The sequence below is a fragment of the Nicotiana sylvestris genome, chromosome 3, assembly GCF_000393655.2.
Source record: "Nicotiana sylvestris chromosome 3, ASM39365v2, whole genome shotgun sequence".
Taxonomy (NCBI): Eukaryota; Viridiplantae; Streptophyta; class Magnoliopsida; order Solanales; family Solanaceae; genus Nicotiana; species Nicotiana sylvestris.
In genome coordinates this window covers 201,890,940-201,963,028 of record NC_091059.1, presented here as the reverse complement: position 1 = coordinate 201,963,028, position 72,089 = coordinate 201,890,940, and the positions used below count along the sequence as shown (strand labels likewise).

Below are 72,089 nucleotides of genomic sequence, written 5' to 3'. Positions count from 1 at the left end.
TGACATGAAATGCATAATACATATATATACATGAACTTTTTAAAAACATTCGCCTCTGTGGGCATCATCATCATCATATCATACCCGACCTCAAAGAGGACTCGGTAAAAACATACCTGGCCATCATAAGGCTCGTTAGAATCGTACCCGGCCACGTGGAACTCAGTAAACCCAACTGATCAGTGGTTGCACAACAGGTGCCATACCCGGCCGACTATAGCGTGGCTCAGTAGAGTAAAATAGATACATATATATAATGCATGCTCGACTCATGGAATCACGTTCTAACCTTTTCGGAGTGATGTAAGGTCATTGCACCTTCGATTAACATTATGGACATCCCTACCATCAATATGAACCTTAGTGGTATTTAAGGATCATACACACTTGTTTAGAATAACTTTATAAGGAAAGAACAACATGGATAACCTTAGTTTCTAGGAGTAGATTCGTTATGAATTAGCGTACCGTTTATGTTCATGTCACTTTAGATCATGCCAAAAGAAAGAAGTAAGTGCCTTAACATACCTTGTATATTCTTCCCAACCTCAAGCTATGCAATTTCATGGCTCCTTAGTCTACAATAAGAGAAAGGACATTTTCGTTATCATTTAAGCGTCGTAACTATTATGTATCGACCACAACCTATTTTACAATGAAACGGACAGAACCTCCCCTATATATATATAACTTAACAATAGTCAAAACAATCACAAACAGCCCAACATACCCCTATCACTTCATACACAACACGACAACCATAATAGTGTCAACCAACCCGAAAATGTTATGACGAACGACCAACAAACAACCTTTCCATTATGTGGTGTTTCTCCACAACCTTCCTCCTCTCAACTCCATAAAAATAGTAGTAAAAGAGACAACCCAATACCAACATGAAACAGCCCAAAAATAATCCCACAAGTTCATCAACTCATAAATAATTTTTCAGTTTACTTAAACACGTTTCGACTTGTCTTTTCTTTCAAATTGGGAAATACAACAAAAGGTACATCATTATACCTCTTATCCAATAAACCGGCCATGAATTCAACTTAAAAATAAGTTTACAACCAGCCAACATTTACACAAGAACAAACAACATACCATTCTTTCGAAACTAGCTAGGTCTATTCTTTACGATCGAGTTACAACTCGCAAACGCATAGATTATGGAAGGAGACGCATAAACTTACCTTGTACTGAGTATAAACCACGAAACCTGGTCCGTTTTCATCAAAAAATAAGTTCCTCAACACAGCTACAAGAAGGAGAAAGAGAAACTAGCAAGCTGTCCGGACTTTTCAGCACTAGAATCGCGTCGTAACACCCGGAATATCCGAGGGTTTGTGTGGGATTTTTGGGGAGGAGTTTTAAGAGTTCAATTAGGTTTTCTTGGTCTGAAATATAGGTGAAATAACTGAGTTTATAATCCCTTAAAAGTTCCCTCTTGACCGACTTAGTTGAGGCCTCTCTTTTTGGCAAGTAGGTGATGCACCTACTTGTCACCTACTAGCTGCGCGGTCTCGCGAAAATGCGAATATCGCTATACTCCGAGATCGTATTGATAAACGGTTTAATGAGTTGAAAACTAGACTCATAGATCTTAAATTTTATATGTAGATCATCCCTTTATTCAAAGTATGTTGGGAGAAAAGCTCAGCTACATTTAACCTAAGTTTCAACTCATTTTTGAATGTAACTTGTGATGACCTTTTCCAACTTTTGTTCCACAACTTGCTTGACTTAAAAACATAACACACGACTATCATACGACTAAACTAACTCATAACATAACCTCATCATCATGTTAATCACCCTTGTCTCACCCCAAAAGTATAGGTTATAACATTCCAAACTTGTCGACATTCGACGAAACTTATTTTCTTTAATTCATTTAGCGCCTAAGCTTTCCAACCCTTTTGGTACTCGTTATTCATGATCATAAAGATTTGTAACCTCCATTATAAAAGGATTAACTTACTTTACGTACTTTCAAAGTTGATCTCATTTCTGATCTTACATCAATTGACTTACGGATACTCTAACATACGAAAACATAGGGTGTAACACAATGAAAGCCATTGATTAATATATTAGCTAAAGACATGAGTTTTCTTGGAGAATAGGATTTCAGATTTCTCTGAACATCCCTGAAATTTACCTCTTTGTTGTCATCATCTTCATCATCATCTAATTGAGCCATTAAAGCACAAGTTGAGTCATATTCAATCTCCTCGCCTTCAATTGCCATCATGGAACTATCACCAATACCAGGTTCATCATCTTTCTCACTGGAGGGATCCTCCCATGCTGCAAGAGCCTGTCTCATCATATTGTCAGCTGATCTTTTTCTCTTGAAGTTCTTGGCGAATTCTTGCTTCAAGAGAGGACAATTTTTCATGAAGTGTCCAGCCTTTCCACACTTGTAACAAAGATCATTGTTCTTTGACCTGTTAGAGCTGTCCCTTTTTAGCACTTCTCCATTTCTTCTGACCATCTTCTGAAACCTTTTGGTTAAGTAAGCCATGTCACTGTCTTCCTCACTTGAATCATTATTAACAGCTTTAAGTACTAGGTACTTTTCCTTCTTTGGTTCTCTCCTTTCAAAAGTTGGTGGAGCAGCCATGATGATCCTTCCTAGGTGTTAGCCTTTTAGAAAGAACCTGCTCTGATACCAGACTGTATAGAAACTGTGCGTCCTTTTAGAACTTGTTAGAAACTGTGCGTCCACCAGACTGTATAGAGAACTGGGTTCTCTATGTGTCCCCTCTAAAAATGCTGATGAACCAAACTATATAGCGATCTGTTCGTATATCAGTTTGGTACAGTGCTAAGTTTGTGTGAGTCTACTAAATAGTACAGTACCTGGTCCATTATGGGGTTCTACTGTGAATGCTAGAAAGCTGTATGTAAATAAGGCAGATGATTTTTACGTGGAAAACTCCCACATAAAGGGATCAAAAAACAAAGACCTACACCTGTAGGCTTTTAACTTCACTAACTTGCAATCTCCCTATTACAAGCCACTTTGCAATACCCTATTGCAAAGACTTTAACTAACTTGTGATGCTCTCATCACAAGCCACTCTATAACTATCCTAATTACAAAGACTTTGACTAACTTGTGATGTTTCCACCACAAGCCACTTTGTCACACTACAGTTACAAAGGCTTTTGCTTATGACTAATCCTAGCCACAACATAAACTCAGGGAGTTTACGGATTTACAAAGATTTCCTAATCAACGCTTCTAAGAAAGCCGGATAGGAGTTGTAATGAAGAACACATAACAAAGACTCAACGACTCTAAGGACTTAAGATATAATCAATCTTGGATCAGGTCCTTGAGGTTGCAGCAACTTTATTCTTGAGAGAATTTTCGTTTTCTGTATTTTCAAGTGTTGAACCTGAATCTTGAGCCTTGTATGAGGCTTATACTACAGAAGCCATTACCTTAGTGATGTCAATTCACAATGGTGATGTCCAATCTCAATTGAAGGTGACTGTTGCACTGTCTGCTGCACTGTTGCAGGTAGTCACTTTCTGTAGTTGCTTTCCAGCTATAGTTAACTTGTACTTCTGTCAGAGAACCCTAAGGGACCAGGTCCCTGTTGTGTTCCTCTTTGTACAATTGCGGAAAGTCACTTTCTACAGTTGCGTTCTAGCTGTATAGTTTACTTGTACTTCTGTCAGGGAAGGACCAAGGGATCAGGTTCCTAATCTGGTTCATGTGCACACTACCCATATTGTCTTTGAGTTGAGTAACTTGAATGATGTTTTGTATAGACTCATTGTAGGTACACCTTGATCACAATACTTGAAGTGATGTGAGCACTTTAGTTGGTCAGAGAATGAGTGGACGCTGGAAATAGTGCAATGCGGCAGAATCTTCGTTCCCAGCTGTGTCCAATTGACTTTGTACTACCGTGAGGAACCTACAAAAGTATCAGGTCCTTGTTTGGGTTCCTACCACCTGAAGCTGTAGCAAATTCACATTTGGCTGGAATCTGTTAGATGCAGTGTAATCCAAGTGAGCCAGGTTCCCTATCTGGTTCTTGAAGAATTCAACTTTGCTCGAATTATAACGGGTTAACATTTCAACCTTGCTTGAAATAACACCCCTATGGCCAATGGCCATCGCCAAAAGAAAAAATCGACTTCACTCGAATTACAACAGGTTACTATTTCGACCTTTCTCGAAATAACACCCCTACGGCCAACGGCCATCGCCAAAAGAAGAAATTGATTTCGCTCGAATTACAATGGGTTACTATTTCGATCTTGCTTGAAATAACACCCCTACGCTAACGGCCATCGCCAAAAGATGAATTCAACTTCGCTCGAGTTACAACGGGTTACTATTTCGACCTTGCTCGAAATAACACCCCTACGGCCAACGACCATCGCCAAAAGATGAATTCGACTTCGCTCGAATTACAATAGGTTACAATTCGACCTTACTTGAATTAACACCTTTACGGCCACTGGCCATTGTCAAAACAAGTAGGTTACAATTCGACCTTGCTCGGAACAACACCTTTATAGCTGCCAGCCACCGTTGAATAAAGGGAAAAGTTCAAAATTGTCCAAATATAAGTCAGAAATTGACTCTCCCCAAAACGGTGACTCCGTATTCGAGCTCGTTCAAATAAAGTCATAAATGGACCGCGCTCCACACGGCGATTCCAAGTTTGACCCCGCTCAAGTACATATGAAAAAGTTGACTTAGCATAAGTCTGCAAGTCTAAACTCAATCCTACTCGAAAATTCAAGTCGAAACTGACTTCGTCCAAAAGGGCGAATCCGAATTCGACCTCGTTTTAATCAAGGATGATACCGCCTAAAGCAACAAATCGAAAGTCAACCTCACTCGGACGTGCATATTCGAAATAACTTCGTTCAGACTCACACGATGAGACCCTACTCAACCCTATCAGGGTTGGATTCAAAAATCAAAAAATCAGGGATGCAAAAAAAAAGAATCCGAAGGTTTACGCCAAAACAAAAAAGATATGTAAGAAGCAAGGGGAAGGGAAAGAAAATCAAAAAATACACAAAGGCAAAGCAACTTTTTTATCTATATATATATATATATATATATATATATATATATATATATATATATATATATATATGCACAACAGCCGCACCTTACAGAAGGCCGAAATAGGCCCTAAAAAATGAGACGAAAATGAACAAAAAGAAAAAGATTATAAAAGCTGCAGCAACTTCTCACTCGGTGTCATCACCGCCATCCTCCCCATCATTGTCTTCAGGCAACCCGTTCTCAACATCAGCATCCTCGCCAACCTCCGGTGTCGCAGGGTTGTAGCCTCAGTTGACACGAGCCTCGAGCGCCTTCGTCCGAGCTTCTTCAAAGACAACCTCAGAAATATTGCCCGCCTCCCACAAACTCGTGTATATGTCTCATTGGTCCTCGACCTGGACCTACAACTCATGCAGGTGATGAGGAACGGGCGGCAGAGGCAGATTCAACTTGAGCCAACAATTGCGCTCTCTCAGCCTCGAGCGCCACGACCCGATCCCTTAGGCTCGAAGCCTCCCGATCAATCTCGCCAATGCGCTCCTCGAGTCGCGCCTCCCTCAGCGTAGCCATTTCCCTCTCATATTAATGCTCAGATTGGATGACGCGGATAGTGTCCTCTAGCGCCATCGCCTTTACCAAAGTCGACGCCCGAGCGTTCTCGGCATTTTCCATCTCGGCCCCTTTCCTCTCTAGCTCGGGCAACTTTCCCATCCATTATGCACTCAAAGATTTAACTCTAGAGGCATTCTGCTCAAGTTTGGCTTGTAATGACTACACATTCTCCTGAATATGCTCACATTCCACAACGACCCCCTTTCCAACCTCAAGATCTTCATCTTTGGCATGGAGCAACTCCTTGAGCTTACTGCATCTGTGTATGGACTGCATCAATTTCTGGTCTCTTTTTCCAACTCCTCACCGAGGGATTGGATGTCGGTACTCGCCCTGAGCTGCTCATGTATCTCACGTCATTTATTGTGATACCGCCGATACTTTTCAAGTATCTTCAGAAAAATCTTGGCCTGAGTCTCGACCCTGCGAGCACTCTCGATATACAGCAAGTAAGACTAAAAATAAAGAGAAGAAAAGGGTCAACAAAGGCCAAAGTCAGAAAAGAAAAAGACAAAGAAAAAGAACTTACCCTAATGCCCATCGCGTCCACGCCACATGATAATTCGGCGTCACTGACATCCTGAAGAGCTTCGCTTTCTGCGGCTGAGCATAAAAGTTCAAACTGTGGCAAAAAATCCACCGTGTCTTGTAGAAGGTTGAGGTCCAACGAAAGTTCTAGTATTCGGGAAGGACCCCCCGCTCTTACTGTAGTCCGGGTAAAGCCCTCCTCGAATATCTTAACATCATCAGGATCGAGGTCGGATTCAGACTCGTAATCGTCAACCATGACACATGTTCCCCTTTCTTCGGCCGAAGAAGAAGCGCAGTTTGGCCGGGATGTCGAAAGGCCGCACAAGACAGCAACGACGGCTTCGGGACTCCGTCTCTCTACCACATCAACATGTTGACTGCTCACAACAGGCGTAGTATCTACGGGCAGGTTGGCATCACCGTCAATAGAGGGCACCGCCGAGGAAGGGTCGCCCCTCGAAGATGTTTCAGCTTGACAAGCCACTTCTAACGCCACACGTCGTCTCTTTGACGGGGCCTCCCCACTACCAGCATAGGAAAATTTGCCCGTCTAGTGAACTTTAGGAACCGGAGTCTCTGGTTGAGGAGTAGCCTCCACGAACGCAGCTCCGGCCGTAGGCGTAGATTGGATATTAGCTCTCGTTGCAGGCCAGATAGTGGTCCTCGACACAGGCCGGGCAGGGGGAGCCGGTTGACGGAATGCGAATAGAGAAGCCCTCGTCCTTCGCACTCTCCCTGCCAACAAAGAAAGACTATCATATGATGACAAGGTTAAACCATGAGGCAAAGAATAAAGAGAAACTACAGCGGGATGACTCACCGATTAGAGTATTGTTCCTATACTTCTCATGGAAAAACGCCCATTCACGAATCCCCATTGTATGGGGAGAATTGCGCCCACCCACTCTCGGATATCATCAACTAGTGGGGGAGGTAATCTATTGGCTGCAAAAGCAAAAATAAGTCCTTAATATCACCTGATGGAGAATGATCGACGACCGCCTCAGGACACTACTAGAAATACAGACTTTTCCCATGGAATAATCGGTGGGAAATCTGTATGAAATTTCAATATTCCCACGACTTTCCTAGGGGAGACCCTCGGTGGGAAGATAGCTGGTGGGAAAATAGTTTCCCAAGACATTCGTGGGTAATTCCTAGCGAGTTTCCCACTGAGGGTTTGGTGGGGTCACCAAGTGTAATTTCCCACAAACGTCGTGGGAAAAGTAAGAAAATAAAATAATTTAATTTTCTTATGTTTCTCATCGAATCCGTGGGAAGTATTAAAAATAATTTAGATATTTTTTTATTTTACCCATGGAAGTAGTGGGAAAGATTCATAACACATATGAACATTTCAACGAAAATCAGTGGGAAATGTTGAAATTCTAGAAAACAAATGCATAAAATTCCCACAGAGTCAGTGGGAAATCTAGAAAATATCTTCATGGCCAAATATAAGTACAACCAGCAATACAAAACTAAATACGATTAAGCATTCAAATACCAAATTCAACATGCAATCCAACTCATTTCATAAACAACAACTAATTAATCCATTTCATAATTAATCCAACTAATCCAAAGGTAGAACAAAATCTCAAAAATCCAACATTCAATATTCAACATCCAAGTGCCATCCAAGACAAGCTAATAAAAGAAACTACTCCTTAGTTATCATCAGATGCTGGAGAACGGGGCACAGAAAATGCACCAGATGCTAAGAGGGATTTTATATGAGACTTGAGACTTTTAACATCACTAGTTACAAGTCTTAATGCATCGTACTTTCACCTCATTTATTCCTCTCCTATCCTATCTTCTTCCTCCCTTCGCTTTGCCTTTTCTTCCCTTACAGCCCTTTCTAGAAGATACAGCTTCGTAATCTTCGCTACCTTCCTATTCAATTGCTCAAACTCATCCAGATCAACCAAGCAATATGATGAAGAATAAGAACCAGACAATCCATAAGTACGACGGCTGAGACTAAACTCTGATTCAAGGCAGTAAACTCTCCCCTTATGCACGCCACTGCCGCGCCCCCTTTTTATTGCGAAATCGGGTTTATGACATTTGGAGGGACAACTCATTCCTTTTGGGAACTGGGTTTTGTATTTGAAGAGTCACCACCTAATGATTAAGGTGCATTAGGACACCAATAGAAATTCAATTCTAAGTCATTTGAATAACTAGAGATTGGATAAGGGCTTGAAATTATCCTAAGGGGAAGGTGTTAGGCACCTCTCAGGATCCACTAGTGTGGTTCCTAGCCAGACAATTATTGTGAATTTAGGGTGCAATTAACATATAGGCAAATAAGTCTCAAATAAGAGGGATTTCAACACATAAAAGGAAGAACATTTTAAAGAAGTGTTTTTTTTTAAAAAAAGAAAGAGTTTGCAAATAAAAGAAAGGGGTCCTAGGTTTATATTTAATATGGATCACCCCACACAATGTTCGGTATTACTCCTCAATGAGGGGCTACACGTGACATTATCGTGTGGTCATCATATCCATATCTACCCTTTCCCACCCCGTTTAAGGTACTAAAGCGCAGATTGGTCTCGAACACTATTGCGTGCTATTATCTGTCCCATTCCTATCAGTCCCGGAGGCACTTGGAACTACTAATCCTGAAGGGGAGGGATATTAGGCTTATTTGGAAGTTTCAAATGTAAAAATTCTAAGGCGACATACAAAACAGATAATATGACATATAAGGGGAAACCTATAAACATACAAAGGCTCAAATACACCTCCTTGCACAGAAGCACATAACTAGCATGACTTACACATATTTTTTAGGTCTGATTAAATACTAAAGACGAGGGGAGCCCGATTATTGAAGCAGTTTAGTTTATTACATAACTCAGGTAATAAGTCTGAATCAGGCCTTTCTGCTGGTTATAGCGATTAGCAAAAGCGGATCCAGCTTACAGTTATTACTCTAAGGCTTGCCTAAGTGTATATTGATAATACCCTATAAGCATGATATCTACTAAGTTCAGAAGGTGATGAGACAGTAAAAACTCGAAACGAATTGTTTGAAATCCTATAGGCATGCTTGCTAAACCTTGTTAAGTGAGGGAAACTATTAAAAGGAGATTCAGAATGGACAAAATTAAATAGACTGGTTATAGTTTCTGTAAGTGATGGTATCCACTATATATTGATTTTAATACCTATGAACATGATATCAAACATTGAATGTAAATGAAGCGGATCGAACTTATTTAAAAATCCCTATAGACATGATTTCTACATGTCACTGATTTTAACACGTTACTGGGTTATACCCACTTGGGCCCTAAAATAGGATATCTAATGGTGACAAACATGCAGAACTTTAGAATGAAATTCTATAGGCAGGTTATCTAGATGTGAAGTTGAGCAAGAAGTCCTATAGACATGGTTTTTAAATGCAGTTTGCAGAATTAAAATACCCTATGAGCATGATTTCTAAATGCAGTTTGCAGAACTAAAATACCCTATAGGCATATTTTCCGAATGCAGTTGAATATGCAGAATTTAAAGTAGTTCTATAGGAATATTTTCTACCCTTGCATGCATAGTTACCCAACCCTTTTCACTATCCATCCCCAAATATTTGTTACAACTTATTACAAACTAGGAATACTAAATACATTAGAAAATGCAAAGAAAAGAATTACAACCAGAGGAAGCCTGATTCTTGACTTCCTCACTGAGTTATGAGATGAACCAACTCAAAATACCATTGATCCAAAGCCTTTATCAGCCTTGAGTGTGTCAGAGTTCCCTAAGGGCTTCAAGAGGACCCCGGGCAGTGCTCACACCCAAGTTTCATAACTAGAATAGGGACAAGTGCAATGTGGAAATTCCAGCCCTCATGTGTCCAAGTTCAGAGGGAACTCATGGGTCCCAAGGCAAGGCTCACATGAGGGGGGCATAACTTAAGTCTAAGAGGAGAGAGCAAGTGCAGAAACAGAGCTTTAAGAACTAAGGAAGTAAAGAAGGGGGAAAGAGGTGTTGGGAAATAGCCCTTAACACTTCAAACAAGTCGATAATTTCACACCAAGGGGGCAGGGGTTTGGGAATACGTTGCAAGGAGCCTATATACTTAGGCATGGGTCAACTCTAGGCATGCACAACAATAGAGAGTGTTTTCATGCTTGCAAAGTCAACAGAACATATAACATAAAAGGAAAACATAGAGGTTATGATCTCAGGAGGATCAAGTTTGGGTCATGCTTAGTAATGTTCAATGTTGTCATTCCCCAAATAAACCATAAGTATTAAACATACTGGGGAAGGGATTTAGGATTTATAATACATTAATTCAGAATAGGAGAATGAAGTTACATCATGCAAAATAAGGGTACTGAATTAAATATAAGCAGTAGGCAGACAAGAATGCAAGAATTATTAAGTAACCATGTTGTGGTTGATGCTGAAAACTAAATTAGAACATACCAGTCAAAGAAGCAAATTGCAGTAATGAAAATTAGTAGGACTTCAAAATATAGCTTTGGCTTTCAGCCACCTAAACAGGCCACAGTACTAGTAATGAAGCCAAAGAGAGTATTTTGAGTTTAAGTGTGAGTTCAAAACTAAAAGTGTTCGTGTCTTTGTGTTAATGAGGGAGTATGTATATATAGTAGTTCGAAACCATGTAAAATAAGGCACGAATTATAATTGTATAGTAATTATGGAACCAAGTACTAATCAGAATCAAATCAATGTAGGAGCTCCTTTAATTAAGGGGCAATCAACCAACAGTAATGTGCAGAAAATGTTTAAGGAAAGAAATCAAGTAGAGCATCATGTATACAGTAGACAATGAGGGGTAAGTACATAAGGGTTCAATTAAGGAAACAACCAATGAAGAATCAGTAAAATACTCGGTTAACTAAATAAGGTAAGAAAACAAAATAAAGTTGCTAAATATGGAGATAATCAAAATTAGCACATAGTAAATCATGGAATCAAGGATTCGAAATTACTGATTTAAGAAGAGTAACATGGCTTCCCATGAATAAGCAATAAACCAAGTTAAAATGGGAGAATCGGAAGTATAAAGGGAAATTTTCAAATCAAGCCAAGAAACAGGAAGCTCAGAGTCAATCAGAGAGAGAGTCATGAATCATGTTTAGCATATAAATAGAGTGAGATATGAGTAACCAAACATAGCAAGCAAAGAGGCAAGTCTTGACCAGTCAAGACGAACACAAGCACATAGAGCTGATGTAAGTTAGGCATAAGAAACTTAGTAGAAACACATTCGAAGCGAGATAGTCATAGAGACTCAAACAAGAATAGGCCAGTCACAAAATCAAACGAAGAAACCTAGAAAAATTAAGGTTTTCAACATAGGCGAGTTAAAGAGAAGATAGAAACACAAAGACATTTTGAAAAGTAACTTCTACACTTACACGAACAGTCTCAGACCCAAAGCCATAAGATTTTCAACAATAGAAGGGTTTCATTTTTTTTTTTAAAAAACAAGATAAACAGACAGATTGGACAAAAACTCAGGCAAACAAATATTCATTAAATAAATAGTTAAAAGAAATTAGGGGTTTTAACATGCAAACTCAGGAAAAAGGATAATACGAGCAAACACAACAAAACATATCAAAAATCAAAGAAGGGTTTCGAAATAACTTAACAGAACCTTAATCAAAAAGATAAGGGGTTTTGATGGTAGAGTTTTAAAGAACTTTGAGAGAACGTTTAGAAGTTTAAAGCAAACACAGATCTGAAACAGATCTAGAAGAAATCGGAAGAACCTTAGAGGCTAGGGTTTCAGAAAAACCCTAAGTGGTGAGAAAGACTTTGAAAATCATCGATCTGAGCAAGAGAGTTAAAAGCCAGACTCGAATAGTCATGGCTGGCCGGAGAAAGGTCAAAGACGACCGGAGAACGGCCATAAACTGACATTGACCAAGGTCTGGACCAAGCTTTCTCAAGATCAAGCCTCGAAACCATGATAATCAAGCATGCAGGAGCCATGGAGGTAGATATAGGCCTCCGATGACCTTGGAAGCCATGGATTTGGAAGATTTTAGGGTTTGTAGTTGATGTCGGCGGTTAGGGTTGGAGAGGGTTTGAGAGAGGATTGAGAGAGAAGGGGATTCAGAGGCGGCTGGGTGTGTGAAATGGTTAGGGTTAGGGGGTCTTTGGGTTTAATTAGGAAAGGGGGTCTAGTGGCCGTTGATCATTTTGATCAACGGCCTGGATCGAACCGGTAGGTAGGGGATCCGGGTGGGTTATTTAAATTGGGTCGGGGTCGGGTATGATTATGATTTGGGCTGGGTAATTGGTTTTAAATTGGGGGTAGGCTACAATTGAAACACAATTGGGCTAGATTTTAAATAGCCACTTTTTCCTTATTTATTTTATAAAAAAAGCAAATTAATTTTTGAAACAAATTAAAAGTATTGAAATGATTTAAAATCTATAATTATCACTTTAAAAATGCTGGTCTTACTTTTATAAATATAAACGTAGTTTAATCTTAAAAGAGGCTAATATTGCAATTATATGCAATTTAGCTTAAAAATACTGAATAAATTTTTAAAAGTATGAAAAAATTATATTAGCTATATTTTAGCATAAATATGAAAGTACAATAAATGAATCACCAAAATGATAATTTTGGAAATAATTATTGGGTTTTTTTAAATAAAATAGGGCAATAAATTGATTTAAAAATCTTTAAAAAATTATGGAAAAATAATAAAATATTTGGAAATGCTTATATATGTATAAATATTCTATTTTGAAAGTATTTTGCATATTAAAAAATATACAGGGAAAATTGGGTATCAACAGCTGCCCCTCTTTACCCGAGAAGGATGGAAGAGTTGTCGGGTAAACATATGATGGCCAATTTGACCGAACGAAATGGTTCGGGGAGGATTAGGCCATGCCCTGGCTTCTGAGCTGCCTACATATCCTTGGTTTTATAGGAATCAGGCCATATGTAGTTCAGGATCCGTTGGCGGAGTATGCCAATGGAGATTTTCTAGAACGGACGCAATCTCTAGGGTCGGGTGTGTGAACTATTTAGGTTTGATATGGTTGCGGGAACTGGAGTGGGATCGCTCCTACCGAGATGGCCGTTGCTCACTGGTTTACCTGCAAAGAAACAATACAAGCATATATTGTGCATAAATTTAAACATGATACAATTTTCCGTCGGACTATGAGGATTGTCTTCAGACGGTTAGAATGACGTCCTCAGACCATGATGTCCTGGGCCATGAAGCGTATAATAAAAGATTTTCAGGCCATAAAATGATGCTCTCGGGCTATGGGGATGTTGCCTCCGAACCATGATGTCTTTGAATAATGATATGCAAAAGATTGAAAGGGGAACCTCAGGCCATGGCATGGTGTTCTCGGGCTATGCAAATGGTGCCTCCAAACAATGACGCTTTCAGATAATTTGGCAATCTTTCAGCCCATGAAATGCAATAGGTGGCGATCTTTCAGCCATGCAAGTGTAGAGGTGGCGATCTTTCAGCCATGCAAGTGTAGAGGTGGCGATCTTTCAGCCATGCAAGTGTAGAGGTGGCGATCTTTCAGCCATGCAAATGTAGAGGTGGCGATCTTTCAGCCATGCAAGTGTATAGGTGGCGATCTTTTAGCCATTCAAGTGTAGAGGTGGCGATCTTTCAGCCATGCAAGTGTAGAGGTGGCGATCTTTCAGCCATGCAAATGTAGATGTGGCGATCTTTCAGCCATGCAACTGTAGAGGTGGCGATCTTTCAGCCATGCAAGTATAGAGGTGGCGATCTTTCAGCCATGCAAGTATAGAGGTTGCGATCTTTCAGCCATGCAAATGTAGATATGGCGATCTTTCAGTCATGCAAATGTAGAGCTGGCGATCTTTCAGCCATGCAAATGTAGAGCTGGCGATCTTTCAGCCATGCAAATGTAGAGGTGGTGATCTTTCAGCCATGCAATTGTAGAGGTGGCGAACTTTTAGCCATGCAAATGTAGAGGCGGCGATCTTTCAGCCATGCAAATGCAGATGGAGGTAGAGCTTAACCTCGAAAGGCAGAATGGTAGCCTTAAGCAATGCGAAAATGCAGATGGAGACAAAGTTTAGTCTTTGAGGGCAGAATAGTAGCTTTATGCAATGCAGAAATACAGATGGAGACAACGTTTAGTCTCGGAAGGCAGAATGGTAGCCTTAAGCAAGAAATAAAATGGCAGATGGTAAAAGAGCTTTCTTAGCTGATAGCAGATTGCGATATTATGACTGCTGGGGACATTGTGACACACGGAATGTCACTGGTGTGTATGGGTAGCAAATGTTGATAAATGCAACAGTTCTGAGAGTTGTATTCCTAAACAATGTGTGTCCCGTGAGTGTATAGTATGTTTGGTGATTTCTCTATCCAAGTACCTGCATCCAAAGAAAAATAGTGAGTTTTGCAAAGGGGGGAGGTTAGTTCGTATCCCCGTTGGCTTTGCTTGACCTACTCGGCTTTGATCTGGTGTTACTGCATGTGTCATTGGGGTAGCGTTTACTAAATAAGGCAATTTCGGTAATAAACGTGCATGATTTTGTAAAAATACGATATAAGTATATAATTAAGAAACAGTTTTAGATGAACCGATAAATGTGACGTGGTTCAGGACATTGCAACCTCTCTTGCTATGGAATTTTGAGGGTCCTCCTTAAAATTCTTCCCTAGTTTAATGGGTTGATGTTTCTGACTGTTGCTTGCGATGATTGGCAAAAATCAACTTCAGAATTTTGAGGGTCCTCCTCGAAATTCTGCCCTAGTTTCCAATTGCGGGAGAAATAATTTTTTTATTGAATTGTGACCAAACCCATAGGGATGCCTATGTATCTCCTCTTAAACGAGAATCAGGTCAGGCGTAGTTCAATTTACATCATATAGGAAAGCATAAAGATCACACATAGTAACGCTTGATTGCATCTGAGTTGATGGGCTTTGGCCAGACTTCTACGTCTATTTCTGCAAGTATGAGGACTCCTCCTGTCAGAACACGGTGAACCATGTATGGACCTTGCCAGCTGGGAGAGAATTTCCCTTTGGGTTCATCTTGATACGGAAAAATTTTCTTTAACACCAGCTGCCCCGGTGTGAATTGTCTTGGCTTGACTCTTTTGTTGAAGACTCTGGACATACTGTTCTGATAGAGTTGACCATGGCAAACTGCATTTATTCTCTTCCTATCTATAAGGGCTAGTTGCTCATAACGACTTTTCACCCACTCTGCATCATCGAGCTCAGCTTCTTGTATGATTTTTAGGGAAGGAATTTCTACCTTAGCGAGAATGACTGCCTCTGTACCGTAAACCAGCATATAGGGGGTTGCTCCGGTTGTGCGAACTGTGGTGCGATATCCTAATAAAGCAAATGATAACTTCTCGTGCCACTTCTTATGCTTCTCTATCATTTTCCTCGGTATCTTCTTGATAATATTATTGGCGGCTTCTACGGCTCCATTCATCTAAGGCCTGTAGGCTGTAGAATTCTTGTGTTAGATCTTGAAGGTTTCACACATAGCTTTCATCAAGTCACTATTGAGGTTGGAGACATTATCAGTAATGATTGATTCTGGAATCCCAAATCGACAAGTGATGTGGTCGTAGATAAAGTCTGCCACGACTTTCTTAGTCACTGCTTTGTAAGATGCTACTTCGACCCATTTGGTGAAATAGTCAATGGCTACTAGGATAAACATGTGCCTGTTGGAAGCGGTAGGCTCGATTGGTCCAATAACATCCATCCCCAGGCGACAAACGGTCATGGTGATCTTGTTGCATTAAGCTCATTTGGAGGCACTTTTATCATGTCTACATGTATCTGGCAACGGTGGCATTTCCGGAGATATTGGATGCAGTCCTTCTCCATAGTCATCCAAAAGTAACCGGCCCGGAGTATCTTCTTTGCTAAGACAAAACCGTTCATATATGGACCGCAGGTCCCAGCATGAATTTCCTCTAGTAGCTTGGATGCTTCCTTTGCGTCGACACACCTTAATAATCCTAAATGAGGAGTCCTCCTATACAGGATTCCTCCACTATGAAAGAAATTGTTGGACAACCTCCAAAGTGTGCGTTTCTGAGTAGGATTTGCAAGTTCTGGTTATTTGCCTTTTGCCAAATATTCCTTGATATCATGAAACCAAGGCTTTTCGTCTACTTCTTCTTCAACATGGGTGCAATAAGCTAGCTGATCATGGATTTTTACCGGAATGGGATCAATGAAGTTTTTGTCTGGATGTTGTATCATGGATGATAGGGTAGCCAATGCATCGGCGAACTCATTTTGGACTATGGGAACATGTTGGAATTCCGTCTTTGTGAACCTTTTTCTCAATTCTTGTACATGATACAGATACAGGAGTATCTTGGAGTTCTTCGTTGCCCATTCTTCTCGGACCTAATGCATAAGCAAGTCTGAATATCCAATCACTAGCAACTCTTGAATGTTCATGTCAATATCCATCTTGAGCCCTAAAATGCAGGCTTCGTACTTGGCTATATTGTTGGTGCACGAGAACCTGAGTTTGGCGGACACTGGATAATGCTGACCGGTTTTCGATACGAGAACTGCTCCTATGCCAACTCCTTTGAAATTTTCTGCTCCATCGAAAAACATTCTCCAACCGTCATAGGATTTTGCAATATCTTCTCCTATGAATGATACCTCTTCGTCAGGAAAATACGTTTTCAGGGGTTCGTATTCTCCATCCACGGGGTTTTCAGTAAGGTGATCTGCTAGTGCATGTCCCTTGATTGCCTTTTGAGTTACGTAGACAATGTCAAATTCACTCAACAAGATTTTCCACTTGGCTAGCTTTCCAGTGGGCATGGGCTTCTGGAAGATGTACTTCAAAAGATTTATCTTTGATATGAGATATGTAGTACATGCACAGAAGTAGTGCCTTAGCTTCCGAGCTACCCAAGTCAAAGCACAATAGGTGCGTTCTAATAGAGAATACCGGGCCTCGTACGGGGTGAACTTCTTACTGAGGTAATAGATGGCCTGCTCTTTCCTCCCCATTTCATCATGCTGCCCTAGAACACAACTCAATGCTCCATCTAATACTGCAAGGTAGAGTAATAGAGGTCTACCTAGCTCGGGCGGGACCAAGACTAGTGGTGTTGACAGGTATTTCTTGATTCTATCGAAAGCTTTCTGGTAGTCATCAGTCCATTTGGTAGCGGCGTCCTTCTTCAACATCTTAAAGATTGGCTCACAGATAACTGTAGATTGCGCTATGAACCGGCTAATGTAGTTAAGACTTCCTAAGAAACTCATCACATCCTTCTTGTTCCTTGGCGGTGGCAATTCTTGAATAGCTTTGACTTTTGATGGATCCAGTTCTATTCCTCGGCGACTCACAATAAACCCAAGTAATTTTCCAGCAGGAACCCCTAACACATACTTTGCAGGATTCAGTTTTAGGTTGTACCTTCGCAGTCTATTGAAGAACTTCCTCAAATATTCCTTGTGATCGGTGGCTTTCTTGGACTTGATGATGACATCATCTACATATACCTCAATCTCCTTGTGTATCATATCGTGGAAAACGGTGGTCATGGCCCTCATGTAGGTGGCCCCTGCATTCTTTAACCCAAACGACATCATCTTGTAACAATACATTCCCATGGCGTAATGAAAGCCATTTTCTTAACATCTTATTCATCCATCCAGATCATATGATAACAAGCGAAACAATCTACAAATGATTGCAACTCATGGGAAGTCGCCTTTCGGACTGTCCCAGTTGGCATCCCGGTAGTCGACACAGACTCTGACCTTCCCATCCTTCTTCGGTACTGGTACGATGTTGGCTAACCATGTTGGGTATTCTATTACCCTGAGAACCTTAGCTTTGACCTGCTTAGTGACTTCTTCTTTGATTTTTAGACTCATATCAGGCTTGAACTTTCTAAGCTTTTGCTTTACCGGTGGACATGTTAGATCAGTTGGCAGTTTGTGAGCCACAATAGATGTACTCAGACCAGTCATGTCATCATACGACCAGGCGAATATGTCCTCATATTCTTTTAGAAATTCTATGTATTCCTTCTTTTCTGACGACGATAAGTGAATGCTGATTCTTGTTTTTTTTACATTTTCTGCATCTCCTAGGTTAACAACTTCTGTCTCATCTAGGTTGGACTTAGGTCTATTCTCAACTTTCTTAACAATCTCTTCTGGTATGTCATATTCCTCTGAATCTATGTCCGTTTGTTGCGTTGTCTCATTGCATGTCACAGTTATTGGCTCATCAAGGTAAGTAATAGTAATGTTGTATAAGTAAAGTAATGAGAGAAAAATAATAATAAGCATCGAATTATAAGAAAAATTAAAATGTTTGGATAAATTGCATAATTGTTTTGGAACATTGGAGCTCTTATTGCAGGCATTAAAATGCAAAAGAAAATCATTTAGTAAATAAAATAGTGCATGATGCTTGTTTAGCCTTGCTACCCGAGGCTCATCGGGTTCTGGTTATCCTGATGGTCCAGTTATTGAGGCGTGCTCCTCTGCTTACAGCCTGTATGGAAGGGCCTTCCTCCCCTCCTCCTCGAGAACAACACAACAGTCCATGTCATTGTCTTCTAAGAACAAGTTCTTCATCGCTGCTAATACTTCTTCTTCATCTGTCCCATAAATAATATCGGCCAGTTGGAAAGTCTGCTCCAGATGTGTTATTGGTTGCTCTAGTGGATAGTAAGGACCACGCCATAGTGACGACCAGCTATTGAATGTTTCCCAGGTGTATCCATATCCTAAACCGAAGGTAGTGCCATGTTTCTTGAGTTTTATAGGTTTAGAGATTCCTTGAAGGTTCTTGCCGAGCCCTTTGATTTTGCCTTTAATGGGATTAAGAGGATGAGTGTGTGGAGGGCCCCTGGATCTCGTGGAATAGGATGATGTTGCCAGAGTGCACGAACTAACCTTTGGGGAGGTGAATAATAAAAACAAAAACAAAGAATAAAACAAAAGGTAACCAAGTTAATGAGGATCATAAAAAGTATTGCAGTATTTAAACACATAGTGCGGGAATTTAAATCGCATCCTAATTTGGGGACCATTTTTTGCCTGAGCTAGGCCTAGCGAGAAATTGTTTTGGAGAACTTAGAATGCTAAATGTCTCATTTTATTGATAGAAATAGAGGAATCCCAAATCGGCACTAAATAAACAAGAAGTAAAAGTCACTAATGGTCATGGCCTTATTACAAGCGAAAAGATAAACTCCTATCTATTTGGTCCCAGAAGGACCTTCCTCAGGTTGAATGCTCTCGTTGATCAAATCCTCCAGTTCGCGTAGGTTCACCGGTAAAAATGCCTTTTCTAGGTGTTCTCCTTCATTTCCCTCGGCGTTCTAGCAGTCGGTGACTCTCTTCCTCACTTTCTCTTCCAATTCCAGCAGATTGTACTCCAGATATTCCAACTTTTTGCTAGCTTTGGCAGCCCTCTCTTTCCACTCGATGATTTGGTCATTTGATGGAAGACTCCTCCACCAGTCTAGCAAGAGTGGGGGCATGCTAATCATACCAAAACTAGGGACCTCGTGCCTCATTTTCTGCAAAACAAAAGGGTTAGGCCCTTACCCCCACTAGACTCGACTATTTAATATCAACAATTAACATAAAGCATTTAGTTCTCCAAATAAATGCACAGAACGTGGTGGTGTCCGTTTAGGTTCAGGGAAACTCGGCGGACTTTGGACAAGGCTATCTTAAAGGATTATTATGTGGACAACATAACTGACCCGGCTAGGTTTGACCATGATGCATGCACAGTTTAAACAGAGTAAGGTTTCTATGGGGGTTTTAGGTTGGTACCCTTGAGCGGACAACTCAAGGGGGAAAGGCACGGAACCGTCGACTACACCATTGATCTATTGGTTTTATCGCAAATACGCCTTTTTCGGATTTAGGGGTGATAATATCGGAAGAGCGCAACCACTCATTGTAAGCGTTGCTATAGGATTTGTTTGGCACGAGTGGAATATGATGTGGAGCATGATTATGCAATAATTAAAAACATGTTGTCAAGTATTTGCACGTTTAAGAAAACAGTAAATACAACAGTTTAATAATTTAAAGCAGAAGTAAAGGAAAGTGGTAAAGGAAAGAAACAACAGACAAGTCAGTTTTGCAGTTGAAAAGGGAATTGAATGCTTAAGGAAATAAACAAGTAATTGCATATAAAGAAGCATAAATTCACAATAATAGTCTGAAATGGTCAAAGCCTAAAAGTCCCCAGCAGAGTCGCCATGCTGTCGCGCCCCATTTTTCTCGCGAAATTGGGTTTATGACATTTGGAAGGACAACTCATTCCTTTTGGGAACTGAGTTTTATGTTTGAAGAGTCGCCACCTAATGATTAAGGTGCATTAGGACACCAATAGAAATTCAATTCTAAGTCATTTGAATAATCAGAGATTGGGTAAGGGCTTGAAATTATCCTAAGGGGAAAGTGTTAGGTACCCTTCAGGATCCACTAGTGTGGTTCCTGGCCAGACAATTATTGGGAATTTGGGGTGCAATTAACATATAGGCAAATAAGTCTCAAATAAGAGGGGATTTCAACACATAAAAGGAAGAACATTTTAAAGAAGCTTTTTTTTTAAAAAAAAAAAAGGAAAGAGTTTGCAAATAAAAGAAAGGGGTCCTAGGTTTATATTTAATATGGATCACCCCACACAATGTCCGATAATCACTCCTCAATTAGGGGCTACATGTGACATTATCGTGTGATCATCATATCCATATCTACCCTTTCCCACCCCGTTTAATGTATTAAAGCGCAGATTGATCTCGAACACTATTGCATGCTATTACCCGTCCCATTCCTATCAGTTCCGGAGGCACTTAGGACTACTAATCCTAAAGGGGAGGTATATTAGGCTTATTTGGAAGTTTCAAAAGTAAAATTTCTAAGGCGACATACAAACAAATAATATGGCATATAAGGGGAAACATGTAAACAGACAAAGGCTCAAATACACCTTCTTGCACAGAAGCACATAACTAGCATGACTTACACAAACTTTTTAGGTCTGATTAAATACTAAAGACAAGGGGAGATCGGTTATTGAAGCAGTTTAGTTTATTACATAACTCAGGTAAGAAGTCCGAATCAGGCCTTCCTGCTGGTTGTAGCGATTAGCAAAAGCGGATCCAGCTTACAGTTATTACTCTAAGGCTTGCCTAAGTGTATATTGATGATACCCTATAAGCATGATATCTACTGAGTTCAGAAGGTGATGAGACAGTAAAAACTCGAAACGAATTGTTTGAAATCCTATAGGCATGCTTGCTAAACCTTGTTAAGTGAGGGAATATACTATTAAAAGGAGATTCAGAATGGACAAAATCAAACAGACTTGTTACAGATTCTGCAAGTAATGGTATCCACTATTATTGATTTTAATCCCTATGAATATGATATCTAACATTGAATATAAATGAAGTAGATCAGACTTATTTAAGAATCCCTACATGCATGATTTCTACATGTTACTAATTTTAACACGTTATTGGGTTATACCCACTTGGGCCCTAAAACAGGATATATAATGGTGACAAGCATGCAGAACTTTAGAATGAAATACTAAAGGCAGGTTATCTAGATGTGAAGTTGAACAAGAAGTCCTATAGACATGGTTTCTAAATGTAGTTTGCAGAATTAAAATACCCTATGGGCATGATTTCTAAATGCAGTTTGGAGAACTAAAATACCCTATAGGCATATTTTCTAAATGCAGTTGAATATGCATAATTTAAAGTAGTCCTATAGGCATATTTGCTACCCTTGCATGCATAGTTTCCCAAATCTTTTCACTAGACAGTCCCAAATGTTTGTTACAACTTATTACAAACCAGAAACACTAAATACATCTGAAAATGCAAAGAAAAGAATTACAACCAGAGGAAGTCTAACTCTTGACTTCCTCACTGAGTTATAAGATGAACCAACTCAAAATACCATTGATGCAAAGCCTTTCTCAGCCTTGAGTGTGTCAGAGTTCCCTAAGGGCTTCAAGAGGACCCCGGACAGTGCTCACACCCAAGTTTCAAAACCAGAATAGGGACAAGTGCAGTGTGGAAATGCCATCCCTCATGTGTCCAAGTTCAGAGGGAGTTCATGGGTCCCAAGGCAAGGCTCACATGAGGGGGGCAAAACATAAGTCTAAGAGGAGAGTGCAAGTGCAGAAACAGAGCTTTATGAACTAAGGAAGTAAAGAAGGGGGAAAGAGGTGTTGGGAAACAGCCATTAACACTTCAAACAAGTCGATAATTTCGCACCAAGGGGGCAGGGGTTTGGGAATCCGTTGCAAGGAGCCTATATACTTAGGCATGGGTCGATTCTAGGAATGCACAACAATAGGGAGTGCTGTCATACTTGCAAAGTCAACTAGAACATACAACATAAAAAGGAAACATAGAGGTTATGATCCCAAGAGGATCAAGTTTGGGTCATGCTCAGCAATGTTCAATGTAGTCATGCCCCAAACAAACCATAATTATTAAACATACTGGGAAAGGATTTAGGATTCATAATACATTAATTCAGAATAGGATAAAGAAGTTACAACATGCAAAATAAGGGTACTGAATTAAATATAATCCATAGGCAGACAAGAATGCAAGAATCATTAAGTAACCATGTTGTGGTTGATGCTGAAAACTGAATTAGAACATACCAGTCAAACAAGAAAAGTGCAGTAAAGAAAAGTAGTAGTACTCGAAATATAGCTTTGGCTTTCAGTCAGCTAAACAGGCCACAGTACCAATAACGAAGCAAAAGAAAATATTTTGAGTGTAAGTGTGAATTCAGAACTAAAAGTATTCGTGTCTTTTTGTTAATGAGGAAGTATGTATATATAGTAGTTTGAAACCATGTAAAATAAGGCAAGAATTATAATTGTATAGTAATTATGGAACCAAGTACTAATCAGAATCAAATCAATGCAGGTACTCCTTTAATTAAGGGGCAATCAACCAACGATAATGGGCAGAGTATGTTTAATGAAAGAAATCAGGGATAGAATCATGTATAGAGTAGACAATAGGGGGTAAGTAAATAGGGGTTCAATTAAGGAAACAACCAATGAAGAATCAGTAAAACACATGGTTAACCAAATAAGGTAAGAAAACAAAATAAAGTTGTAGAATATGGAGATAATCGAAATCAGCACGTAGTAAATCATGGTATCAAGGATTCGAAATTACTAATTTAAGAAGAGTAACATGGGTTCCCATGAATAAGAAATAAACCAAGTTAAAATAGGAGAATCGTAAGTCTAAAGGGAAATTTTCAAATCAAGCCAAGAAACAGGAAGCTCAGAGTCAATCAGAGAGAGAGTCATGAATCATGTTTTAGCATATAAATAGAGTGAGATATGAGTAACCAAACATAGCAAGCAAAGAGGCAAGTCTTGACCAGTCAAGACGAACACAAGCACATAGAGCTGATGTAAGTTAGGCATAAGAAACTCAGTAGAAACACATTCGAAGCGAGATAGTCACAGAGACTCAAACAAGAATAGGCCAGTCACAAAATCAAACGAAGAAACCTAGAAAAATTAAGGTTTTCAACATAGGTGAGTTAAAGAGAAGATAGAAACACAAAGAGATTTTTAAAAGTAACTTCTGCACTTACACGAACAGTCTCAGATCCAAAGCCATAATATTTTCAACAATAGAAGGGTTTCATTTTTTTTTTAAAAAAGAAAGATAAATAGACAGATCGGACAAAAACTCATGCAAACAAATATTCATTGAATAAATAGTTAAAAGAAATTAGGGGTTTTAACATGTAAACTCAAGCAAAAGGATAATATGAGCAAACACAGCAAAACATATCAAAAATCAAAGAAGGGTTTCGAAATAACTTAACAGAACCTTAATTAGAAAGATAAGGGGTTTTGATGGTAGAGTTTTAAAAGAACTTTGAGAGAACATTTAGAAGTTTAGAGCAAACACATATCTGAAATAGATCTAGAAGAAATCGGAAGAACCTTAGAGGCTAGGATTTCAGAAGAACCCCAAGTGGTGAGAAAGGCTTTGAAAATCATCGATCTGAGCATGAGAGTTGAGAGTCGGACTCGAATAGCCATGGGTGGACGGAGAAAGGTTAAATACGATCGGAGAACGGCCATATACTGACATCGACCAAGGTCTGGACAAATCTTTATCAAGATCTAGCCTCGAAACCATGATAATCGAGCACGCAAGAGCCATGGGAGGTGGATACAGGCCTCCGATGACCTTGGAAGCCATGGATTTGGAAGATTTTAGGGTTTGTAGTTGATGTCGGCGGCTAGGATTGGAGAGGGTTGGAGAGAGGATTGAGAGAGAAGGGGATTCAGAGGCGGCTGGGTGTGTGAAATGGTTTGGGTTAGGGGGGTCTTTGGGTTTAATTAGGAACGGAGGTCTAGTAGACGTTGATCATTTTCATCAACGGCCTGGATCGAACCGGTAGGTAGGGGATCCGGGTGGGTTATTTAAATTGGGTCGGGGGTCGGGTACGATTAGGATTTGAGCTGGGTAATTGGGTTTAAATTGGGGGTTCAATTCAGGCTACAATTGAAACACAATTGGACAAGATTTTAAATAGCCACTTTTCCCTTATTTATTTTATAAAAATAGCAAATTAATTTCTGAAAATAAATTAAATGTATTGAAATGATTTAAAATCTATAATTATCACGTTAAAAATGTTGGTCTTACTTTTATAAATAAAAACGTAGTTAAATCTTAAAATAGGCTAATATTGCTATTATATGCAATTTAGCTTAAAAAAATACTGAATAAATTTGTAAAAGTATGCAAAAATTATCTTAGCTATATTTTAGCATAAATATGAAATTCTAATAAATGAATCACCAAAATGATAATTTTGGGAATAATTATTAGATTTTTTGGATAAAATAAGGTAATAAATTGATTTAAAAATCTTTTAAAAATTAAGAAAAAATAATAAAATTTTTGGACATGCTTATATATGCATACATATGCTATTTTAAAAGTATTTTGCGTATTAAAAAATATACAGAAAAAATTGGGTATCAACAACCACCAGCTGCCTTAATCCACATGTCCATGATCTCCTCTTGGGTTGGTTGGACTGGCCTACCTTGATCATCAATCGGCTGGCTTTGAATGAACTCCTCCAAGATTCGTTTGAAATTATACTGTAAAAAATTACAAATATTATTAAAGTAAAATTTTAAAGAAAATTTATACAAGTATCTTTATTTCTTAAACTTTAAAGTGAAAACACGAAAAGATAATGTGTAGACAATGTATCAATACTTCTAATAGGGAAAAATTACTACACCCATCTCTTTTGTAAAAATCAATACCCATAAGCTACTAGCAACTATCTACTAGTTCTCCAGTATTTGTAATGGGGAAACAAAAAGATGAATTCCAGTATATTTCCCCAATCAAAGTTTTTTACATACAAAATCTCAATAAGCAGACACAAATGAAGGAACATAGAAATATTAGATTCTGAATTATATGAAAGAGTCTTTAGATTTTTCCTCATTTTTGAACAGCTCAAGAATGAACTACATTTAGTTTTTGGTTTTTATCTGGTCCTAGAATTATTCTTCATTTTTCTTTCTCTTTTGCTTCTTCATCTCTGAATGCAAAAGTTAATCTATCTACAAGGTTTTGCCATCATAGGTACATCAGGTCATTATCACAATAAAAAATAGAGAGATAAGGAAAACACATAACATCAACGAAGCAGCACCAAATCGACACAAGAGCAATGGAAGAACAACAATTAACCAAAAGAGATGGTATTTGAATTTAGATGATATTGTTACATGAGTGATAGGTAAAATTCAACAAGAAGTTGATTCTGTAGCATTTTAAGCAAAAACAAATAAGAGCTTATTTCATTATCTACCTACCAAACATAAGCAAGATTTGCAAAATGGCACTATGTGCGTGTCACGACCCTAACCCCGAACCCGGTCGTGATGGCACCTCTCGTGAAGACAAGGCCAGCCAGTTCAACCTAACTCAACTTTTAAAGCAGTTAATCAACATAAAAATAGTCTAAACATGATTTAAACAATACTAAATAGCGGAAATATCGATAACAATGCGGAAAGTCCAATCCGACACAGCCCTAACCAGGGTGTCACAAGTCACAAGCATCTCTAAACCATAATACTAGTCTGCTAAAGTCTTAAACTACTACAAGTGTTTGAAATCAAAAAGAAATGATAGAGAAGTAGAGACACGGGACTGCGGACGTCAACAACTACCTCGTAGTCTCCAAAAACCGCCTGGAACTGGAGGAATCAGCACTCAGGAGCAGTACCAGCTACGCCTGAATCTGCATACAGGTTGCAGAGAGTAAAGTGAGTACTCCAACTCAGTGAGTAACAAATGTAAATAACGACTGAAAGTAAGAAAACACGTAAAACATAAGGCATTCTATACTGAAGCAGTAAAAAAATCACTTAAAACAGTAAAACAGTGAAGAGTCAAGTAAAATCCCTTTTTAACAAGTAAAACAAGTAATTGATAGGTAAGTGAACAAATAGAAGTTCGCCCCTCGGGCATAGTATCAATGAATCTGCCCCTCGGGCAACATCTCAGAACAGTACCAGCCCCTCGGGCTCAATCTCAGAACAATATCATCCCCTCAGGCTCAATCTCACATTACAATGGGTACCCGCGCTCACTGGGGGTGTATAGACTCCGGAAGGGGCCCCTTATGGCCCAAGCGCATTATCAAGCCATCTCGTGGCATCAAATCTAGGCCCTCGGCCTCATATCAATCAAGCCACCTCGTGGCATATTTGTGTATCTCAAGTCATCGGCCTCATATCAGTATCAATGTATCCTCATAACTAGGCCCTCGGCCTTACTCAGTCTAAAAATCATCACAAGCCCTCGGGCAATAGTAAAACAGTATTTTTCAGCCCAAAACATCATTTAAAATATTATTTAAGTCTCAAAACTAAGTAAAAATGGTTAAGTAGTAAAACAGTGGAAAATAACGTGACTGAGTTCAAGTAATAAGTCAAAACAATGAGGAAATAGTAATAAACATCACCGAAGGATTCAAATAGTTGGCACGAAGCCCAAATATGGCAATCATCCCAAATCATGATGATAGTAAATAAGTTTCAGTTAAATACGCGCAAAATCATCAATCGGGACGGACCAAGTCACAATCCCCAATAGTGCACGACCCCACGCTCGTCATCAAGCGTGTGTCTCACCTCAATATAGCACTACGATGTGCAATTCTGGGTTTCAAACCCTCAGAGCATTATTTACAATCATTACTCACCTTGAACCGGCTAAATCTCTAACTCGCGACGCCTTTGCCCCTTGAATCGGCCTCCACGCGCATCGAATCTATCCAAAATTAGAAGGAATACGTCAAAATATGCTAAGGGAACAAAGCCCAAGCGAAAACAATCACCAAAGGGCACGATTCCCGAAATTACCAAAACCTGAGCCTCAGTCCCACGTCTCAAATTCGGATAAAATTTACATTTTTAGAATCCTCATACCCTCACGAGTCTAACCATACCAAAATTATCCAATTCCGGTACAATTTGGTCCTTCAAATCATCATTTTATATTTTTGGAAGTTTCCACAAATTTTCTTCCCAAATTCCATCTCAAATCACGAATTAAATGATGAATTCAAGGATAGATTCATGTACTCTAGCCAAATCTGAGTTAGAATCACTTACCCCGATGAATTTCTTGAAAAACCTTCGAAAAATCGCCAAAATCCGAGCTCTCTAGGTCAAAATATTAAATAAAACCCAAAACCTCTTATTTATAGAGTACCCCACAGATTTCCACCTCTGCGGTCCGCACAAAAATGACCGCAGTCCCCACAAAACCAGTGTGGTCCGCAAAAAAACGATTGCGGTCGCAAATGTTTTCATCTGCAATGACAGACTTTAGTATTTTGGCCATAACTTTCGCTACAGATCTCCAAATTATGATATCCTTACCTTTCTTAAAACTGCACACGAAGGACTACAACTTTTGTTTTTGAATCATCTCAAACTTTCTTGTAGATCAAAACATATGAGCTTCCGAAGCAGGACCGGTGAATAGCTCCCCACCGCGGCCGCACTGCATTTTGTGGGGTCCGCACAGCACCTACCTTGGCCGCACTTCTTTTTGTGCGGTCCGCACATCACCTACCTTGGCCGCACTTCTTTTTGTGTGGTCTGCACAGCACCTACCTTGGCCGCACTTCTTTTTGTGCGGACCGCGCTAGTGGGTTCTGAGGCCTGCAACCCTTCTGGACCTGCTACAGCTATGATTTTCAGCCTAAAACATCCCGGAACCTACCCGGAACCCCCGGAACTTCAAACCAATTGTACCAACATATCCCATGATATCGTTCAAACTTGTTCAACACTTCAGAACGCTCACAACAATATCAAATCACCAATTTAACATAGGATTCAAGTCTAAGAACTCCAAGAACTCTTAAATTATGCTTTCGATCAAAAAGTCTATCAAATCTCGTCCGAATGACCTGAAATTTTGCACACACATCCCAAATGACACAACGAAGCTACTGCAACTCTCGGAATTGCATTCCAAGCCTATATCAAAATCTCGCCTATCAACCGGAACCGCCAAAATATCAACTTCGCCAATTTAAGCCTAAATCTTCTCTACAACTCCAAAACACATTCCGATTGCGCTCCTAAGTTATAAATCACCTCCCGAAGCTAACCGAACCATCAGAACTCACTTTCGATCCTTATAACACATAAGTCAACATCCGGTTGACTTTTCCAACGTAAGCCTTCTTAAAAGAGACTAAATGTCTCAAACTTCACCAAACTCATTCTGGACTCGATCCGCCCAATCCGATACCACTAAAATACGGATAACGAAGCATAAAGAAGCTAAAATGGGGGAAACGGAGCGGTAACTCTTTGAGACGACTGGCGGGATCGTCACAGTGCGAAACTTGTGAGGTCAAAAAGACAAGCAAAAGTTGTAAAGCTAAATAAGGACAGTAGGGTATCCATTGCCTAAAAAGGTGCAATTTTGCTTCTTTTGCTTTAGCCCAAAGAAGAGAGAAAAACACATTATATACAGATGGTAAGAGAGTCGCGCAACATAGAATGTAAGAGAAAGTTTAAACTTAAATATGAAGCTCCCTGCATTTGACTATCAAGATTAGCCTACGTTAAAAAGAATGTAAATTACTAACATACCTTCCCATAAATACTCAAATACTTGACTGTATAAGTTATATCATGTACTGAACAATAATAACGATTGCAATGCAAATGCATATTTGATGCAAATTCTACACAAATCCCATTTGCCCATCCCAAATGCAACTTGAATAAGTGGAAAAAATTGAGTAAGAAGGTGAAGAAGAAGGTGAGTGAATGGAAAACATTGGTAGAAGATGCTACTAGAGTAGAGGGTTCATCAAGCTTGAATTTAGATAAATTAGTGAAGGATGTACTTCTGTCCAAGAATTCAGTTCATTAGTAGATATATTGCTTAACTCAAAATGAACAAAAAAAGGTCAAACCTGAAAGTATGAGTTTCTTACTTTTAGAAGAAAAAATAGAATGGCAACAAGGATACAAGCAGTATCAAGTAAACAAACAACAAATTGGAGGGGTAGTAAAACACATCTTATTTCCACCTCTATAACTCCAATCTTTATTCATGTACAATTTTCTTTTTCATTTTTTTTCCTTATTTTATGTCCTTTCTGAACTTTATATGAATGCACTCTTGGCATATAATGTGCGACCAATTTAACTTATGGTTTAAAAACCAGGAAAAAGGTAAGAAAATGATCAACTAATATAGTACCTAGTTGTTTAAAAAGTACTGGAGATGTAACTATTACAAGTAATGGAGAACTAGTAGCTAGTAGCTAGTAGCTTAAAAAGAATGGCCACAACACCCCCCCCCCTACCCAAAAGGCCAAAAGTACCGTCTAGTATTGACAATCATACATCCCGTCTCGATTCCTATTATGCAACAGAGGCTAGTCTTGATTAACAGTTGCAGACCAAAATGAAACTAAAGACAGAATGCCAGACTCAAACCCCATGTGATTTATGCTACTAATTGCCAAACTTTTACCACCCCAAACCAATCAATATTCTTTTCAACAAACACAATCCTAAAGAATCTGTGACCCATTTTTCTAAGATGACATTTTTCGAGTGCAGAAAATATAGTAGAGCAATAAACATACAACAACAAGAACAAACACATCCCCGAGTATAATGGCGATTATAGCTAATGAACTAGAAATTCAGAAGAACAAATGCATCATTTTAGGGGACTCATAAGAAAATTAACTTCATCCTTTGCCTCTGAAGAAGGCTTAAGAAAGATCAGTACTATTAGAAGAAAGAGCAGTACTAATGAGCAGTACTATTAAACTAGCTTAAAACTCCTTACAGCTCTCAGCATTCACCACATCCTCAGACTTAAAACTAATGAGACTTTTACAGTTTTTGGAGCTCTTTGCATTTTGAAAAGCTCATTAATAAGTTACCAACAAATAAGCTAGTTTAAAATAAAGCTCATTAATTTTACATGGGTTGTCTCCGCGCGCGGATCGACTCAAGTCGTTTTTATTCTATCCTTCAACTTCTTCATGTGGATTTCCTCAAATACCTCATTATGAGTAACTAGTCTTCCTTTAGCCTTTTCCTGAAAAATAAACAATATCTTAAGAAATGATATATTCCCTATATATTCCCAATTACATCTGGAAAGAACTTAATCATCTTCGTTATTCTTCTTCCTATCTCTGCCATTATATTCGCTCTTTAACGTGCCAATTCATAAATGCACATAAGTTAACCAAAAGATTACTTTTTGGATAGAATAGACTTTTCAACGAAAGAGAAGTGGGTGAAAAGTTGAAAAATAATGTTCAGAGAAAAGATGTACAATGTACTAGTCCCCTAAGCAGTACATCACTATTTTGATCATTTTCATATATTTTCACACGGCACACCTGCTCCTTATATACCTAATTACTGTTTTAATATTTCTCCTTTTAATGCTTAATAAGTACTATCTTAGGCAAAAGCACTTCCTAAGCACTATCCGTTTCTGGTTAAATTAACTCGTGCTGCATAATCAGAAGAGCTTGAAGGGAAAAAGGATAACTAGAAAAACTAATTTCGAACATTCGAAGCAATAGAATATCTTGGTTTACATATCTAAAATACGAAATGACCAGTAGTCATGCTGATTATAGGTTTGACGAATACACTTTACTGAGAGTACATCTGATCTAAGTAAAGAAAACCAAATTTAAATTTAAAAATCAGCCTTTTCACAAACAATGAACTTACTCCATAATGCCAAATCACCCATCACTTAATTCACACACACACAAGACACAAATCTCAAAACCCCGCATGCTCTAACAATAGATATCTATTTCATAAATAAAAAAGAAAAAACTTACAGTACAACATACTTTTTCAACATTATTAGATGTCAAGCTAAATATATCAACAACTACTCAGATTATAACATGTTAACTGAGAACTTACTCACATATGCGTAGATAGGAGATATGAAGTATATTACTCTGAATGATAGTCGAAAACTTTGCCATGACTGGCGTAACATAGTACTGCTGGATCCTGAAGACTGTAAGCCCCTTTCTAGGTGAGTTGATGTCTTCTGTTATAACGATTAAAGTTTATTAAAGTATATATCGAGGTTTGAAACAGTATAAAATTAAGAGAACAACATTAATTTTTTAAACCTAGGGTTTAAAACAGTATAAAATCCCTAAAATTCGAAGTCTTTTGGGGGAAATCAAAACGAAAAAAGGAGATCGGGTGAGTGAGTGAGAGAGAGAGAGGTCGACTTACCTGGGAATGGAAACTCGTCTCTGCGTGGAGTGAGAGAGACGAAAAATTTTATTTTGAGTCTCATACAACTGATACTAGTTGTATGAGCAACTTTTTTGTCTCACAGTTTTATGGACCCAGATTTCTGTAGACCAGAAGTATATTGGGGTCCACAAATTTGTAAGACAAAAATGAGTCTCATACAACTAGTATAAGTTGTATGAGACACAAAATAAATCTTCTCGAGAGAAACAGAGGGGGAAAACACTAAAAGACCTGAGAGAAAAGTTGTAAAACGTTAATAATAAAAAGTTCCCACTACTACCGTGGGAAAGTTCTGTGGGAAAGTTTTTTCATAATTATTAAAAAAATTAAAAATTCAAAAAATTTCGTACACATTTTATTGTTTGTTTAAGTTCCCATTGTCTTCTCTGGGATTTTTTTTTGAATTGTATAATATTATTTTTTTAATAAATTTTTTCACTGAATCGGAGAGAATTAAAAGGCGCGCATTTTTCCGCCAAAACTTTCCCACGAATAGTTTATGGGAAATGTTATTTATTCGAAAATTTTAATTTTTCCATTGTATTTCGGTGGGAATTGCCACTAATAATTTTTTTCGTGGGAAATTTTCGTAGGAAAATGCTATGTTTCTAGTAATGCAGAGGAATCATAAAATAAATAAAGGAAAACTCACGAGCGAAGTTTCACGTCTCTGGGAACCCTGTCGAGTCCGCCACAAGGTGCTCTATCCGCACATAGAAGTAGCTTTCCCAGAAGCGGCGATTGGCCTTATCGTCCATCTTCACCACTAAGCTCTTGGTTCCTCGATGATGCATATGGATCATTGAACCCCGAAGAAATTGAGGGACAAAGATATGAAGCAGGTGCCTCAAAGAAATTCCTCGCCGGCAAGCTTTGCATGCTTGATAAGCATGAGGAAGAGTTTGTACACGTACGGAGAGAGTTGGGTCGGGCACACTTCGTAAAAGTGGCAGAAGTCCACCAACATAGAGGTGAGAGGAAGCGTGTACCTGATGTCGTGCCCCCTTTTTCTCGCAAAATCGGGTTTATGACATTTTGAAGGACAACTCGTTCCTTTTGGAAACTAGGTTTTTGCATTTGAAGAGTCGCCACCTAATGATTAAGGTGCATTAGGACACCAATCGAGATTCAATTATAAGTTTGTTTAGGTAACCAGAGATTGGGTAAGGACTTGAAATTATCCCAATGGGAAGGTGTTAGGCACCCCTTAGGATCTACTAGTGTGGTTTCAATGCACAATAGTTTGAAAGTAAACAAAGTTTGAAAGAGCAATTAAAAGAGCCGATTTTAAATAAGGAGTTACAATGCTTAAAAAAAGAAGGGAAAATAAAGAAAGGGGGTCCTAGGTTTACAAAAAATATGGATCACATCAATGCAATACCTGAAATTACTCCTCAAAAGAAGGGGTTACACGTGGCATTAGCGTACCGGTCATCATATCCATATCTACCCTTCCCACCCCGTTAAGGTATTACAGCGCAGATTGGTCTTGATTACTATTGTATGTTATTACCTGTCCCTATCCTATCAGTCCCGGAGGCACTTAGGACTACTATTCCTAAAGGGAGGAGATATTAGGCTAATTGGTTTCAAAGGATAAAAATCTAAGGCGACATACAAAAACAGATAATATGGCATATAAAGGGGAAGCATGTAAACAGACAAAGGGCTCTTGTATACCTCCTCAAAACAAAAGCACATAACTAACATGACTTGCACATACTTTTTAGGTCTGATTTAAAGCACATAAAGACGAGGGAAGTTAATTGTTGAGGCAGATCAATTTATAACTCAGATAAGAAGTCTGAATCAGGCCTGCCTACTGGTTGTAACAATTAACAAAGGCGGATTCAATTTTACAGTTATTACTCTAAATCTTACCTAAGTGTTTAGACAGGGTCCTATATGCATTATATCTACTAAATTCAGAAGGTGGTGAACAGTTATAACTCAATACGTACTACTTGAAATCCTATAGGCATGCTTGCTAAACCTTGTTGAAACTAAGGGAACTATTAAACATAGGTTCAGAATAGACGAATTTAAATTAGACTAGTTCCAAATTCTGTAGATGATGGTATCTACTATTACTGGCTCTAATCCACATGGGCATGATATCTAATATTGAATGTGAATGGAACGACTCAAATTTATTTAAGTACCCCTATAGGCATGATTTCTATGTGTTACTGATTTCAGCATGCTACTAGGTTATAACCAATTGGGCCCTAAAAAAGACATGATATCTAAACGGTGAGAAATGTGCAGAATTTTAGACAATCCCTATAGGCAGGTTATCTAGATGTGATGTTGAAAAAGTCCTATAGACATGGTTTCTAAATGTAATGTGAATATAAAGAATTGGAGCAGTCCTATAGGCATGTTTTCTAAATGCGATTTGAACAAGTAGAGAATGCAGTCCTATATGCATGTTTTCTACCCTTGAGCATGCATAATTTCCCAACCCTTTTTTCACTAGCCAGTCTTAAATGTTCATTACAAATTATTACAAACCATGAATAATAAATTACATTAGAAAAAGTACAAAGAAATGTTACAACCAGAGGAAGCCTGATTCTTGACTTCCTCTCTGAGTTATGAGATAAACTAACTCAAAATACTATTGATCCAAAGCTTTTCTCATACTTGAGTGTGTCAGAGTTCCCTAAGGGCCTCAATAGGACCCCGGACAGTGCTCACACCCAAGTTTCATAACCAGAATAGGGACAAGTGCAGTGTGGAACTGCCAGCCCTCAAGTGTCCAAGTTCAGAGGTAGCTCATGTCCCAAGGCAAGGCTCACATGAGGGGGAGGGGCAGAACTTAAGTCTAAGAAGAGAGTGAAAAGTGCAAAAACTGAGTTCTAAGAACTGAGGGAATAAAGGAGAGGGAAAGGGTGAGGGGAATCAGCCATTAACACTTCAAAGAATTGATAACTTCACGCAAAGGGGGCAGAGGATTGGGACTCCATTGCGAGAGGGCCTATATACTTAGGCATGGGTTAATTTTGGGCATGCACAACAAATAGTGAGTGTTATCATGCTTGTAAATCAACCAGAACACACAACATATAAGGGTAACATGGAGGTTATAATCCTAGGAGGATCAAGTTTGGGTCATGCTCAGCAATATTCAATGATGTCATGCCCCAAACTAACCACAAGTATTAATCACATTGGGGTAGGAATTTTGGATTCATAATACATTGATTTAGAACAGGAGAAATGAAATTACAACATGCTAAACAATGCTACTGAATTAAATACAAGCAGTAGGCAGACAAGAATGCAAAATCAGTAAGTAAGCATGTTGTTGTTGGTGCTGAAAAACTTAATTAGAATATACCAGTCAAAGAAGTAAAGTGCAGTAAAGAAAAGCAGCAGGACTTCGAAATATAGCCTTGGCTTTCAGCCGGCTAAACAGGTAGTAACCCAAGTAGTAGTAAAGCAAGAAAGAGGGTTTGAGTGTAAGTGTGAGTTCAGAACTAAAAGTGTTCGCGTTTTTGAAAGAGAAGAAGTAACGTGCGTTTATAGTTTTTGGAGAACAAGTAAGAAAGAGGTAATAAGCTACAAACATGGAAACAATCATGATTCAGAATCAATTATACAAATGATTGCCCTGAATTAAGGGGTCACTTGCTTAACGGGCAGTGACAGGTTCGAAATAAGGAAAGCAATCAATTAAAAGCAGGCTGAAAGTTGCCATAAAAGATGTAGTAAAATAACAAGTAAGAAATTCGAGTCTAGGTACAGAGATACTCTAATTTTGGAAAGGATCCAGTAAGGCAAAACAAGAAAGAAATCAATTAACCTTAATAGGCGAGTGAAATCAGAATCTCACAAAGGAAAAGTTTAAACTTAGTCACGAGTTTGAAAATTAGTCAAAGAAAGAGACTCAACATATAAATAGGGTGCATAAACATTATACATGCGAGGCTAGGCCTGTTGGCAAGAAGAAATAGCACACAACAGTAGCACAAAGATTCAGTAGATAGCAACACTCGAAGCATGACAGTCCAGTAGGTCAAGTAGTGAAGACAACATAGAATATCAAAAGCATGCAAAGGTCTCACAGAGCAAGTGAGGAAAACCCCTTTAGAAAAAATAGGGTTTCGAGCATATTTGAGTTTTAGAGAAGATAGAAACCCAGCAATCAGATGAATCACAACAAAGGGAGCAAAATATTTCGAAATAAAGAACTTCAAATCGAGTCATGCGCTTAAACGAACAGTCTCAGACCCAAAACCCTGGGATTTTCAACAATAAGAGAGTTTTAAAAGAGAATAAGCAAACACATCGGACAAAACTCAGGCAAACAAACATTCGTTTAGTAAACAGTTAAAAGAAATTGGGGGTTTTAACATGCAAACTCACGTAGAAGAACGATATAAGCAAACATATCCAAACATGTCAAAGAATCAGAGAAACATTTTGAAATAACTTAACCGAAACCCTAATCGGAAAGATAAGGGGTTTTGAAAGCAGAGTTTTAAAAGAAAATTTGAGAAAAATACTTAGGAGTTCAGAGCAAACATAGATCTGAAACAGATCTAAAAAGAAATCGAAGGAACCTTGAAGGCTAAGGTTTCAGAAGAACCCCAAGTGGTGAGAAATGCTTTGAAAAGCAATGATCTAAGCAGGAGAGACAAGAGTCTGACTCGAATAGCCATGGCTGGCTGGAGAAAAAGTCAGAGACGACCGGAGAATAGTCATGAACTGCAATCGAACAAGCCTGGACCAAGCTCTTTCGCAATCTAGCCTCGAGACCATAATAATCGAGCACGTAGAAGCCATGAGAGGTGGATATAGGTCTCTGATGACTTTGGGAAGCATAACTTTGGGGAGGTATTAGGGTTGTAGTTGATGGCGGCGGCTAGGGTTTGAGAGGATTTGAGAGAGAGTTGAGAGAGAAGGGGATTCAGAGGCGGCAGAATTGGAAATGAAGCTAGGGTTAGGGGTCGTTTGAATTAAAAAGGCAAGGATGGTTGTTGGCCGTTGATCTGAATGATCAACGCCCTGTATCAAAACGGGCAAATGGGCGGGTTATGAAGATGAGTTTGAGTCGGATTAAATCAAAATTGGGTCGGGGGTTCAAATGGTTTCAATTGAGTTCAATTGGGATCAGAATTAGGCTATAATCGAAATGAAATTGGGCTAACATTTAAATAACCAATTTTCCTATTTAATTTATAAAAAATAATAAATTAATTTTTAAAAATAAATTAAAGGTACAAAAATAATTTATAGCGCATAATTAACTATTTAAAAATACCAAGCCTAATTTTTATGAATATAAACGTAATTAATCTTAAAAGAGGCTAATGTTGTAATTATATACAATTTAACTTTTAAAATACTAAATGACTTTGTAAAAATATGCAAAAATTATATTATCTATACTTTAGCATAAGTATGAGAATACAATAAATGAATCACCAAAATGATAATTTTGAGAATAATTATTGGGTTTTTATGGATAAAATAGGGCAGTAAATCGATTTAAAAATCTTTAAAAATTAAGGAAAAATAATAAAATATTTGGACATACTTATACATGCATACATATGCTATTTTTAAAGTATTTTGCATATTAAAATATACAGAGAAAATTGGGTATCAACACCCGATAACAAAGGGGTACGCGTAAAATGCCCAATACACAGGGCGTTGCAAATGTACAATGTCCGCCCCCGCCGCCTATACCATTTAAATTTGAGCAGGGATTCCCCACTTGGCCTTGAGCGCCATAATCGTCGCCTCATACATAGTGGAAGGAATAGGATCCGGTTCATCTCCGGCAGGGCTATTAAAATCTATCCTCATTTTCCCCGGGCAGGGAACTATCTGTTCCACTAACGGAAACCCCTCGTCTTCCACCACCTCCATTTCCTCTTCAAGAAAGGGCACGTCATTTTTCCGCACCGGAGCTTCAATAAATATATCAGTCTAAGAAGAAGTACCAGCCATTTGTCTCTCTCGATCGAAGTGAACAAGATCAGTGAGGGAAAAGAAATAAGGGTCACCCCAAATTCTGTCGAATGCAAGAGTATGAAGGACAAGAGGAAGAGGAAATTCGCAAAGTTTCTTTCTTAGATAAATTGAAAACATAGCAGTCAAATAAGGGATTCCCCCTATTTATAGAAACATAAATGTCCCGAGCAGGAAACCCAAGAGCCGCCAATCAAAAACAAATTGAAGGGGCACGGGAAACGATACGGTGCCTGGAAACGTGCTCCATAATGATGCATAATGGGTATTCACGATACCCCGAATTGATGCAACGATTCATCTCCAAATCGACGTAACGGTCCGATGATACCACTGAAGCGTCACGTCGCCACCTCGCCTTAAGGACCTCGTCCAACGCATAATGTACAAATTTCTCCTAACTTTTGAATCAACAGAACTCGCCCATCAAGCTCGCCAATAGGCGACTCCGACGGACAGAGGAACTAACTGTATGGGTCAAATCTGACCATAAGATGGTCGTTCTCAAAAGGAACGACAAGGGATCGACCGAACCGTAGTCGTGTCCACGGGGCATGATAGAAAAGAGCACCTCAGCTGTAGCCGGGGTCAAGCCGTCAGAAAGCTTACATCGCAGAACAAACAAAATATTTGGGCAAGTACTAAAGGCTACAACCATGAGAAAGCGCGCTGGTTAAACCATTGGATAAAAGGAAAAATGGCTAATATATATAGGGGGAGAGAGATCACCAAAGGGGGATCTCAACCCAAATCTGGCTACAACATTTTATAGTCATCGTTATGGAATTAACAAAGAGAGATCTCTTAGTCATCAACAACTTTCTCTCCTCTCCTCATGTGCCCTTATGAGTATGGTGAAAGCATGTCATAGATGTAAGCTTATCATTTACATTCGATATATGATAATCATCTTAAGAAATATTACACGAGCTTGTTCTTCTTCGACTTTTTGCATTCAATATATTTCGATCTATATGTTCGGCTAAGCTTTATCTTCTGTATCTTTATTAATTAGTTTAACTAAAAGGTTTAACACTTTTTTGGTCAAACATTTAATTTACCACTCCGACATAAGTTTTGGTGGTTGCCGGATTACAAATCACGTGTGCTACTGAAATATGGCGGTGAAATAATAGGATAAAGTTAATGATTGTCACTGTACATGTAAGATAGTGATAACAGTTTAGTATGTGGATTTTGCGTTCACCTTAAATTGAGATGCTATTGAATGGATGGTGTTGCGATTCTTCTGTCAACTTTCAATTATTCGAGTTGTTCCCTTTAGAAATTTCAGTGTAATTTATCCAAAATAATATAATATTAGTATGACAGACGCAATGTTGTAATTATGTCGTCATATATCATTCGTAAATCAGAAAGTCTTTCCATATTTCATATTAACCAAATTTATTACTTCTAGTTGCATATTTTTCACAACACTGAGTTTATAACTGTATGGAGTACGTATTTTTAATTCTTGCAGAAAACCCAAAGTTACAAACTAAGCAACATTTTCAAAAATAAAACTTTAAGAGTGCTTAATAGCACTTATTATAACGAAATTTAAAACGTCGAGCCATTGCTAATTTATCAATGTATGACATTTCAGTACAATAAGAGGGAGAGCTACTTACATATTAAAATTTCTGACTACTTGTTACTTTAAAATTTCAATTATTATTGAACTTGAGAAGCTTTCCTTAATCATCACGATTTACAATGGTGAAGGATCAGATCAGCGAGTCGTCCCACAATTTTTAGCCGTAATAAACTCTCTAATTGTCACCTTGCGTTAAGCTGAAAATCATTAAAAAAAAAAAAAAATGGATGCTTGCCGGCCTATTCTATGTTTCTATATGAGAAGTGGCGACACAGCCATACCCACACTGACACAATAAGCAGACAATTGAATTCCTATAACATCTAAGAATACAGTGATCATACACTAGAAGCTAAGGGACATGCATGCCCTATCATTTTCCCTTTCCCAAATTCTTCAGTGTTCCATTACCTGACCAAGTTCATAAAGTTGTATTGGAAGTCCCACATCAGTGTGGGATAGATGGTGCAAATGAACTCTTTTTATGGTCTTAGATAGTAATTTTTTACCTCACAAGTTAACTTTTGAAATTGAGTTAGGCTAAAGGTGCATTTTATTATCGAGGTATTTGCTAAATATAAAGATCAACCTTTTCCTTTTGAAATTCAGTTGATAGGAAATGATGGTATATTGTTACAAATATACATGGTTTGGTCATGTGGCTTTGTGGTACTTGATCATTATTTGGAAGAGAATTTGCGACTGTCGTTCTGTTGGCAGCGTATTGTAAATAAATAATCGAAATCGATCACTGGACAACAAAGTCGTTGTAGTATAGTGGTAAGTATTCCCGCCTGTCACGCGGGTGACCCGGGTTCGATCCCCGGCAACGGCGTTACTTAATTTTTTCTTTCTAAAATTATATTTCTGTGCAATACAAATGCTTATCTTTGAACCAGGTGACGGATTGACTCATTGGAGAATCTAAAGGAAGTGGCCATATTCTTAGTAGCAGTTGGGCCAACAAACTTACAGCTCCATTAATTGAAGGAATTGACCCAAATAGTCGCTTAAACTAAAAATAATCAGTGAAGGCACGGACAATGAACTGTTATCTTCTTAGTTACCCAACTTTTCTTATACCCTTCAAGAAACAGTTCTTAGTTATCCAACTTTTCTTATACCCTTCAAGAAACAGTTTAGATGAAGTTATTCCACTAACTTTAATATTCACATGTTCCTTAATTTGCGTTACAAATCTAAGCAAGACATTAGGTGGGAACAGCCATCGTATTAGACATCTTGGGCTTAACCATCAAGGAAAGAAGCACATGAAGTTAATAACATTGACCCGCGATAAATTTTTTTAAATTGTTAGGAAAGAAATCAAGCAATATATAAATTACAACTCAAATCTTCATCATAAGATGGCCTTTTAAAGGGTGTGTGTTAAATTTCTGAACTCCAGGAAAATTTATTAGCAAATTAACTGATCGCTGGAGTATATATCTCTTGCATGTTAGATTCTTTTAGTAAATTGTGTGCTCATTATCAGACAAGAAAAATCATATTGGAGGAAGAAAAACAATTCAGAAACACTGGATATGAACTGCTCAAAATGTACATACAATAAGTCGGTAAATGTTTCCTTTTTTTGTTTTTCAGAGTAATCTCACTCGGATTACTCAGTCTACATCCTGTTCTTTCTCATGATTTTTGACCCCTGAGGTAAGTTCAGCTTCAGATGCCGCAGAAGGTAACCTCTCGTATGCCCTGGACCCAACTGGTAGAAGCTTAATCTTGCCCAGTTTAAGTGTTTGGCTAAGCTTCTCATAATTCCACCTCTGCTGAATATATACCAAAATTGCAAGAACAACTGCAGCCACAGGTATGGCAATGTCCCCAAACTTGGTGTAAAAATCAAACCTGGGGTTGACAAACTCATATTCCTCGGAGAAGTAAGGATTTGGAACCGGAGATCTGATGTAATCATATATATGAGGCAGAAGTCTAACGGAAGTTAGCCCAACATAGTATAGCTTTCTGAGTGGTTTGCAATGGATTTGCCAAAAAAGGTTGCCTATTACTTGAGGAAGCAAAAAGAAATCTTGAATCAAACCCATGTACTCCTCCAATTCCGTTTCCCATTCCCTCAACGTGTGGAAATTTCCAGTGGAATCTACGTAACGTTCAGCACGAAGAGGTTTCTGGCTTGTATTAAAAGAGTGGATGAGTAAAACAATGGTATATCCAACAGCATGTATTATCAGTGTACTGAGAAGTACCCACTTATCACTTGGAACACGATGTGATTCAAGAGGGTTCCTCGTCAGTAATCTGATACGGGATCTCCACACCTTTTGGCTGAGCCTCACTGTTACCAAAAAGGCAACAAGCACAAGAACCTTGACAGTGTAATCAATCAGACGGATCCACTGGCTGTTATCAAGATCGTAAGACGAACTCTCATTGGTTTCAGCGCCCATAATTTTGAACAAAGACTCTGCACCTGTGATCAAAGGGAGGCTGTAGCCAAGAGCTTGGACACCTAGCATCGCAAGCGAGACATAAGGTACTGATTCTGCATTATCTCTGATGTAAAATAGTTGGCTGGAAATGCAAAAAATTGCCACAGAGAGTGTCAAAATGCGGAGGATTCCCTCTACGCCCCTGCGCGAAAGAATTTCTTCTCGTTGCTTCCTGTACATAATGGGGAATGTTTGAAGGTTCACAGGATTAAAATAGAGTGGATCATCCTCATTCCTTTGACTAGATACGGAGATTTTAGCTGCTGGATTGACCAACCAACGAGCAGTGGTTGGTGGATATGATATAACCACCTCAATTAGACAATCCAATCCAGCCTCAAGGTCCATACTTTCTGATAGAATTTTCCACGAGGCTCGAACATCCCTGCAACCAATGAGGTACATTTTTCCAACATGCGGATCATACAACCCCTCTATGAAAAGCAAAGAGATGTTGTTGTATGATGTTCCAGCGAGACTGAGTTGAGCAGAAACATTTAAGAAAAGCTGTTTCTCTGTGTATTCAGCTTTAGCATGATACGAGTTCTCTTTTTCACTTATTGAGCCATTTGTCAAAGGCCCAAACATTGGACCAAGAGACAGAATCTCCATCTCAATATCAAATCTTTGGTGAGCTGAATCGGGGATTTGATCCGCTACTGCTGATGTGTGAAGGCTTAGATCTTCAGAAAGAAATGAAAGGCTGACTGTAAAAGAATCTGCATCTTCCAGTTTTGGGAACGTCAACAGCGATTTCTTAAACATTGAACCAAAGTTGAAGGGCTCATTTTTCTCAAGGACTGCAGCAGCTGCATCGAGTTTTGAGTACTTGTAGTATGGACGAGAAGCAGTGTATTGATCCCACAGTTCAACAGGGCGAATTAGTTTCTCAAATAATAAAGGGAAGTAAGGCCTACCGCTTCCATCGATGCTGGAAAAATGGCCAGTGATTATGCTCCTCTGTGTTATGGAAAAAGACAGCGGAACATACAAGCAGATTCGAGAATCACAGGTGCTGCCTTCTGCATCAGCAAGTCCACGGCAACCAACCATACAAAGCTGTCCACTGGAAGATTTCCAGATTCCCTCAGCGGAAAGAGTCATGTTGTTAAGTCCAGTCCTTTGTGCTGCGGTGAACTGATTCTCAAACGGAGACACCACTCTAAACACGGAAGAGACCCTTGTGAAAGTGTCATTATCTTTAAAAGAACTTTTATCACATCGAACATCCTGAAGGACAAGCTTGACATCTTTAAAACCTCCATCCGTGGCCTTTATCTCCTTATCTGATTTAAATGGACCCAACTGACTGCAAAAATTATCCGTACCATTGCATTTCCAGTTTGGAACAACTGTTAAGGCTTCTTGGTGAGTGAATCTCTGAAGAATATAACAGAAATCAAGCCCTCTATATGTATTTATGTAAGTACTCAGACTATCTTTGTACGGGTATGGATCACAAGCTTTTGACACAAACTTTTCCGAGCCAAATTCGTACTTAGAAGAAGTTCCTAGCCAAGAAGACATATGAACTTCATCAAAGTACTTAAAACTGGCTTTTGGGTTTAAGCTTTTCATGGTTCCAACAATAGCTCTATTTGTCAGTGTATTTGTTATAGGATAATGAAGCACGAGCAAAATTCGATCATCTTGCATAAGAGGTGGCTGATTAGTATAACCAGATTCCTTTACCCACTCCCACGGATCACTAGACTCTTGCTGACGAGAAGGCAACATGGTGTTCCCTAACAAACACATCACTCTTTCCCCTTGACTTTTCTTCGATTCAATGTATACTCCTTCAAACAACACAGAGAGCTGGGAATGACCGGGCCATATATCAAAATGAGGACTTCTTTCGTAGGGTTTACTCGAAAACAACCCATCTAGGGTGACACCAATCTGCAATATACCACTCACACTCACAGACTTCTTAGACCGATGAGCACGATCAACATCAGTAACCCAAAATGAAACTAAATTCGACGGAGATCGAAGATCTAATGATTTGTTCAAAAGATCTCTATCATCAAAGGGCATTAATGAAGCCCCATTGGACACTTGCCACCAATCTCCATTCAAAAAGGATAATTCTTGTTTTATGCTATAGATTCTGTTATCATCAGGTTTCATTTCAGAAGCAGAAGCTAAAACAAAAGCACATTCTTTATTGACCTCATCAGTTCTTTCATATTTGTAAGTCATAGAAGTTCTAGTCCTAGGTCCTAACTCTCCATCTACTACTACATAAGAATCAACAAAACCTACTGACAGCAGCATCAACCAGATAATACCAGCCATTGTCCAATAAGAAGCAAAAAAAGACTTGACCCCCATATAGCTAATACTGAATTGTAAACCACTCTTTAATCAAGATTACTCATACTGATAAAGAACCCACTATCAAAACACAAATACAAAATTGGGAAGTTAGCAAAATTAAGTCTTTGATCACAAAATTACTGAATCTTGATTAGGAAGCAGCAAATGAACTAACCTGGTATCTCAGTGGTTACTTAAAATCTTGATACATAGCAAGAGAAATGGAAACCAGATTTGAGATGGAATTGTGAAAAAGACTAGTTGGAGAAAAAAAGATTGGTGATTTGATTTTTGATTTTGGGTATTAGGGTAAGTAAGAGAGTAAGGTGTGAAGTTGAAGTCAAGGCAGCTAATGATGGTGACACTGGTGAGTGGTGACCGGGTTAAGTCAAATCTATTTCTAACAAGCCGTGTCTCCAACTCCTCTAATCTGTCTTTTTTATTTTGTTCCGAAAAGAACAAAACAGTTCCTTAATTAATACTTAAGCAGATCGCAGTCAATTAATTTATATAATTTTCTGCGATGTGTAACCTCTTTAGTATTTGGGAATTTGGGGAAAAAAAAAGTATGTACCTGAATGTGACAGTGAATTTTCTTGGAAAATATTCTTCTAGCAATTCTCAAACTTTGACAGAACTTCTTTTATTACATATGGCTTCTTAAAATAGTTTAAGTTGTTAAGTTTTATTTTCAAAGTATTTATTTGATAAAATGCGATCAAATTATTAGACCAAAAAACTTTACATAAAATTAGCTCGTTAATATAGCATTAATAATTGCAATAATATACGTAATCAAATACCTTATATATATAAGAATTATGATCATCGGCCATAAGAATTTAGTTGCATTCGCAATGTGGAGGCTCAAGTAGGAAGGAAAGAGAAAGAAATTCCATAAAGACTGAGACTTTGAAACTCAGAGTAAAACAAAAGAAGAAAAGGGAGGTATACTGGGCTAAGATTTTATTATTGAAAAAAATTGTATTGTAATCTACAACAATAGAAGACTTTATGAATTATGACCTTTTAGAAAAGTTAACAAGTATTAACAATTTGGTAGAGAGAAAAATTGGTGGAGAGTAACAAAAGAAATGGTTTTCTTTTTTAATGAGGTTTCTGTTTGATCGAAAATATAGATCTTGGTTCAACTAATTAAATTTATACAAACGATGATTAATCTTAGTTAATGATAATATCCTAAAGACGAAATTCTCAGCACTGTGATTAATGGAACGTAGATCTATTCTAAAAGTTATGGCGGTGATAGCTAATATTTAAGAATATAAACAGAATTAATGCCGCAATAAATAGTGATGAATAACAATAAATGCCATTTATGTAAATAGAACGAATGAATCACCCGAAAAAGGATAAAATCAACGGATGTTCTTTCTGACAATAATGAATGATGGACAAATCTTTGAATATCCGAGTTATTCTCGGTCAGTGGAAAAGTGTGGAGAAGAATCTCACTGAAAAGGTTATTTTTTGTAGGCTTGTAATAAGACCAGATTCTCTATCTAAAGTCAAAGTATATTTTAGAAAATGAATCTCCTCCCTCTATCATTGTGTCTTTTTCTATTTATAGAAAACATGTTCCTAAAAATCCTAATAGTACAAATACAGAGAATATCCACTAGAATATTCTCTTTAGTGTCATATCTTGAAATTAGCCGTTATAGCTCTGTCAAGGGTATTCGATCTCGGCAATTCTTGATGACTCCTTGACTTCAATCCTTGTTGATTCTTCGACCACGACCTTCATTATTCCTTAAATCACTTCAACATGTGGCGGCCTGAGAATATTTTACTACCGTCATCCAGACTTAAGTATTCTAGAGATAGATTTTAACACATATAGTTAGTCCCTTCGTTTTTTGATGCCGGCTTCATGGGCGGGTTCGATGAGCGAATCATGTTGGTGGTGGTCGAAATAATCAAGCGGACTACACGGGTCGTGGTTATTGTGGCGAGCAGGCGACATAGCCCTCTATGGGCCGCACATTTCAAATGCTTCGAATTTTTCGAGTGCTTTGCTGGAGTTATGTTGTCCACGAGTTAGGATGACGTCATGATGTCATGCGTCATTGTGACGCATATTCCCAATGTGTTGCTTTGTTTCGCGTGAGAACTTTGATTAGACATGCCGCTTCGGTTCCGATGCCAATCATGATAAATCGTTTTTGGTTTCGGTTCCATGATCTTTATAAATAAAGATCCTCGAACCCGATTTTGGAGTTTAACCCCTCTAACTTTTCGAAACACCGTATCATTCTCTTGCTTTCTTCTTCTCCAAATTTCCTCTCTGTTGCAGTGACCCATATTGTTCTTCATTCCATTTCATCTATTACTTTCCTTCACTACGTTGAGCCATGTCTAACGTATCTTCTGATGCTAGTGAGGGGAGTCATGTTTCTCCCTTAGAAATGGTGTTCCCCTCCGTGGGGAGAGCATTTCCGCCACCGTTGAGGATAAAATTTTCCCATCGGTGGAGGAAATAATCCCACGCAACCCTGACTCCAGATCCGATTTAACCAAATCACCAGAGGCCGCACCTGGAACCTTTTGATCAGTGATGACGATAAAGAAATTAGTGGAGCTCAAGGCCAAATTTGGTCTTCCCAATCATATCGAGTTGATCCCGGCCGAAGGGGACACGGTACAGGTCCATCGTCCTGAGTATTGCGCCCTCTATGCCTACCCATTCCAAGTCAGCTACTCTTTCCCTTCCTTTCCACGGGTGGAAGAGTTTTGTCTCTACTATCGCATTTGTCCTACTCAGCTCGCGTCATACGTCTACAAAATTATAAAGATGCTCACTAAGTTTGTCGAGCTGGCCTAAGTCGAATTGAGACTGCGGCACTTAATACATCTATTCGCCCCTAGCTTTTATAGGGGAACGATGCTAAACCTTCACCACCGAGGAGGCAAATGCTTGGTGGTGAAGATGGACGACAAGGCCCGTGCCAATTATGGTTTAACTTCTTTTTTGTTAGAACCGATGACGTTATGGCCAATGTCAACGACTTTCCTAAGGCTTGGAACTACACTTATAAGTACCTGGTTTCTCCCTCGTGTTTATTCCTGAATTCTGACTTCTTTCCTTCTTCCTTTGCAGCCAAGACCTCGCCTCCTTCTTTGGACGCTCATATTTCTGACTGGGTCAAGCGGCTCCTCCCTCACAGTGTAGAGATTCGCGATTGGCCAAGTTTTTTCAAGAATTCAGGCCTGTTCTCCCTTCGACTGGTAACTTCCTTTCCTTGATCATGGATGCTCCATTTCCTATTATGTACAGATTCGTTTTGCTGACTTAATGCTGTCTTTTTTTAGTCAGGGGTTCTCGAAGAAGCCGGGCATCAATGCCCTTTTTACGAAAGGCGACTGCTACATCGTCGACTTCGGCTCCTATTGCAACTACTACGTTGTCCATATCGGTCTAAACTTCTGCTACCGTAGTTCAGGAGCCCATCTCAGTTCCATATGTAACTCTCGTTCCTAACTCTACTCGTTAGTTGATGACGATAACGTCTCTCCTTATGACGGTTGTCTAATACCTCCTAAGAGGAGAGCTGTGGATACATGGAAGAGGGGCGGGTGACTGTTAATATGGGAGGCTGTGACTTTTCCCCGAGGCCCCTCACTTGGAGGAGACATGCATGCATCCTGTGGGGGGCACGGTCGAGGGCATGGTGCATAATGACGGACCTGCTCTTACTAGACGCGAGAAGGCCTCATCTTCTGGGGTTATGGCGGGCGTGCCTTCTTTGACTAATGATAGAAGGAAGGTTGATGCTGAGGAGGATGTTGGATCTGACACCGACATGGATATAGACGAGTTGAGGATGATCAATGAGGGGCTTACTCAACTCGAAGTGAGGTTGGAAGGGGGTTCAAGGACAATTGCGATCCCGATGAATCGTAACCTTTTTGTGAACACCGAGGAGATAGTCCTCTCCCTTGACCCTCTTTATTCTGAAATTAAAGGGTATGACCCTCGAGATAGCACCCTGTCAAATAACGTTACTGGTCTCACATTTCGGGTAAGTACATTCGTTGATCGTTATCTTCCTTATGTTTTGCTCTTTCGTAGGCTCTAATTCTCTTTGTTCGTTTTGCAGACGGCCGTTCTGGAGATTGAAAGTGCTCGTAGGGAGTAGAGACGTAAAGATATTTAAGTGAAGTTGAAGGATAAGTACTTCAAATGACTTGAGAAGTACCAGAAGCTCCGATGCTGGCTCCGTGTAAGTGGCGATGTGCGCCAACTAAGGGAGGATTTGAAGGAAAGAGACGAGGAACTAGTGCAGGTAGTAGGGAAGTGCAGCGTCCTAAAAGGGACGTTAAGGAGCAAGGAGGAATAGCTCGAGCTTAGCAGGGGGTAGATGCCTAGTGTAGTGATCTCCAAGCTCATGTAGTCTTGTTGTGAGGCCAGCCTGAGGAGTGTCAATTCAGGACAGAGGCTCTTAGTGGCGAGGTCGCCAAGAAGATGGAGGAGTTAGAGAAGGCGGAGTCTCCTTGGTCGAAGGCTCAGAGGAGGGTGGAGTCTCTTGAAGTATTGAACCTGATGGTAGACTAGAATCACGTATTTTAGTCATAGTTTATACTCAAATTACTACATTTTACATGTGTTTGAGCTTGAAAGTTAGTGTATTGCACTTATTGTGTTTTATGCCTTGTAGGAAGTGATTTCTAGTTAAAATGATATTCGAAAACTAAATCAAACAAGTTGGAGCTTTAAAGTCCGAGTAAAAGCTCAAGGAATTAAACCGGGATAACGTTCGGGGGTTGAGGACCGAGTCTGGATATCAAAAATCAAAGAAACAAAATTACTATGTAAAATTTCCACAGCCATGCTGCATAGGGCGTCGCGAGGCGCAGTGTGGCAATGCAAAAGTTGGTCTGATAAGATTTTGCTAAGATCTCTGGATTTCCCCACAAGCGCGCCGCATGGGGCGGTGTGGGGCGTGATGCGGCAGTATGAAAATGTTAGAGTAATTTCCTATTTCGGCTAGGAAAGGGTAGTTTCATCTGGGTTTATTTTGATACAGCTTAAATACACCAGAAAAAACGATTTTGGGGGACTTTTCGACCTAAGGAGGCTAAGGAGGAGTTGGAAGAGCACAAGCACAAGGATTTCATCATTCCTTCTGCACTCAAGACCCGAGTTTGTATCAAATCTATATTTTTCTATACTTTAATTATATCTGTGATGAATTTCTCCATGTCTATGAAGTAGTTCCCTTTAGGGTTTGATGAATTTGGTGTATTGATGATTGTTTTTGGATTATAACTCTAGTTTTATGTATTGAATTGTTTTAGAAGATTTAATTGTTGCATCTATATTCACTAGTTCATGTAATCTAGAGAGGCATAACTTGTGATATCTTTGCATTATATTATTGGTTGAGTTCATAGATTCTTCTAAGTAATCGAAAGAGGCTAGTTGAATCGTTGATTAAACCTATTAAGGAGAATAATCAAAATAGATTTTCCTAAAGACCAATCCACTATGCATTCTTGCAAATCTTCACAAGTGCTTAAGTTGGTTCATCTCGTGAGGTTAAGACTTAATCAAGAGAGGAGTTTCTGCTGAATGTTTGGACTAATAATAGAGTGAATTAGAGAGACTCACTTGAACATTAGTAGTGAATTATCTAGAGTTAGATCCCAAATAATTATCTTGCACCTATCCTGTCAAAACCTATCTTCTCCCATTGATAACCTAAGTTGCTTATTCCTTGTCTCGATAGTCATTAGTCAATAGCTTTAGATTCCTAGTTAATTTCAATTCTTAATCCTATAAATCTCAATTATTGATCCTCCTGGATAAAAATCAAGCTAGAAACTACGAGGATACTATTTAAATCCAACCCATGTAGATTAGATATTATACTATACTAAATTAGCGAGCATAATTTAAGTGTGTCTTTTGTGCTCGTCAAATTTTGGCGTCGTTACCGGGGATTGGTAATCAATAGTGTTCAAAATAATATTTGGTTCTAATTCAGGAATTTGTTTTATTTTATTATTCACGAGTTTCCTCTTCCGTATCTAGGCAACAGATTGACGTCTCTGGTGTATGAGTCAATCGTCTTCAAAGGAATTGATTCCATACAATCCAGAGGTAGAAAAGAGTTTGCGACAACTGAGGAAAGAGAAAGAACTCATCGAATTTTTTTTGGAGCAACCTTCAACCCCAGAACATATGGCTAAAGACGGTGAGGACGAAGCAGATTTAGCTGCAAGAGAGGCAACATAACAGAGACACAAAGATACATGGATAGCAGCTTGTAACGACCCAGCTGGTCGTTTTAAGAATTAACACCTCGATCCCCTGTTAATTGCATTCCCGTGTTTGTTTCTACTATTGTGAGTTGCCAGGAAGGTTTATTTGGAGTTTCGGAGAGTTTTGGGACACTTAGTCCCTAAATGAGAGTTTAAGTCTTAGAATTCGGACCGTAGTCAGAGCAGTGTGAAGAAGGCCTCGGAAGAATTTTGTCGGTTCCGTTAGCTCCGTTGGTTGATTCGGGCTTAGGGGCGTGTTCGGATTGTGTTTTGGAGATCCGTAGCTTATTTAGGCTTGTAATGCCAAAAGTTAAATTTTTAAAGTTTCTGATTCGATAGTGAGATTTTGATCTAAGGGTCGGAATGGAATTCCGAAATTTGGAGTAGCTCCATAGTGTTGAATGTGACGTATGTGGAAAATTTCAGGTCATTCGGATGAGGTTTGATAGACTTTTTTATCGAAAGCGTAATTTGAGAGTTTTTGGAGTTCTTAGGCTTGAATCCATGGTTAATTCGATGTTTCGATGTTATTTTAGGTGTTTTGAGGATTGGTATAAGTTTGGATAGTGGTATATGGCTTGTTCGTGCTTTTGGTTGAGGTCCCGGGGCCTCGGGATGATTTCGAATGGTTAACGAGAAGTTTGGAGTTGCGAATTTGCTATTGAAGCTGCTGAGTTTGCTGTCATAACCGTACCTGCGGCTTGGGGACCACAGGTGCGGTCTGTTTAATGAATTGTCGCAGATGCGACTTTAGTTCAGCAGAAGCAGGACCACATGTGCGATCCCATGGCCGCAGAAGCGGATTTGTTGGGCAGAACATATAAATAGATATCTTTGCGAATTTGAGTTATTTTTCATCTCTTTTCAAACGGGAAGAAGCTTTTGGAAGCATTTTCAAGAGAGATTTTTAGAGGGATTCATTGAGCTAAGGTCTTTGGTCCTTAATGTGATGACCCACCATGTCATCACACCACATAGACACCATTTGGCATATCTTAGTGCTATGTGGAAGTTTACATAAGAAAAAAGCTAGCATTTGTGAGAAGATTCTAGAGAAGCATGGATATTTCCTTAGGAAGAACCTAGATCCTTATGGATTTGCTAGGAAAGTCCTTGGAATCTTCTAGGCTTGTAGAGAATTATAGAGAAAGTCCTTATCTTGTAAATATCAAGGACTTGTATAATAATTAATATTTACACACTAGCCCCTAGGAGACTAGTATATAAAGAGGGCCATTCATTTGTAATTCACCAAGCAAGCAATTCAAGTTCTCTCTAATACAAAGCTTCCTTTAACAATTCTCTTGTGTTCTTCCTTCCATTCTCTTAGCGATCTTGAGTGTAGTAAGGCTGACTTGGCATAGCAAGAACGTGAGCAAGTTCTGCAAGATCGTGAGTGAGTTGTCAAGTGTCGCACGTGTACTTAGTTAATAACTAAGGATGTGACAACATGGTATCAGAGCGAAGGTTTCAACTAAGGGAATGGCGAACGACGGAGAAATTAACACTGCCAACACTCAAGACAACGTCATCCAGGATGCTGCTGGCAAGAGCGGTCGTAGCAAAAAGAGGAATGCCACCAACACGAGCCAGGAGGTGCCACTTGAGGTTGTGTCAAACGAAGGGCTTACATCCCAAGAATCATCTGCTACTGAGGCGAGCGAGGATGAAGTGGAGGTCCTTCTAGAGGATGTCTCGCTTGGTAAAGAGTGGGTGATGAATATAAATGCGGGGATTGATGCCATGGAGATCTTTGGCCAACGCTTGGGGAAGGTGGAAAGCACCCTTAACGTTCTTGAGGGGAACACTCTTGAAGAGATTGAGTGTATCCGAAATGACTTTGAGGGACATACACAGACTGAGATGGAACTAAGACAAACCATCACTGCCTTAGAGTGTACACTCATGGAGGCTTTGAGTACTATCGATGCTATGAAGGCAAAGATAGAGTCACTCGAGGAGCATGCCAATGCTAGCGTGACCGAGGCAACCGGCAATGTTGTGGTGACGAGGGAGGCCAAGATCGAGGCTCCCAAACCCCCGGTGTTCAAAGGTGTTCGTGATGCACAAGAAGTGGAAAACTTCCTTTGGCACTTGGAGAACTACTTCAAGCACGACAAAGTGAGGGACGACGAGGCCAAGATCAACACTGTGGTATTGTACCTCTCAGAGACTGCCATGCTATGGTAGAGAAGGAAGATGGCCGACGTGGATAAAGGTCTACGTACTATTAGCACATGGGATCAGTTCAAAGTGGAGTTCAAGAGATAGTTCTTTCCTAACAATGTCTTGTACGAGGCAAGGCGCAAGCTTAGGGAATTGAAGCAAACAGGGAGCATACATAACTATGTCAAGGATTTCACTACCCTTATGCTTCAAATCCTTAACCTGACCAATGATGACTTGTTGTTCCACTTCATGGATGTGTTGCAAAATTGGGCTAAGTAGGAGTTGCAATGCCGGCAAGTCACTAATATAGACCAAGCCATAGTGGATGCCAAATCATTTATGGATTTCAGGCATGACAAGCACGACAAAGGCAATGGCAAGGAGTCAAAGGTTAACAATGTCAAAGGTGGGGGAGACCGTGGCAAAGGCAAAGAGATACAACAACAATACTCCAAGACTCAAGATCCCAAAAAGTCGAGTAACCCTTCCGAGAAGAGGCACAGGCCGAGAAGAAGGGATGCTACATATGCGGAGGGCCACATGGCTTCAGGAATTGTCCCGACCTCAAGAGACTCAGTGCCATGGTCCGTGAATGGAAGGAGTAGCCGCAAGGAGAGAGTTTGGGAACCACACAGTTTGTTATGATCGGATTATGTGGTGCTGTTACAAAGCAAGATATCCAACCTACTGAGAATGGCAATTAGTGTGTGGATCTCAACATCAATAACAAGCCCGCTCATGCAATGGTGGACACTGGAGCAACTCATAATTTCATGACTGAGGCTGCCGCAAAGAGACTAGAATTGAAGCTTGCTCTAACCAACTCTCGCGTCAAGACTATGAAGTCGAGGTACAAAATGCTTGTGGGGCAGTTAATAGAGTTGATGTCAAATTGGGAACTTGGAAGGGTATACCAAACTTTACCGTAACCGCTATGGATATCTTTGACATCATACTGGGACAAGAGTTCTTTAGACATTGTCATACTTTGATCGACCCTTACCTCCAACGTCTCTTGGTTAGGGAGCAAGAGAAGCTAGCATGGTACCTACAGTGACTATGCCACATGGACAGATCCAAGCACAACTCTCAGCTATGCAAGTTGTCAAGGGGATCAAGAAGGGGGATCCAACATTCGTGGCAACCATTGCAAGTCTAGAGGAAGACAAGAATTTTCAAGAGACAGCGCCGCCTTGCATGGAGAAGTTGCTTGAGGAAAAAAGGATGTCATGCCCAAGGAGTTGCCTAAGAACTTGCCGCCTAGGTGAGAGGTGGATCACAAGATTGAGTTGGAGCCAGGGGCTAAGCCACCCGCATTTGCCCCATATCGTATGGCACCTCCCGAGCTAGAGGAGCTCAAGAAATAATTAAAGGAGCTGCTAGATACTGGTCACATTCGCCCATCAAAGGCACCCTTTGGCGCACCAGTATTGTTCCAAAAGAAGAAGGATGGATCATTGCGTTTGTGCATAGACTACCGAGCACTTAATAAGGTCACCGTGAAGAATAAGTACCTGATCCCGCTCATTGCTGACTTGTTCGATAGACTTGGGCAAGCCAAGTACTTTACCAAGGTGGATCTTTGAAAGGTCTACTACCAGGTTCGCATTGCGGAAGGGGATGAACCAAAGACAGCATGTGTGATGAGATATGGAGCCTTTGAGTGGTTGTTGATGCCCTTCGGCTTAACCAATGCACCAGCCACATTTTGCACCCCTTATGAACAAGATTTTCCATCCCTACTTTGATCAGTTCATGGTAGTCTACCTAGACGACATAGTCATCTACAACAACACCTTGGAGGAGCACATGGAGCACTTAAGGAAGGTTTTCCAAGTCTTGTGGGAGAACGAGATATACATCAAGAGGGAGAAATGTGAGTTCGCACAATCAAAGGTGCACTTCTTGGGCCATTTCATTAGCAATGGCGAGCTACACATGGACGAGGCTAAGGTACGTGCTATCCAGAAGTGGGAGGCACCTACAAAGGTAACAGAGTTGAGATCCTTCCTTGTCCTTATTAACTACTATCGTCGGTTCATCGGTGGCTACTCAGCAAAGGCCGCACCATTGACTGAGTTAATAAATAAGAATAAGCCATGGGTTTGGACGGAGCTTTGTCAAAAGGCGTTTGAAGGCCTTAAGGAAATTGTAATAGAGGATCCAGTCTTGACGTTACCTGACTTTGCCAAGACATTTGAGGTGCACACAGATGCCTCAGACTTTGCCATTGGGGTGTCCTGATGTAGGATAAGCATACCATAGCATTTGAGAGCCGCAAGTTAAATGAGACGGGGAGGCGTTACATGGTGCAAAAGAAGGAAATGACTGCTATTGTGCCTTGCCTTCATACATGGAGACATTATCTGCTCGGGTCGATGTTCGTGGTCAAGACTGATAATGTGGCTACTAGCTACTTTTAGACACAGAAGAAGCTCACACCAAAGCAGGATAGATGGCAGGATTTCTTGGCCGAGTTTGACTATGCGTTGGAGTATAAGCCGGGCAAAGGTAATGTTGTAGCTGATGCCTTGGGACAGAAAGCTGAATTTGCTGCAATCACTTCAGCGAGATGGAATATTTGAGAGGCTATAAAAGAAGGCATGCAGTATGATCCAGCAGCCAAACGACTTATCGAGTTAGCCAACAAAGTCAAGATGAGACGGTTTTGGATAGAAGACGGCCTACTACTTACCACAGGTCGGCGGGTCTACGTGCCTAAGATTGGAGACATTAGACGATGGATCAAAAGGGAGAGTCATGACACAATGTGCCCTGGTCATCCAGGTCGATGTCGCACTAGGGCCTTGGTTGAGTCAGTCTACTATTGGCCACACATGCGAGATGACATAGAGTGTTATGTGCAGACTTGTCTTGTTTGTCAACAGGACAAGGTTGAACAACAAAAACCCGGAGGACTTTTGGAGCCACTACTACTTGCAGAGCGTCCAATGGAGAGCGTGACTATGGACTTTATCTCTTGCCTATCGAAGTCCAATGGTTATGGTACTATTATGGTGGTCGTGGATAGATTTTCCAAATATGCTACCTTCATGCCCGCCTCACCGGGTTGCACAGCTAAAGAAGCCGCTAAGCTATTCTTTAGAACGTGGTAAAGTATTGGGTCTTACCAAGGCATATCATTAGTGATCGAAACCCCCGCTTCACTGGGAACTTTTGGAGAGAGTTGTTTGACATACTTGGCACAAAACTGCACTTTTCTACTAGTTTCCACCCATAGATGGATGGACAAATGGAATGGGTCAATGCCTTACTAGAATGGTACTTGAGGCATTATGTAAGCACGCATCAAAAAGATTGGGCAAGGCTCCTAGACATCACCCAATTCTCTTATAACTTGCAGCGGAGTGAGTCCACGGGGTGGACACCATTTGAGCTAGCCACAGGCCAACAACCACAAACTCCACATTCAGTAGCAATCGCGTTCGAGGGAAAGAGTTTGGGGGCTTATCATATGGCCAAAGGATGGGAGGAACAGCTCGACACTGCTAAGTCCTACTTAGATAAGGCGGCTAAGAAGATGAAGAAGTTTGCGGACCGTAAGCAGTGTCCCACAGACTATAGAGTTAGGGACATGGTCATGGTGAAGTTTAACTCAAGACAGTTCATGGCACTATGAGGCATGCATCATAATCTGATTCGCAAGTACGAGGGTCCATTTAAGATTGTCGCCAAGGTAGGCAAGATCTCATACAAGCTTGACATGCCATCGTATCTTAAGATCTACCTTGTCTTCCATGCCAGCATTCTTAAGCCATATCATAAAGATAAGGATGATCCGAGTAGGGGCCAATCCAGTAGAGTGCCAATGACTATCACCCCCTCACATGATCGGGAGATTGAGGATAGATTAAAAGGCCAAGCAAAAACAAGGGCTAAAAGCCACAACTATGTTCCTCGTCCATTGGAAAGGGCAATCACCGGAGAAGGCCACGTGGGAACGATATGAAGACTTGTGGAAATTCAAGATAAGATCCGAGAGTTTATGCAGCAACATTGCATCGCGGTCATCGCAATATTGTGTGGGGTAGAGTGTGATGACCCGCCATGCCATCACACCACATAGGCGCCATTTGGCATATATTAATGCCACGTGGAAGCTTACATAAGAAGAAGGCTGGCATTTGTGAGAAGATTCTAGAGAAGTATGGACATTTCCTTAAGAACAACCTAGATCTTTATGGATTTGCTAGGAAAGTCTTTGGAATCTTCTATGCTTATAGAGAATTCTAGAGAAAGCCCTTATCTTGTAAATATCAAAACTTGTATAATAATTAATATTTACACATTAGCCCCTAGGAGGCTAGTATATAAAGGGATCTATTCATTTATAATTCACCAATCAAACAATTCAAATTCTTTCTAATACAAAGCTTCCTTTAACAATTCTCTTGTGTTCTTTCTTCCATTCTTTTAGTGATCTTGAGTGTAGTAAGACTGACTTGGCATAGCAAGAACGTGAGCAAGTTGTGCAAGACCGTGAGCGAGTTGTCAAGTGCCGCACGTGTACTTAGTTAACAACTAAGGACATGACATTAAGCTCGTTATTGTGGTGATTTTTATCATTGTAAGCATGAAATTTGAAGAAAAATCAGTGGTAAAATTGGGGGTTATGGCTTGGTTAATTGGAGAGTTTTGAGTGGTGATTTGAGGGACCATTTGAGGTCCGATTTTTGTACTTTTGGTATAACTGAACTCATGAGAGTGTGAGAATTCTGAATTTCTAAATTTTACCCGATTCCGAGACGTGGGCCCCGAGGGCATTTTGGTCATTTTTCCTTATTTCGCGTATTAGCTTAGAATTATTTAGTAGAATCAGTTACTTGAAGTTATATTTACATTATGCAATTGATTTAAATAGATTTAGGCCATTTGGAGTCGAGTACTCGTGGCAAAAGTGTGGTTTCGAGTTGATTATTTGAGCCGGTTCGAGGTTAGTGGCTTGCCTAACCTTGTGTGGGGGAACTCCCTTTAGGATTTGGTATTATTGATATTTGAAATGCCTTGTACGCGAGGTGATGAGTGCGTACTTGTGTTAATTGTTGAAAGTCCTATTTTCATTAATTAACTATAATTGTATTTCTTTTCATGTTTATACTACTTGCAATTTAAGCCTACTGTTAGCTTAGGGAAGCATGTCTAATTGACTTAATTGCTTTATTTGCTCAAACTGCCTTATTTGGATTCTGTACAGCATGCTAGGTTAGAAATACCTATTTTATCTTGGTATGAAATTTGAATTGAATTGAGTATTCTTCGTGTTGCTGCTGTATGTTTACTTTGAGACTACGGGACGGTGTCCCGGGAGATCCCCCTGCATGTTTACTTTGGGACTACGGATTTTTTTCTGAGAGACCCCCCTGCACAACTACGGGACTGCATCCGGTAGATTCCCTCAGTACGGGGTATTTACATTTGGGACTATGGATCAGTATTCCGGGAGATTCCCATGCACTATGAGTTGGACTACGGGATGACATCCTGGAGATCCAATGGATATTTATATTTGGGACTACAGAACGGTATCCTGGGAGATCCCCGGTTGTTATCTCTGTGTTGAGCTGTATTCCTTTTGTGATTATTTTGTCTCTGTTATAGTTGTTGTTATTCTTACTATCCAGTGTTACTTCTTACTGTTTACACTTAATTATACTGTTATATGTTTTTCATCTAAACTCAGTAGGGCTCTGACCTTCCTCGTCACTACTCGACAGAGATTAGGCTTGGCACTTACTGAGTACTGCTGTGGTGTACTCATGCCCTTTCTGAGCATGTTTTTCATGTGCAGATCCAGGTACTTCGACTCAACCCTACTACTCTTGAGGCAAGGTGATTCTCTAGAGATTTCGAGGTATATCTACCGCGTTCGTAGACCGAGGAGTCCCTTTTAATTCTCTCTTATAGTATCAACCCTTCTATATTTACTTTTATTTAGACATTCTGGAGTTAGGCACTTATAGTTATTCAATAGCTTGTGATTTCATGAGATTCTGGGTTTTGGGAAATGTAGTTTCACTTTTGGGATCTTGTATTAGTATATGCCGAGCGAGATCTTAAACGCTTCTATATTTGCTTATCTTCAGTTTTATTAGTTTTTCGCATTTTGTTCTTTTTACACAATTATTAGGCTTACCTAGTTGTAGAGACTAGGTGCTGCCATGACAGTTCACAGAGGGAGAACTTGGGTTGTAACATAGCTGAGGTAGCCCGTAGAGCTGTTGAGGAGGCCGTCAACAATGATGGGGGTCGAAGATTCAATCTAAATTGACCCTTGATTGAAGACCAGTTCGGGAATGCGGTACCTAGGCCTGGTAGAGTATTGGGTAATTATGCCAGACCGTCTATAATCAGGGTCTGTCTAGTCTCAGACCTCCACCAGTAGCAGTGAATAACTTTAAGTTGAAGCAAGGCTTGATTCAAACTATCCAAAACAACTGCATTTTTAGAGGAAAGGTGAATGAAGATCATAACACTCACTTGATGGACTTTAAAGAAACCATGAACACCTTCTAATACAATGGAATATCAAAGGATGCAGTCTACTTAAGGTCATTCCCCTTTTCACTGAAGAATGACGCGAAGCACTGGCTTCACAGCTTACCAACGGGGTCAATCATGGGAAGATATGATAGAAAGTTTCTTGACAAATACTTCTCAGCTACAAAAATAATGAAGTTCAGAAGGGAAATTCACAACTTTCGCCACATGGATATTAAAACAGTTTTTGAGGCGTAGGAAAGATTCAAGGAGATAGTGAGGAAGTGTCAGCATAATGGGATTGAATTGTGGATGCAACTCCAGGACTTTTGGGATGGACTGACACCCCCATCACGATGAACTTTGAACACTGCAGTTGGAGGTCCTTTAATGAAGAAGACTCCTGAGGAAATTGTGGCAATTCTTGATGAGCTATCTGAAGATGCCAACTAGTGGTCGGCTGAGAGTAATGATAGAAAAAAAGTAGTCGGGGTTCATCAAATAGATTCCAACACAGCAGTGCAAACCCAACTAGACGCCATGGCCAAAGAGATAAGAAAGCTAATCTTAGCCAAGGTCCAGAGCCAACCATCACCGATTTGTGATCTCTGTGGAATGAGGCATCTAACACATGAGTGCCATGCCGTAGCTATAGATGAAGAGGTAAATGCTATGGGGAGATTTGATAGAGGCAATTAACAGAGTGGCAATAATTTCAATCTTATGGGACAGAGGCATCTAGGCTTTTCTTGGAATTCACCAAATGGTAGCCTAAACTCATGGCAGAAAAGTAACTCTAGACCCTAGGAATAAGGAGCTCTAGGTTTTCAAAATGAATAGAGGCAACAATATCAGCCTCCACAATCTAATCATTCTAGCATGGAGGATCTAATAAAGGCCTTCATTATCAAGACATATGAGAGGCTTGACGCCCATGATGCAGCTATCAAAAAACTAGGCACATCTTTTTGAACCCTGGACAGACAGGTTGGGCAACTAGCTACTCTAATATCTGAAAGGATCCCATGAATTCTCCCAGCTGATATAGAAAAAATCCCAAAGAAACAGTGAATGTTGTAACTTTAAGAAGTGGGCAACTATTGAAATATCTCACCCCAATCCAAAAAGATATGAGACTTGAAAAAGAAAGTGGGGAGTAGCTGAAAAGTGATGTTGATAAGAAAAAGAAAGTCCAGATAGAATCTGAGAAAAAGAAGAAGGAAGAAAACTCGAGAAGGGAGGAACATGAGGAGAGCAAACATATTCCTGCTCTACCTTTTTCCCAAAAGCTAAGTAGAGAAAAGCTGGACAAGCGGTTTGAGAGATTTCTGGATATGCTAAAACAGGTTCATGTGAACTCCATTCATAGAAGTGCTCTCATGAATGTCTGCTTATGCTAAATTCTTGAAGAGATCCTTACGAAGAAGAGGAAAATAGAGGAGACCTCAGTGGTCAAGCTCATAGAGCATTGCAGGGCGATATTGCAAAATAAACTCCTACAAAAGTGTGGAGATCCAGGAAGTTTTATTATATCTTGCTATTTAGGAACTATTAATTTTGATAAAGCCTTATATGATTATGGTGCTTCAATTAATTTAATGCCTTTATCTATCTACAAGGAACTGGAGAAGGAGATTGGAGAGATAAGGTTTGCACTCATATCTTTGTAGTTGGCAGACCAAACGACTATAACACCCGAGAGGATAGTGAAAGATGTGTTAGTTTGGGTAGATATGTTCATATTTCCTGTGGATTTTATAGTGGTAAATATGGAGGAAAATAAGGAGGTTCCCCTCATCCTAACAAGACCATTCTTAGCGACAGGTTGAGCTATATTAGATATACAAGAGAGAAAACTCATGCTTAGAGTGGGTGAGGAGACTATGAATTTTAAGATGGATATAGCAAATGGGGCACAAAAGGACAAACCAGCTGCGAGTATTGAGTGGAAAGTAAAGGGCGCGAAAGAGAAGGCTGCGGTGAGAGAGAAAGATAGGTGTGGTGTATACCCAAAGAAGTCCAAGAAGAAGCTGTCCGCATGGATGTGTGCATTAGTTTGGGCGTGAGGGATGAATTCCTATTTTGACTCTAACCCCAACTAGATGTTCAGAGAAGTTTCCTTTGTGAGCACGTGATTTTTGCCCTATATTAATTATTCCAACAAATTCAAAGCAAAATAATTTCTTTCAGTGTTTGCAATTTTGTTGGATTTTGTAGCATTTTCTGTTAATTATTTGCATTTGTCTGTTCACGTTTATTTTATTTTATTCACGAAAATACAAAATATCACGCACTGCATTTAGGATTTAATTTTATAGTTTCTTATATTAATTAGTAAAATAGTTTGTTTTATAAATATGAAAATCACAAAAATAGTTTAATTTGCACTCTTTAATTTTAACTTTGATTTTGAGTAGTCTTCTTTTAATTTATTTTTAATTAATTGTGATAATTTTTATTTTAGGTTTAATTAGTGTTTTTCAGGTTAATTAAGTTCTAGGATTTAATTTAGATTTTAATTTAATTTTGAAAAAAAACAAGAAAAAGAATTATTTGGAAAAAAGGGAATTGAAAAGTTAGAAAGTTGGGCTGTCTTGTTTTAATTTGTCCAAGCACAATGTGAATTACCTCACCCCAGCCCAAATACCCGCCCGGTATCCGACCAAAACCAGCCCAAACCCTGTCTCTTTCCACACTAAAACCAAACGACCCCGTTTTGAAAGCTCGACAGATCTGGGCCGTCGATGTTGTTCCATCCAACGGACATGATCTGAGGGTGTGCTTAATATTTAAGTGTCGGAACCCTCATACCCCCCTCCTCGTCGTCTGCAACACTCCCATAGACCCCACATCAACCCCAACGTGCACCGCCGCCGGAAATCGCCTTACGGCGGCGGTAGGTCTCCGATGGCCACCGGATTTACACCCTAGATCTCTCTCCTTCTCCTCATTCCGAATCCACACTCCTTTTCCCTCGAATCACACCCGAATGTCTCAAATCTAGCTCAGAAGATCGAAACCCTATGCCGCCCTTGTTCTCTCGGGTGGCGGCGCCACCTCTGTTCAACCCTAAATTAACACCCCATAACCCCCATGATCTCCTCTTTCCAAACCCCTAACCCATACCCCTCAAATCCTTCCCGAATCTGTCGAATTTTGAATCTAGGGATAGTGTCCAAAGTCCCAAGAGGTCAAAGTGTGTTAATCCTTGATTCCATGGTTTGCATGGCTACCTGCTCTTGCTCTTCTGAAGATTGAAGGTTGTTTGAACATGAATGTGATGTCGTTCACTTGTTCTTAGAAAGAACAACTGAGTAACATCACTCTTTGTTTAAGCCAGTGTTTCAATAAGGTTTCGAGCCGTGATTTTCTAAGTTCCTCCTCCCCTCTTGTATTTTCTTTCACTGTTTCATCTTCCTCCTCATCCTTTCTCTTTTGGTTTGGGCGAAGTTTGTTTGGGTTGTCTGAGTTCAAATTGGTTCCATCTCCTGTTCTATTTTCCTCTTCTTTTCTTTTCATTGTGAAAGTTTGATTATCTGATATCTTTAGTCCACCTTGTTTTGTTTGTCTAAGTCTTTCATCATCAATTTAATCATCTAGTTAATGAAATTAGGCCCACGATTTAGTTAAATTGCTATTATGAAATTAGATTGGTTAGTTCAGTCATTTTTGCTTTTGGTTTCGGCTGCTTTTAAACGAATGGTTCCAGGCTACTTTGTTTAGAGAAAGTTTCGGTTAGTTTTTCAAAATTAGAATCATCGTTTGATTTTAATTGGACTCTGAGGAATCAGAAGCCCAAGAAGGATTGAACCTGGGTTTTTAACCCGTATCAAATCAGTCTTTTGGGTCAGCTTGACCTGTGAGTTGCTGAGTGTGGTTAAGGGGCATTTCGAGGGGTAGTCTAGGCAATTGGCCTAAGGAATCTTGAGTGTAACTGAATGGGAAGCTTCCAGGAAGCTGGGGGGAGGGATTAAAGTGAATTTCTGGAATTTAAGCTAGGGACACTTAAGCAAAAAACAAAATTCAAAAGGGGGCAAAGTGCAAGCTAAGTTTGCCCTAGTAACTTGCCTATAAAGGCAGCTTTTCTTGCCTTTCAAGGCAGACCCAAGAGACTTGGAAGAGCTAAAAAATCTCTGAAAATTCAAGACAAAAAAAAATTTCCAAAAAAAAAGGTACTGTTCCATTGAGTTCTATTGCTAACTTCTGAAGTTTTCCTGATGATACAACAAGTCCTGATTAGCTGACCTTAGAAATGAATTAAAATCAGCCTGGGTTGAAGTTTTCCTGGTCCACTGTTAGGATCGAATTGGTTTCTGGTTGTTTATTTCAATTTCTGGGTTTGAAATTTGATTTTTGGAGCTGGTGGCTGGTTTGGTTGATTTGCTTTGTTGCTGACCCTTGCTCTTGTTACTGCGTTGCTGATCTTCTTACCCTTTCTTACTTGTTCTTTGAGGTACCTATTTAAATCTTCTCAATGTAAAAACCTTGTGATATGGAAATCTGAAAGACTTGAAGCATGTTGGCCATTTGTTCTCCTTGTAGGAGTTAATTTTGTCTTTATTTTGAGACTTTAGTTTGAATATATTCATGTTTGTATGTTAGTCAGTGACACTGGTCTTTGGGGGTTGTGTCTGATTTGAAATAGACACGAGGTTCAATTTGGTCGAATGTGCTGTAACCTGAAAACCAGTGATGTATAAATAGACTTTTTCATGATATTTATGTTTTGAATCTGCCTGAAAGCTTAAACATCATGTTCGTTTAGTTGAGTCAGTGATGAAGTTCTGCATATAACTTTGAGCAGCAACTCGTTTAATTAGATGGTTGAATGGCCAAAATCAGTAGATATGGTAGCCTCTATGCATGAATAATACGTTTAACTGTGTTGTTATGAGGTTGAAATTGTTAAATTCCACCGCCTATTGTTAGTAATCAGAATTGGAACTCACAAGCTTGCTTGTATAGGTACTAGTCCCGTTCTTGGATAACGTTGTAGGGACTCGATGTAGGGTCTTGACTCAACAGTTGTAGGGCTCCAAATTTTGGCTTTCCTTGAGGCCCAGTTCAGAAAGTTGATTTGAATCAACGTCGGGCCTTTTCTTTCATTTGAGCCACCAACCCTATTGTGTTGGCCCAAGCCCTTTATGCAATGAATTAATTTTCCCTCACATAAATCTCCCTGGTTCGTTTAAATGGAACCCTTAACTAAATTTGTTAATTGATTAAGCCCCCTTAACTAGATTGAAGGGGAGCCGTGTTAGATAATACGAATAGCTTGTGGCCCCTTCGAAATTTAGTTTGAATTTCCCTCTAAAATTGGATCCGAGGCGTGCCAAGCCCAGTAAAATCTCAAATGCTTGGCCCTCGTTTAATTATTTTTCCTCAAAATACTTAGAACTCGAGGCACGCCACATAGTAAATTTCCATGGCCCTCGCAAAGCTAAAAATGCATAGTTGCTCTAGGCGTGTTGTTTTAATAAAATTACTTTCCTAAATTCGGGTGCGCATTTCATGTGACCCAATTCCAATTCTTAATAATGTTGAATAAAAATATGTCGTAGATCGCGGGTGCATTTCATGTGGCGTGATCCAAAGGCATGTTTTAGACGATGTTAAATCTTCCTTAAAAATGAATAAAAGCGGTTAAAGGTTAAAATTTGCACATAGGTTCATAATTCTTTAAAATCAGATAATTTAGCTAAATATAACAGTTGAACGACCGTGCTATAACCACGGAACCTGGGAATGCCTAATACATTCTCCCGGGTTAACAGAATTCCTTACTCGAATTCCTGGTTCGCGGACTGTTAAACAGAGTCATATTTTCCTCGATTCGGGATGCAACTGGTGACTTGGGACACCATAAATCTCCCAAGTGGCGACTCTGAATCTTTTAATAATAATCCCGTTTCGATTGTCCTTTAATTGGAAAAACTCCTTTACGCCCTTCCGGGGGTAGGTAAAAAGGAGGTGTGACAGCTCTGGCTACTCTGATGGGGACTTAACCCAGAATCTTTGGTTCAGGGTTCAAGAATTCGAGCTTAGAATAATTGTCATAGTTGGCTTTATCCATTATCTGATTTTGTTACATGATTTTGGCCTAATGTGCTAATTGATTACTTTTACCGCTTTGATATTCCGTGAACTGTATATAAACTGTTGCGAAATCCCTCTTCTCTATGAGTCTTCTAAATCATGAAGAAGTGTGCACTTCGTGTGACTTCTTTTCTGTTAGAGTCATATCCCAAATTTAGAATGAGGTTCGGACATGTTGCAAAGCCGGTGAAGCTTCTGTATTCCCGGTACGCTACCCCCCCCCCCCGGCTCGAGTTGTCCGCTCGAGTAAGCCAGGTCTAGAACAAATAAACCCAGGTTTAAACCTAGTATAACAATACCTCATGCCGGATCCCTAGTAGGAACGTTTGTTTGCATCATATGCATTTCGGTTTTGGAGACTCAACACAGGGGTTGGGTCTGTCTAGGACAGGTGCACCCGAAACAAAAAGACCATCCTGATGCATCCTACTTGCTACTTGTGCATTTATTTGCTTGCATGCTGATCAGCTTATGAATACTAGGAAAAGTTGAGGAAAGAGAAATAACAGTATGAGGGTTAAAGAGAGTTAATCGCCTCTTCTGAAAAAAACCAACATCCAAACAGTGTCGAAACTCTGCCGAATTTTTGAGAAAATAAAAACAAAAAAAAAGATGAAAGACAAAAAGTTGGTGTTTTCAAAAAATCAGTTTTATTTGCCAATGAAATGAAAAAAAGTCTTGTTTTCAAATAAATAGTTTGTTTTATTTGCCCGAACTACACCAGTTTGATTCTCACAGGGTGTGAGATACGTAGGCAACTCCCATCGGGTCCAACTTTCTTTTTTGCGAAAGTAGCCAAAAGAACAAAAAATTTACTTTAATTTGAAAATAATTAGGGTGATGCCATTCTTGTTAGAAATAGCCGAATTAGGGTGATGCCACTTTTTATCACTTTTAAAGGTTTTGGCCGGTTAGCTGACACAGCCTTAAAATCTTCGTTTTTGAAGTGCTGAAAGGCCGTGTTGGCAAGGCCGGATGTTTTGTGGAAATTTTGAAAAATGGTCATTTCTCTTAACTCAAAACGAGTCATGGTTTTCCTTTAATTAAAATCGCCTTAATAAATGTGCAGGATGAGCACAAATCAAAATGAACCTTTCTCAGTCCGTGAAGTCCCTTTGGAGCTACATATGTGGTGGCATGATTTGGGGGGCGACAACAGGAAAGTTGTGACAAAAGCATTGGGCGGTCTTATTGGGCTCTTGAAGGTTAAGCCCAGAAAAGACGTGATTGAGGCCTTGATATCGTTTTGGGACCTAGCATATAATGTGTTCCACTTTGCGGATTTCGAGTTAACTCCTACGCTAGAAGAGATAGCAGGCTATGCTAGTTTCGAAGGGAATCTCAGAAGTCAATACCCGGTAGCACCAAGAGCAGTGACCCCTCGCAAATTTTTGGACTTGTTAAGCATCAGTCGGGACATCCGAGACGGAAATCTGGCCAGAGGATTTTGTACCTTCTACTTTCTGTATCGACGTTACGGGAATGCCCGTGGCTTCGAAATGCCAGATATCGGTCTTACTCACGCTGGAAATCAAGACAAGTGGGAAGCTCGGAGAGGATTAGCTTTCATAGTGGCGTTCCTGGGTATCTTTGTTTGCCCAAGAAAAGACAGGAACATAGAGATGGGGCTAGTAGGGATAGCCAACTTTATGATGAAAAAGGCAAATGGGACTATAGAGTCGCTGATCTAGGCAGAAATTTACCGAGCTCTCACTCTCTATCGAGAAGGAGCAAAGTTCTTTGAAGGGTGCAATATGCTGTTACAAATATGGATGGAGGAACACCTTTGCCACCGTCTTGGATACTTGAATTGCGGTATGACTGGCCTTGAGTGCATTGAAAAACATGAAAAACGAGTAGAGGGTTATGAGTTTCCGGATGGTACGGAAGCATGGCATGCTCATTTGAGATCTTTGACCGCAAATAAGATCGAATGGACATTCGGGTGGCTCTCGGTCAACAAAGTAATCTATATGTCGGCTGAGGTGTGTTTTTTGCTGTTGATAGGTCTTCGGAGTATCCAGCCTTATGTTCCACACAGAATCTTACATCAGTTAGGCCGATACCAGACCATCCCACACAATGAAGATTTGAGTCCGCAAGTCATTGAGTTAGATCCAAAAGCTGCCTTCCCAGAAGAGAAAGTGCGCCGGATTTGGCATCAGTGCAGATTCTTAGGGCCTAATACTCAAGTGCGAGACCTATCCAGAGGTGAGGTGGATCCTAGTTATACTTCTTGGTATGGTAAAAGATCCCGAGTTCAACATGAACCTAACAGGCCCGCAAAGAGACCCCATGTCCAACAATTCACCGACGGAGCACAAGTGTAATGGGACTGGCTGACCAAAGAAAACGAGTACAGGGCTACCATAAGCAAATTGGAAAAGCAAGTCAGAGAACTTCAATTCGAGAATAGCTTGCAAGTCGCGATGGATGAAGGAGAAAAGAAAAACCTAGCCAAAGAAAATGAGGCCATTCGAGCTCAAATTCAAAAAATGAAAGTAGCGGCAGAAAATCTAGCCCGAAGCGATAGAGATGAAAAACTCATAGCTAACCTGAGGCAGAAAGTAAATGACTATAGTTTTGATTTGAACAAAGCAGAAAGTGAACTAGCCAAGGCTCGAAAGCAATTGGCTAAAAATGTAGATGAACGAGTATGCCTGGTTAAGTAGTTGAGAGAAAGGTACGACGATGAGGTCGCAGGGTTAATGAAAAGAGGCATCGCCATGGAAAACAAAATGATCAAACATGCAAAAGATTTCAAAGTTGAAAGGGAACATTGTTATACAACATTGGCGCAACTAGAAATAGATTTGCAACAACTTCAGGAGCAAAATCATGCGGCTGAGCAAACTTTGGAATCCAGGGCCCAACAGATTGGGCGTTTGTTACAAGAAAAAGGCGTCATAAGAGAGAGAATTAGAAACATCACTGACTACACCGTTATAAAGTGCCTGATCTATGAGGATATGACTCTCGCTACCTTCTTTGCAGCGGTAATGACATTTGTTAAACAGATAATGAACGACTTGGATCGACTTCAAAGGGAGCTTGCATATAGCCCACGACGAGACTGAATGATGTCCTGCGGGCACCAAGAGCATTGATGTATTCATGATTCTTCCGTTTGAGTCTGCATTTCCCTTTTGTTAGCGTCTGTCAATCATGTTGAGTTTGTATTTTCTTTCTGCTAGAGTCCGTCAAATTGTTTTCGAGTTTGTATTTTCTTCTGTTGGAGTATGATATCTATTTTCGGAGTCTGTATTTCATATTTGCATCGAAATCTTTTAGTCTTTTGGAATTTGTTAGTTTTGAGTTTTGTAATGGAAGCATTTGTTTTTTTATGAAAACTGAAAATCCTAAAAAATGTTTTATTTCGCAGTTATCTCCAAGAACTACGCTTGGTCTGATTCATGTGGGGTCATGATACGTAGGAAATCTCCATAGGATTCGACCGTAACCAAATAAAAAAGAGAGAGAAAAAAAATAAGAGGAAAAACAAGAGAGTAAAGAAAAGAAAAGAGCGGAAAAACAAGAAAGAAAAGAGAGAAAATAAGAAATCAAGAGAGAGTAAAAACAAAGAGAGAACAGAGGCAAGAGTGAAAGGAAGGAAACGAAAAAGAAAGAAAAAGGGGAAGTTTGCAATTAAAAGTAAGAAAAGGCCGGGATGACGCATGCAACCGATCAAATACATAATAGAGACGGTTAACTGTTTAGGTGCATTCATGCCCAATGTGCGGTTACCAATCTGTTAAAGCCTAATCGCTAACAAGGTTGTTGTTTGATGCATTGAGTTCAGGCAGGTGGTTAGTTGATTGGCATTCTGGAAACTCACTCATACAACACCCGATCGAAAGACAGGCTGAATATGGCCAACTAGGAACCGGAAACAAGTATTGTCGACCCATCGAAAGAAGTGGAAGAATTGGACGTTAATGCAATGAGGGAAGAAATGTATAAGCTAAAGCAACAGACGGCTGAAATGTACCAAGTCTGGGAGAAGGGGCATCCACCACCGGTTTATCCTGCCAACCCTGCTTATATCCCACCATCAGCCCAACCTCCAGAGCCTCCCACTGTGAACTCATCTCTAGCCTTTCTCCTCTACCAACAATGCCATGGTGCCACTTCCCATACTTCTCAAGCTCCACCACCCAAACAAGTCCCATAACCCCCACCAATTACACCTGTTTTTGTGGCACCTCTACCTGCTACATTACACTGATCGTCTAGTGAACCCCTGTTCCAAATTCACGACAACCAATACTATCCCCTTGAACCCACCTTCAAAGTTCCAGAACCATATCCTTACACTCCTCATCTTGATATCCCGACAGAGACCGAGAAGCCACCCAAAAATCTCGAGCATGAAGAGATGATCCAAAAAGTCAAAAGCTTAGAACAATCGTTCCGAGATATGAGGGCACTGGGAGGTCAAGTAAGTGTGGCCTATAAGGATTTATGTCTGTTCCCAGATGTTCAGTTACCTGTAGGGTTCAAAATGCCCAAGTTTGATCTGTACGATGGGCATGGTGACGCAATAGCACACTTAAGAGGATTTTGTAGCAAAATAAGAGGAGCAGGTGGAAGAGATGAATTGCTGATGGCATATTTTAGCCAAAGTCTAAGTGGATCGGCCTTAGAATGGTATACCAGACAAGATTACAACAGGTGGTACACATGGGACAATTTGGCCCAAGCCTTTGACTGCCATTTTCAGTATAACCTTGAAATTATCCCAGACCGTCTGTCGTTGACAAAGCTTGAGAAGAAGCCCGGCGAGAGCTTCAGGGAATACAGATTCCATTGGGGAGAGCAAGGAGCGAGGGTTGACCCTCTGATGAAAGAAAGTGAGATGGTTGATTATTTCTTGTAGGCTTTAGAACCCACTTATTTCGGTCACTTGGTGTCAGCAGTAGGTAAGTCCTTTAATGAAGTCATAAAAATGGGAGACATGGTTGAAGAGGGACTCAAGTCCAACAACATCATGAGTTATTCAGCGATCAAAGCGACCACTCAGTCTATTCAAAACGGTACTGGGGGTGTGCTCGGGAAGAAGAAGAAGGAGGATGTTGTGATAATTGAGTCAGGAGCTTGGGTTGGATCTAGGAACCTTACCCGTTACTACAACCAGCTGCGGCCCTATCCCCAAACTTACCCCCACACTCCATATAACCCACCACAACACTATTACCCACCACCAAATCCCCATTTTTCTATCCATCATGCACAAACCTATACCCAACCTCCCGCTCACTCGCCATGGTATGTGCCAGCTCCACAAAACCCATACCAAGCTCCACAAAATAACTATCCACCCCCAAAAGGCTATAGAAATCCTCCTGGAATGGGTTTTCGACCCAACCAAGCCTTTAAGAATGAGAGGTTGCAGAAGTAAAAGACTCACTCCATTGGGAGAATCATATGCTAGTCTATTCCACAGACTGAGACAGTTGGGTATATTGAATCCGATCGAGGTTAAATTGCCATATCCTCTTTCCAGAAATCTTGACCGCTCAGTGAGTTGTGAGTATTGTTCAGGGGCCCCGGGTCATGATACAGAGAAATGCTGGAAATTGAAAACAGCTATTCAAGAACTCATTGACACCAATCAGATTGAGGTCCAAGCTCCGGAGGCGCCCAATATCAATCAAAATCCCTTGCCAGCCCATCATGATATAAATATGATTGAGATAGTGCATAAGGGAGGGGAGCCCAAGAAGCCTTCACAAACCGTCATGATGATTCAGGCTAGTGAAGCCAGGTCATTTGAAAAGTCGACAAGTGAGAAGTCTGTGATCAAGTTGAACAGGGCAAATACTGAACCATTTGTGGAGGTCAAGAATGGGCCCTCAAGTGACGTTGCAGGAAAACATGAAAGAGAAAAAGTGGTTGTGCCAGGAGTGACGAACAAGCCTTTGGTAATTGTGAAGGGCGCCCCCACAGATCCTGTCATTATCAAACTAGTAACTCAATTACCGATAGTCAACAGCAAGGCAGTCTCATGGAATTATGAACGAGTGACCGCGACTTACAAAGGGAAAGAGGTTAAAGAAGAAGTGTGTAAGATTCATGGTTTGACTCTATCGGGGAAATGCTTTGCCCCTGGAGAGTTGAGAAAAGCTAAGACCTCAAAAGATAATCCAGTTGTGGCGAAGAAAGCGGTGACTGAGGAAGAAGCAGAAGAATTTCTGAGAAAGATGAAAGTGCAAGACTATTCCATTTTGGAGCAATTGAGGAAAACACCGGCTCAGATCTCGCTCTTGTCATTATTAATCCATTCAGACGAACACTGTCGTGGTTTGATGAAGATCTTGAATGAAGCCCTCTCATATTTGACGAACCACTTGGAAAAGATAGCTAACAAGATATTTGAGGTAAACAGAGTCACTTTATCTAATGATGAGTTGTCCATGGAGGGTACCGAGCACAATAGAGCCCTCTATCTAACAGTGAAATGCGAAGATTCCGTGTTTACTCGGGTACTGGTTGACAATGGGTCTAGCATGAACATTTGTCCTCTCTCCACATTGAACAAGCTAAAAGTGGAGGATGAAAG

The 72,089-nt window shown here is 39.8% G+C and overlaps 3 protein-coding genes, 1 long non-coding RNA gene and 1 other non-coding gene across 5 annotated transcripts; 3 read left to right on the top strand and 2 right to left on the bottom strand.

Annotated features, from left to right (window-relative positions):
* Positions 1-26,280: 26,280 nt before the first annotated feature.
* LOC138886961 (uncharacterized) lies at positions 26,281-32,179 on the bottom strand. The gene is made up of 3 exons (XR_011405930.1): positions 32,084-32,179; positions 31,761-31,889; positions 26,281-26,547 (listed from the first exon to the last, which is right to left on the bottom strand). It is a non-coding gene; the product is annotated as an uncharacterized lncRNA (long non-coding RNA).
* An 8,276-nt stretch (positions 32,180-40,455) lies between these two features.
* Positions 40,456-40,527, top strand: TRNAD-GUC (transfer RNA aspartic acid (anticodon GUC)). The gene has a single exon. It is a non-coding gene; the product is annotated as a tRNA-Asp (tRNA).
* A 675-nt stretch (positions 40,528-41,202) lies between these two features.
* On the bottom strand, positions 41,203-44,891 carry LOC104231045 (uncharacterized). Its single transcript, XM_009783971.2, has 2 exons — positions 44,658-44,891; positions 41,203-44,560 (listed from the first exon to the last, which is right to left on the bottom strand). Exon 2 carries the CDS (start codon positions 44,495-44,497, stop codon positions 41,318-41,320), a length of 3,180 nt encoding a protein of 1,059 aa, XP_009782273.1. The 5' UTR covers positions 44,498-44,560; positions 44,658-44,891; the 3' UTR covers positions 41,203-41,317.
* A 9,737-nt stretch (positions 44,892-54,628) lies between these two features.
* LOC138888578 (uncharacterized mitochondrial protein AtMg00860-like) lies at positions 54,629-55,521 on the top strand. Its single transcript, XM_070170466.1, has 3 exons — positions 54,629-55,138; positions 55,186-55,272; positions 55,360-55,521. Exons 1-3 carry the CDS (start codon positions 54,629-54,631, stop codon positions 55,519-55,521), a joined length of 759 nt encoding a protein of 252 aa, XP_070026567.1.
* A 656-nt stretch (positions 55,522-56,177) lies between these two features.
* LOC138888577 (uncharacterized) lies at positions 56,178-56,576 on the top strand. Its single transcript, XM_070170465.1, has one exon. The coding sequence runs from the start codon at positions 56,178-56,180 to the stop codon at positions 56,574-56,576; it is 399 nt and encodes a 132-aa protein (XP_070026566.1).
* Positions 56,577-72,089: the final 15,513 nt, after the last annotated feature.

Coding starts and splice junctions, on each gene's coding strand:
- LOC104231045 (XM_009783971.2), bottom strand. CDS start 44,497: ATGGGGGTCAAGTCTTTTTTTGCTTCTTATTGGACAATGGCTGGTATT.
- LOC138888578 (XM_070170466.1), top strand. CDS start 54,629: ATGCACCAGCCACATTTTGCACCCCTTATGAACAAGATTTTCCATCCC. Junction 55,139..55,185: donor ACTTTGCCAAGACATTTGAG/GTGCACACAGAT, acceptor GTCCTGATGTAG/GATAAGCATACCATAGCATT. Junction 55,273..55,359: donor AGAAGGAAATGACTGCTATT/GTGCCTTGCCTT, acceptor AGCTACTTTTAG/ACACAGAAGAAGCTCACACC.
- LOC138888577 (XM_070170465.1), top strand. CDS start 56,178: ATGGATGGACAAATGGAATGGGTCAATGCCTTACTAGAATGGTACTTG.